Raw genomic sequence first — 72,089 nt, 5'->3', positions numbered from 1 at the left:
ATCTCATTGTGGTTTTGATTTGCATTTCTCTGATGGCGAGTGATGACGAGCATTTTTTTTCATGTGTCTGTTGGCTGTATGGATGTCTTCTTTTGAGAAATGTCTGTTCATATCCTTTCCCCACTTTTTGATGGGGTGGTTTGTTTTTTTCTTGTATATTTGTTTGAGTTCTTTGTAGATTCTGGATATTAGCCCTTTGTCACATGAGTAGGTTGCAAAAATTTTCTCCCATTCTGTAGGCTGCCTGTTCCCTCTGATGGTAGTTTCTTTTGCTGTGCAAAAGCTCTTTAGTTGAATTAGATCCCATTTGTCAATTTTGGCTTTTGCTGCCGTTGCTTTTGATGTTTTAGACATGAAGTCCTTGCCCATGCCTATGTCCTGAATGGTACTACCTAGATTTTCTTCTAGGGTTTTTTATGGTATTAGGTCTAACATTTAAGTCTCTAATCCATCCTGAATTAATTTTCGTATAAGGGGTAAGGAAAGGATCCAGTTTCAGCTTTCTACTTATGGCTAGCCAATTTTCCCAGCACCATTCATTAAATAGGGAATCCTTTCCCCATTTCTTGTTTCTCTCAGGTTTGTCAAAGATCAGATGGCTGTAGATGTGTGGTATTATTTCTGAGGACTCTGTTCTGTTCCATTGGTCTATTTCTCTGTTGTGGTACCAGTATCATGCTGTTTTGGTTACTGTAGCCTTGTAGTATAGTTTGAAGTCAGGTAGCGTGATGCCTCCAGCTTTGTCCTTTTGACCTAGGATTGTCTTGGCAATGCGGGCTCTTTTTTGGTTCCATATGAACTTTAAAGCAGTTTTTTCCAATTCTGTGAAGAAAGTCATTGGTAGCTTGATGGGGCTGGCATTGAATCTATAAATAACCTTGGCAGTATGGCCATTTTCACGATATTGATTGTTCCTATCCATGAGCATGGTATGTTCTTCCATTTGTTTGTGTCCTCTTTGATTTCACTGAACAGTGTTTGTAGTTCTCCTTGAAGAGGTCCTTGACATCCCTTGTAATTTGGATTCCTAGGTATTTTATTCTCTTTGAAGCAATTGTGAATGGAAGTTAATTCCTGATTTGGCTCTCTGCTTGTCTGTTACTGGTGTATACCCACGAAAAAAAGTCCAGGACCAGATGGATTCACAGCTGAATTCTACCAGAGGTACAAGGAGGAGCTGGTACCATTCCTTCTGAAACTATTCCAATCAATAGAAAAAGAGGGAATCCTCCCTAACTCTTTTTATGAGGCCAACATCATCCTGATACCAAAGCCTGGCAGAGACACAACAAAAAAGAGAATTTTAGACCAATATCCCTGATGAACATCCATGCAAAAATTCTCAATAAAATACTGGCAAACCGGATTCAGCAGCACATCAAAAGCTTATCCACCATGATTAAGTGGGCTTCATCCCTGGGATGCAAGGCTGGTTCAACATTCGCAAATCAATAAACGTAATCCAGCATAGAAACAGAACCAAAGACAAGAACCACATGATTATCTCAATAGATGCAGAAAAGGCTTTTGACAAAATTCAACAGCCCTTCATGCTAAAAACGCTCAATAAATTCGGTATTGATGGAACGTACCTCAAAATAATAAGAGCTATTTATGACAAACCCACAGTTAATATCATACTGAATGGGCAAAAACTGGAAAAATTCCCTTTGAAAACTGGCACAAGACAGGGATGCCCTCTCTCACCACTCCTATTCAACATAGTGTTGGAAGTTCTGGCTAGGGCAATCAGGCAAGAGAAAGAAATCAAGGGTATCCAGTTAGGAAAAGAAGAAGTCAAATTGTCCCTGTTGCAGATGACATGATTGTATATTTAGAAAACCATTGTCTCAGCCCAAAATCTCCTTAAGCTGATAAGCAACTTCAGCAAAGTCTCAGGATACAAATTAATGTGCAAAAATCCCAAGCATTCTTATCCATTTTCTTAAGGTGGATGCTGAAATCATAATGTTGAGACCACTCTTTACTTCTAAAATTGATGTATATGTAATGCTATAAAATTTCCCCTAAATACTGATTTAGTGGCATTGCACAGACTTTTTCCTTTTAAAATTTTCAGAGTAAAACTGATTTATTTTAAAGTAAAATTCTATAAATTTTTGCATGTATAGATGTATGCTACTACTACCACAATTAGAGTATGGTACAGATATATCACTACCAATATTTTCTTAGGCTATCATTGCATGGTCATACCACCTCCCCACCATTTATCTTCCATGGTTTTATAATTTTAGGTTTTACATTTAAGTATTTATTCCATGTTGAGTTGATTTTTTTTTTCCTTCTTAAACTGGCTGTGTTGTCTTTCAACTCTTGGATCATTTTCCTGTGTTTCTTGAATTGTATTTCAACCTTCTCCTTTATCTCAATGAGATTCCTTGCCATCAAGATTCTGAATTTTATGTCTGTCATTTCAGCCATTTCAGTCAAGTTAAGAACAAGTACTGGGGATCTCATGCAGTCATTTGGAAGTAAGCACCTGCTGGACTGAAGGAGCCAAGATATTCCCAGTCTACTAGCAATAACACTCCAATGGAGACCTCTTGCAAAAGCGCTCCAGCAAGGTAATGGCAGGTCTGTTCCCACACATGCACTGGTGGGTCTCTAGGGGTCTCTATGCTCTTGCGTGTTGGCGGTGGGTGGTGACAGCAGGTCCCTGCATGTGTGTGTGCTGGTAAGGCAGCAGAGGGAGGCTATCGGCAAGTGTGCACTGGTGGGTAAAGGCTGAGGGTGGGTGGGTGCATGCTACTGGGGGAAGGCTGTGGGCAGGTGTGCACCAGTGAGGGCATGCTGCTGACAGGTGTGCACTGGTAGCGGTCTGTCTGCAAAAGTACTCCAATGGTTAGGTGAGTTCTGCTGGTGAAAGAGCTATTGCAATGTATGCTGGCAAGCTGAGGCTGTGCTGCAAGCGAGTGCCATCAGGCAAGGTCCCAGGGAGAGGCCAACAGATCGGGGGACACTCACTTCAAACTGCTCTTGTCCCATGGGCACAACAGCCCTGCTCTCTTTAGATCTGCCAGCCAAGCCAACAAGGGCTACAGCCACCTAGAGGAGGATGGTGAGCCTTGGGGGATAGGCACACATGGCTGTGCTCTACTGAAAGCCATTCCCATGCCAAATGCTCTGAGCTCTGTGCAGGCTGGAGTTCTGTTTCTGCAAACTCTCTGGGCAGTTCTCCCTGCCAGCTCAGATTTCTCTGAGGGCTGTGAGATCTCCCACAGCTAGGATCCCAGAGGTCCATGGTGAGAATGGGCCACTCCATGCCTTCTTCACCCACCTCTTCTCTGGGGACCACTTGGGTCCAGGAATGAGTCCTGGTGCTTGGCAAATCTGTGCAGGGTTCTCAGCTTCCTATCCTTTCAGCGTGGTGTGTCTGTGTTCTCACTCTGTCCACTCTTTTTTTTTTTTTTTTTTTCCTTTTTCGAGAGGGAGTCTCACTCTGCCAGCCAGGCTGGAGTTCAGTAGCATGATCTTGGCTCACTGCAACCTCCCTCTCTTGGGTTCAAGTGATTCTCCTGCCTCAGCTTTCCAAGTAGCTGGGATGACAGGCACTCACCACCATGCCCGGCTAATTTTTGTATTTTTGGTAGAGATGGGGTTTCACCACATTAGCCAGGATGATCTTGAGCTCTTGGAACTTTTGACGTTAAATGATCCACCTGCCTCAGCCTCCCAAAGTGCTGGGATTACAGATGTGAGCCACTGTGTCTGGCCTGTCTACTCTCAATGTCTTGTTTCTGGGGATCTGTTTGGAGTGAGATAGTCTACTTGATCTTAGTGGGAGAAGCTCTTTCTGGCTTCAGTTACTTGGCCATCTTGACTCTCCAGCATTCTCTTTTGACCATTTTTATTTCTGTAAGGTTGGTAGTAATGTCCACTCTTTCATTTCAGATTTTAGTATTTTGAATCTTCTGTTTTTTTTCTTTGTCAGTCTAGCTAAGTTTGTCTATTTTCTTGATTATTTTCAAAGTACCATATTTTCATTTTATTAATTATCTTATTTTTCTATTTTTTATTTGTTTATCCCCCATCTAATGTTTATTATTTCCTTTCTTCTGTCTGCTGGCTTTAATTTTAATTTGCTCTTCTCTTTGTAGTTTCTTGAGGTGTCATGTTAGGCATGACATGAGGATCTTTCATCTTTTTAAATATTGGTGCAAACTACTAAAATTTCCCTCAGCACTGCTTTTGTTGAATTCCATAAATTTTGGTATGTTGTGTTTTTAATTTTATTTATCTGTAAGTATTTTCTAATTTCTTTTTGTGATTTTTTTCTTTCATCCGCTGGTAATAGAAGAGTGTGTTGTTAGGCTGGGGGAGGGGTGCCCACCATTGCTGAGGCTTGAGTAGGTAAACACAGCTGCCCAGAAGCTCGAACTGGGTGGAGCCTACTGCAGCTCAAGGAGGCCTGCCTGCCTCTGTAGACTCTACCTCTCAGGGCAGGCAGTAGTCAAACAAAAGGCAACAGAAACCCCTGCAGACTTCAATGACTCTGTCTGACAGCTTTGAAGAGAGTAGTTGTTCTCCCAGCATGGAGTTTGAGATCTGAGAATGGACAGACTGACTCCTAAAGTGGGTCCCTGACCCCAGAGTAGCCTAACTGAGAGGCACCCCCAAGTAGGGGCAGACCGACACCTTACAAGTCCTAGTACCTCTCTGAGACGATGCTTCCAGAGGAATGATCCAGCAGCAATATTTGCTGTTCAGCAATATTTGCTGTTCTGCAGCCTCCACTGCTGATACCCAGGCAAACAGGGTCTGGAGCGAACCTCCGGAAAACTCCAACAGAGCTGTAGCTGAGGGTCCTGACTCTTAGAATTAAAAGTAACAAACAGAAAGGACATCCACACCAAAACCCCATCTGTACGTCACCACCATCAAAGACCAAAGGTAGATAAAATCACAAAGATGGGGAAAAAAACAGAGCAGAAAAGTTGCAAATTCTAAAAATCAGAGCACCTCTCCACCTCCAAAGGAGCATAGCTTCTCACCAGCAATGGAACAAAGCTGGATGGAGAATGACTTTGACGAGTTGAGAGAAGAAGGCTTCAGACGATCAAACTTCTCCGAGTTAAAGGAGGAAGTTCGAACCCATAGCAAAGAAGCTAAAAACCTTGAGAAAATATAAGAGGAATGGCTAAATAGAATCACCAGTGTAGAGAAGTCCTTAAATGACCTGATGGAGCTAAAAACCATGGCATGAGAACTGCGTGATGAATGCACAAGCTGATTCGATCAAGTGGAAGACAGGGTATTAGTGATTGAGGATCAAGTGAATGAAACAAAGCGAGAAGAGAGGTTTAGAGAAAAAAGAGTAAGAAGAAATGAACAAAGCCTCCAAGAAATATGGGACTACAGGAAAAGACCAAATCTTTCAGGTCTGATTGGTGTACCTGAAAGTGACAGAGAGAATGGAACCAAGTTGGCAAATGCTCTGCAGGATATTAACCAGGAGAACTTCCCCAACGTAGTAAGGCAGACCAACATTCAAATTCAGGAAATACAGAGAACGCCACAAAGATACTGCTCAAGAAGAGCAACTCCAAGACACATAATTGTCAGATTCACCATAGTTGAAATGAAGGAAAAAATGTTAAGGGCAGCCAGAGAGAAAGATACGGTTACCCACAAAGGGAAGCCCATCAGACTAACAGTGGATTTCTCAGCAGAAACTCTACAAGCCAGAAGAGAGGGGGGCCAAGATTCAACGTTGAACAAAGGACACGAACTCATTCTTTTTATGGCTGCATAGTATTCCATGGTGTATATGTGCCACATTTTCTTAATCCAGTCTGTCACTGATGGACATTTGGGTTGATTCCAAGTCTTTGCTATTGTGAATAGTGCTGCAATAAACATACATGTGCATGTGTCTTAATAGCAGCATGACTTATAAACCTTTGGGTATGTACCCATTAGTGGGATGGCTGGGTTGAATGGTATTTCTAGTTCTAGATCCTTGAGGAATTGCCACACTCTTTTCCACAATGGTTGAACTAGTTTACAGTCCCACCAACATTGTAAAAGTGTTCCTATTTCTCCACATCCTCTCCAGCACCTGTTGTTTCCTGATTTTTTAAGGATTGCCATTCTGACTGGTGTGAGATGGTATCTCATTGTGGTTTTGATTTGCATTTATCTGATGGCGAGTGATGATGAGCATTTTTTCATGTGTCTGTTGGCTGTATGAATGTCTTCTTTTGAGAAATGTCTGCTCATATGCTTTGCCCACTTTTTGATGGGGCTGTTTGTTTTTTTCTTGTAAATTTGTTTGAGTTCTTTGTAGATCCTGGATATTAGCTATTTGTCAGATGAGTAGATTGCAAAAATTTTGTCCCATTCTGTAGGTTGCCTGTTCACTCTGATGGTAGTTTCTTTTGCTGTGCAGAAGCTCTTTAGTTTAATTAGATCCCATTTGTCCATTTTGGATTTTGTTGCCGTTGCTCTTGGTGTTTTAGACATGAAGTCCTTGCCCATGCCTATGTCTTGAATGGTATTACCTAGGTTTCCTTCTAGGGTTTTTATGGTATTAGGTCTAACATTTAAGTCTCTAATCCATCTTGAATTAATTTTCATATAAGGAGTAAGGAAAGGATCCATTTTCAGCTTTCTACTTATGGCTAGCCAATTTTCCCAACACCATTTATTAAATAGGGAATCTTTTCCCCATTTCTTGCTTTTCTCAGGTTTGTCAAAGATCATATGACTGTAGATGTGTGGTATTATTTCTGAGGACTCTGTTCTGTTCCATGGTCTATATCTCTGTTTTGGTACCAGTACCATGCTGTTTTGGTTACTGTAGCCTTGTAGTATAGTTTGAAGTCAGGTATCGTGATGCCTGCAGCTTTGTTCTTTTGACTTAGGATTGTCTTGGCAATGCGGGATCTTTTTTGGTTCCATATGAACTTTAAAGCAGTTTTTTCCAATTCTGTGAAGAAACTCATTGATAGCTTGATGGGGATGGCATTGAATCTATAAATTACCTTGGGCACTATGGCCATATTCACGATATTGATTGTTCCTATCCATGAGCATGGTATGTTCTTCCATTTGTTTGTGTCCCCTTTTATTTCACTGAGAAGTGCTTTGTAGTTCTCCTTGAAGAGGTCCTTGACATCCCTTGTAAGTTGGATTCCTAGGTATTTTATTCTCTTTGAAGCAATTGTGAATGGAAGTTAATTCCTGATTTGGCTCTCTGTTTGTCTGTTACTGGTGTGTAAGAATGCTTGTGATTTTGCACATTATTTTGTATCCTGAGACTTTGCTGAAGTTGTTTATCAGCTTAAGGAGATTTTGGGCTGAGATGATGGGCTTTTCTAAATATACAATCATGTCATCTGCAAACAGGGACAATTTGACTTCTTCTTTTCCTAACTGAATACCCTTGATTTCTTTCTCTTGCCTGATTGCCCTAGCCAGAACTTCCAACACTATGTTGAATAGGAGTGGTGAGAGAGGGCATCCCTGTCTTGTGCCAGTTTTCAAAGGGAATGCTTCCAGGTTTTGCTCATTCAGTATGATATTGGCTGTGGGTTTGTCATAAATAGCTCTTATTATTTTGAGATACGTTCCATCAATACCGGATTTATTGAGCGTTTTTAGCATGAAGGGCTGTTGAATTTTGTCAAAGGCCTTTCTGCATCTATTGAGATAATCGTGGTTTTTCTCTTTGATTCTGTTTATATACTGGATTACATTTCTTGATTTGTGTATATTGAACCAGCCTTGCATCCCAGGGATGAAGCCCACTTGATCATGGTGGATAAGTTTTTGATGTGCTGCTGCATTCGGTTTGCCAGTATTTTATTGAGGATTTTTACATCGACGTTCATCAGGGATATTGGTCTAAAATTATTTCTCTGTTGTATCTCTGTCAGGCTTTCGAATCAGGATATGTGGGCCTCCTAAAATGAGTTAAGGCGGATTCCCTCTTTTTCTATTGATTGGCATTGTTTCGGAAGGAATGGTACCAGCTCCTCCTTGTACCTCTGGTAGAATTTGGCTGTGAATCCTTCGGGTCCTGGACTTTTATGGTTGGTAGGCTTTTAATTATTGCCTCAATTTCAAAGCCAGCTATTGATCTAATCAGGGATTCAACTTCTTCCTGATTTAGTCTTGAGAGAGGGTAAGTTTCCAGGAAATTATCTGTTTCGTCTAGGTTTTCTAGTTTATTTGCGTAGAGGTGTTTATAGTATTCTCTGATGGTAGTTTGTATTTCCATGTGGTCAGTGGTGATATCCCTTTTATCATTTTTTTTGCATCTATTTGATTCTTCTCTCTTTTCTTCTTTATTAGTCTTGCTAGTGGTCTATCAATTTTGTTGATCTTTTCAAAAAGCCACCTCCTGGATTCATTGATTTTTTGGAGATTTTTTTATGTGTCTACCTCTTTCAGTTCTGCTCTGATCTTAGTTATTTCTTGCGTTCTGCTGGCTTTTGAATATGTTTGCTCTTGCTTCTCTGGTTCTTTTAATTGTGATGTTAGGGTATCGATTTTAGATCTTTCCAGCTTTCTCTTGTAGGCATTTAGTGCTATAAATTACCCTCTACACACTGTTTTTATGTGTCCCAGAGATTCTGCTATGTTGTATCTTTGTTTTCATTGGTTTCAAAGAACATCTCTATATCTGCTTTCATTTCGTTTTGGACTCAGTAGTCATTCAGGAGTAGATTGTTCAGTTTCTATGTAGTTGAGCGGTTTTGATTGAGTTTCTTAGTCCTGAGTTCTAGTTTGATTGCACTGTGGTCTGAGACACAGTCTGTTAAAATTTCTGTTCTTTTTTTTTTTTTATTACACTTTAAGTTCTAGGGTACATGTGCATAACTTTATATCATGTATAACTCCCCAATGCAATCCCTCCCTCCTCCCCCCTCCCCATGATAGGCCCCAGTGTGTGATGTTCCCCTTCTCGAGTCCAAGTGATCTCATTGTTCAGTTCCCACCTATGAGTGAGAACATGCGGTGGTTTTGGTTTTGGTTTTCTCTTCTTGTGATAGTTTGCTAAGAATGATGGTTTCCAGCTGCATCCATGTCCTTACAAAGGACGCAAACTCATCCTTTTTGATGGCTGCATAGTATTCCATGGTGTATATGTGCCACATTTTCTTAATCCAGTCTGTCACAGATGGCCATTTGGGTTGATTCCAAGTCTTTGATATTGTGAATAGTGTCGCAATAAACATACGTGTGCATGTGTCTTTGTAGTAGAGTAATTTATAATCCTTTGTGTATATACCCAGTAGTGGGATGGCTGGGTCATATGGTACTTCTAGTTCTAGATCCTTGAGGGATCGCCATACTGTTTTCCATAATGGTTGAACTAGTTTACAATCCCACCAACAGTGTAAAAGTGTTCCTATTTCTCCACATCCTCTCCAACATCTGTTGTTTCCTGACTTCTTAATGATTGCCATTCTAACTGGTGTGAGATGGTATCTCATTGTGGTTTTGATTTGCATTTCTCTGATGGCCAGTGATGATGAGCATTTTTTCATGTGTCTGTTGGCTGTATGGATGTCTTCTTTTGAGAAATGTCTGTTCATATCCTTTCCCCACTTTTTGATGGGGTTGTTTGTTTGTTTCTTGTATATTTGTTTGAGTTCTTTGTAGATTCTGGATATTAGCCCTTTGTCAGATGAGTAGGTTGCAAAAATTTTGTCCCATTCTGTAGGTTGCCTGATCACTCTGATGGTAGTTTCTTTTGCTGTGCAAAAGCTCTTTAGTTGAATTACATCCCATTTGTTAATTTTGGCTTTTGCTGCCGTTGCTTTTGGTGTTTTAGACATGAAGTCCTTGCCCATGCCTATGTCCTGAATGGTACTACCTAGATTTTCTTCTAGGGTTTTTATGGTATTAGGTCTAACATTTAAGTCTCTAATCCATCTTGAATTAATCTTCGTATAAGGGGTAAGGAAAGGATCCAGTTTCAGCTTTCTACTTATGGCTAGCCAATTTTCCCAGCACCATTTATTAAATAGGGAATCCTTTCCCCATTTCTTGTTTTTGTCAGGTTTGTCAAAGATCAGATGGCTGTAGATGTGTGGTGTTATTTCTGAGGACTCTGTTCTGTTCCATTGGTCTATTTCTCTGTTGTGGTACCAGTACCATGCTGTTTTGGTGACTGTAGCCTTGTAGTATAGTTTGAGGTCAGGTAGCGTGACGCCTCCAGCTTTGTCCTTTTGACTTAGGATTGTCTTGGCAATGCGGGCTCTTTTTGGTTCCATATGAACTTTAAAGCAGTTTTTTCCGATTCTGTGAAGAACGTCATTGGTAGCTTGATGGGGATGGCATTGAATCTATAAATTACCTTGGGCAGTATGGCCATATTCACGATATTGATTCTTCCTATCCATGAGCACGGTATGCTCTTCCATTTGTTTGTGTCCTCTTTCATTTCACTGAGAAATGCTTTGTAGTTCTCCTTGAAAATGTCCTTGACATCCCTTGTAAGTTGGATTCCTAGGTGTTTTACTCTGTTTTAAGCTATTGTAAATGGAAGTTCATTCATGATTTGGCTTTCTGTTTGTCTGTTACTGGTGTATAAGAATGCTTGTGATTTTTGAACATTAATTTTGTATCCTGAGACTTTGCTGAAGTTGCTTATCAGCTTAAGGAGATTTTGGGTTGAGATGATGGGGTTTTCTAAATATACAATCATGTCATCTGCAAACAGGGACAGTTTGACCTCTTCTTTTCCTAACTGAATACACTTGATTTCTTTCTCTTGCCTTATTGCCCTAGCCAGAACTTGCAACACTATATTGAATAGGAGTGGTGAGAGAGGGCATCCCTGACTTGTGCCAGTTTTCAAAGGGAATTTTTCCAGTTTTTGCCCATTCAGTATGATATCGGCTGTGGGTTTGTCATAAATAGCTCTTATTATTTTGAGATATGTTCCATCAATATCGAATTTATTGAGCGTTTTTAGCATGAAGGGCTGTTCAATTTTGCCAAAGACCTTTTCTGCATCTATTGAGATAGTCATGTGGTTTTTCTCTTTGATTCTGTTTATATGCTGGATTATGTTTATTGATTTGCATATGTTGAACCAGCCTTGCATCCCAGGGATGAAGCCCACTTGATCATGTTGGATAACCTTTTTCGGCCGGGCGCGGTGTCTCAAGCCTGTAATGCCAGCACTTTGAGAGGCTGAGACGGGCGGATCACGAGGTCAGGAGATCGAGACCATCCTGGCTAACACGGTCAAACTCCATCTCTACTAAAAATACAAAAACTAGCCAGGCAAGGTGGCGGGCGCCTGTAGTCCCAGCTACTCGGGAGGCTGCGGCAGGAGAATAGCCTAAACCCAGGAGGTGGAGCTTTCAGTGAGCTGAGATCTGGCCACTGCACTCCAGTCCTGGTGACAGAGCGAGACTCCACCTCAGAAAAAAAAAAAAAAAAAAGCATTTTGAGTGCTGCTGTATCTGGTTTGCCAGTATTTTATTGAGGATTTTTGCATCGATATTCATCAGGGATATTAGTCTAAAGTTCTCCTTTTTTGTTGCGTCTCTCCCAGGCTTTGTTATCAAGATGATGTTGGCCTCATAAAATGAGTTAGGGAGGATTCCTTCTTTTTCTATTGATTGGAATAGTTTCAGAAGGAATGGTGCCAGCTCCTCCTTGTACCTCTGGTAGAAATCAGCTGTGAATCCATCAGGTCCTGGACTTTTTTTGGTTAGTAGGCTATTAATTGTTGCCTCCATTTCAGAGCCTGCCATTGGTCTCTTCAAGGATTCAGCTTCTTCCTGATTTAGTCTTTGGAGAGGATAAGTGTCCAGGAAATTATCCATTTCTTCTAGGTTTTCTAGTTTATTTGCGTGGAGGTGTTATAGCATTCTCTGATGGTAGTTTGTATTTCTGTGGTGTCAGTGGTGATATCCCCTTTATCAGTTTTTATTGCATCTGTTTTGATTCTTCTCTCTTTTCTTCTTTATTAGGCTTGCTAGCAGTGTATCAATTTTGTTGATCTTTTCAAAAACCTACTCCTGGATTCATTGGTTTTTTGGAGGGTTTCTTGAGTCTCTATCTCCTTCAGTTCTGCTCTGATCTTAGTTATTTCTTGCCTTCTGCTGGCTTTTGAATGTGTTTGCTCTTTCTTCTCTAGTTCTTTTATTGTGATGTTAGACTGTCAATTTTAGACCTTTCCAGCTTTCACTTGTGGGCATTTAGTGCTATAAATTTCCCTGTACACACTGCTTTAAATGTGTCCCAGAGAGTCTCATATGTTGTATCTTTGTTCTCATTGGTTTCAAAGAACATCTTTATTTCTGCCTTCATTTCGTTATGTACCCAGTAGTCATTCAGGAGCAGGTTATTCAGTTTCAATGTAGTTGAGCGATTTTGATTGAGTTTCTTAGTCCTGAGTTCTAGTTTGATTGCACTGTGGTCTGAGAGACAGTTTGTTATAATTTCTCTTCTTGTACATTTGCTGAGGAGTGCTTTACTTCCAATTATGTGGTCAATTTTGGAATAAGTGTGATGTGGTGCTGAGAAGAATGTATATTCTCTTGATTTGGGTTGAAGAGTTCTGTAGATGTCTACTAGGTGTGCTTGCTGCAGAGATGAGTTCAATTCCTGTATATCCTTTTTAAGTTTCTGTGTTGTTGATCTGTCTAATGTTGACAGTGGGGTGTTGAAGTCTCCCATTATTATTGTATGGGAGTCTAAGTCTCTTTGTAAGTCTCTAAGGACTTGCTTTATGAATTGGGTGCTCCTGTATTGGGTGCCTATATATTTAGGATAGTTAGCTGTTCCTGTTGAATTGATCCCTTTACCATTATGTATTGGCCTTCTTTGTCTCTTTTGATCTTTGATGGTTTAAAGTCTGTTTTACCAGAGACTAGGATTGCAACCCCTGCTTTTTTTTGTTCTCCATTTGTTTGGTAGATCTTCCTCCATCCCTTTATTTTCAGCGTATGTATGTCTCTGCATGTGAGATGGGTCTCCTGAACACAGCAACTGATGGGTCCTGACTCTTTACCCAATTTGCCAGTCTGTGTCTTTTAATTGGACCATTTAGTCCATTTACATTTAAGGTTAATATTGTTATGTGTGAACTTGATCCTGTCATTATGATATTAACTGGTTATTTTGCTCATTAGTTGATGCAATTTCTTCCTAGCCTCGATGGTCTTTACATTTTGGCATGTTTTTGCAATGGCTGGTACCTGTTGTTCCTTTCCATGTTTAGGGCTTCCTTTATAGTCTCTTGTAAGGCAGGCCTGGTGGTGACAAAATCTCTAAGCATTTGCTTATCTGTAAAGGATTTTATTTCTCCTTCACTTATGAAACTTAGTTTGGCTGGATATGAAATTCTGAGTTGAAAATTCTTTTCTTTAAGAGTGTTGAATATTGGCCCCCACTCTCTTCTGGCTTGTAGAGTTTCTGCCGAGACATCTGTTGTTAGTCTGATGGGCTTCCCTTTGTGGTAACCCGAACTGTCTCTCTGGCTGCCTTAAGATTTTTTCCTTCATTTCAACTTTGGTGAATCTGGCAATTATGTGTCTTGGAGTTGCTCTTCTGGAGGAGTATCTTTGTGGCGTTCTCTGTACTTCCTGAATTTGAATGTTTGCCTGCCCTACTGGGTTGGGGAAGTTCTCCTGTGTAATATCCTGAAGAGTGTTTTCCAACTTGGTTCCATTTTCCCCCTCACTTTCAGGCACCCCAATCAGACGTAGATTTGGTCTTTTTACATAATCCCATACTTCTTGCAGGCTTTGTTCATTTCTTTTTCTTCTTTTTTCTTTAGACTTCTCTTCTCGCTTCATTTCATTCATTTGATCCTCAGTTTCTGATACTCTTTCTTCCAGTTGATCGAGTCGGTCACTGAAGCTTGTGGATTTGTCACATATTTCTCGTGTCATGGTTTTCATCTCTGTCAGTTCGTTTATGGTCTTCTCTGTATTAATTATTCTGGTTATCAATTCTTCCACTCTTTTTTTGAAGATTTTTATTTTCTTTGCGCTGGGTACGTAATTCCTCCTTTAGCTCTGAGAAGTTTGATGGACTGAAGGCTTCTTCTCTCATCTCGTCAAAGTCATTCTCCGTCTAGTTTGATCCGTTGCTGGCGATAAGCTGCGTTCCTTTGCAGGGGGAGATGTGCTCTTATTTTTTGAATTTCCAGCTTTTCTGCACTGCGTTTTCCCCATCTTTGTGGTTTTATCTGCCTCTAGTCTTTGATGATGGTGACGCACTGATCGGGTTTTGATGTGGATGTCCTTCCTGTGTGTTAGTTTTCCTTCTAACAGTCAGGACCCTTAGCTGTAGGTCTGCTGGAGATTGCTTGAGGTCCACTCCAGATCCTGTTTTCCTGGGTATAAGCAGCAGAGGTTGCAGAAGATAGAATATTGCTGATCATCGGGTGTACCTATCTGATTCTTGCTTTGGAAGCTTCCTCTCAGGGGTGCACTCCACCGTGTGAGGTGTGGAGTGTCCGTCTGCCCCTTATGGGGGATCTCTCCCAGTTAGGCTACTCAGGGGTCAGGGACCCACTTGAACAGGCAGTCTGTCCGTTCTCAGTTCTCAACCTTTGTGTTGGGAGATCCACTGCTCTCTTCAAAGCTGTCATACAGAGTCGTTTGAGTCTGCAGAGTTTTCTGCTGCTTTGTTGTTGTTGTTGTTGATTAGCTGTGCCCTGTCCCCAGAGGTGGAGTCTACAGAGACAGGTAGAGCTCCTTGAGCTGCTGTGAGCTCCACCCAGTTCGAGCTTCCCAGCAGCGGCTTTGTTTTCCTACTTAAGCCTCAGCAATGGCAAGCACCCCTCCCCAGCCTCACTGCTGCCTTGCAGTTAGATCGCAGACTGCTGTGCTAGAAATGAGGGAGGCTCCGTGGACGGGCATGGGACCCTCCTGGCCACGTGTGTGATATAATCTCCTGGTGTGCCCGTTTGCTAAGACCCTTGGTACAGCGCAGTATTGGGGTGGGAGTTACCCAATTTTCCAGGTGTTGTGTGTCTCAGTTCCCCTGGCTAGGAAAAGGGATACCCTTCCCCCTTGCACTTCCCAGGTGAGGCAATGCCTTGCCCTGCTTCAGCTTTCGCTGGTTGGGCTGCAGCAGCTGACCAGCACTGATTGTCCGGCACTCCCTAGTGAGATGAACCCAGTACCTTAGTTGAAAATGCAGAAATCACCTGTCTTCTCTGTCACTAGTGCTGGGAGCTGGAGACTGGAGCTGTTCCTATTTGGCCATCTTGCTCCGCCCTCCACCTATCTCTACCTTTTAATTGGAGAGGTTAAACCTTTGATATTCAATGTGAATAGTAAAAATAAAGTGCCTGCTTCTGCCATTTTGCTAGTTAATTTTAAGTCATATCTTTTTTGTCCCTTAATCCTTCCACCACTCTCTTGTCTTATGTTTAATTGATTTTTACTGTTCCATTTTTGTTCTTTTCTTATTTATATTTCTCTATATATGTTTAGTTATTTTCCTAGTGGTTACCTAGGGATTACAATTTATGATAATCTAGCTTAAATTATCCTAATTTAGTATACAAAGATTCTCCTCCTATACATCTTCCTCTTTTGTGCTTTATATAGTTATTGTCACAATTTATATCTTTATACGTGTGCCTATTAACATAGATTTTTGGTATTTTTTTTGTTGTTAATTATTTTGTTAATTATGTTTTAAATTTGTCTTTTAAGTAATATAGAGAGTTGTTACAAGCGAAACATAGAATACTGGCTTTTATACATACCTATGTATTTATATTTAACAATGTTTTCCTTTCTTCATAGAGTTTTGATTCTATCTAGTGTCCTTTTCTTTCAGCTTGAAGAACTTCCTTCAGAATTTCTTATAAGAAAGCTTTACAGTGAAAATTTCCCACAGGCTTTATTTGTTGTTTTAATTTTTCTAAATTTTTGGGGGAGATTTTTGCCAGACATAGACATGTGGATGGAAGGATTTTATTATTACCTTTTACACCTAAATATGTCTTCCCACTGCTTTCTGGCCTCCATGGTTTCTGATGAAAAATTGGCTGTTAATGTTATACATAATGAATTTTCTCTCTTGTTGCTTTCAAGATTCTCTCTGTCTTTGGCTTTTGACAGGTTGATTATAATGTTTTTCAGTATGGTTCTTTTGAGGTTATCTACTTGCATTTTGTTGAGCTTCTTGGATATGTTGATTCATGCCTTTCATCAAATTAGTAAAGGATTGGGCAATTATTTTAAAAAATATTTTCTCTGCCTGTTTCTTTCTTTCCTCTCCTTATGAAACTCACATTACGTGTATGCTTATATGCTCTGGTTTCCCACAGTTTTGTTGGGCTTTATTAATTTTCTTCATTATTTTTTCTTTCTGTTCCTTAGACTTGATCATTTCGATTGACCTATCTTCAATTTATTAATTGTTTCTACACTGCTCAAATCTGCTTTGGGATCTGTTCAGTAATTTTTTTCACTTATTGTACTTTTTTTTTATTATTATACTTTAAGTTCTAGGGTACATGTGCATAACGTGCAGGTTTGTTACATATGTATACTTGTGCCATGTTGGTGTGCTGCACCCATCAACTCATCAGCACCCATCAATTCGTCATTTATATCAGGTATAACTCCTAATGCAATCCCTCCCACCTCCCCCCTCCCCATGATAGACCCCAATGTGTGATGTTCCCCTTCCCGAGTCCAAGTGATCTCATTGTTCAGTTCCCACCTATGAGTGGGCATGGGCAAGGACTTCATGTCTAAAACACCAAAAGCAACGGCAGCAAAAGCCAAAATTGACAAATGGGATCTCACTTATTGTACTTTTGACTCCACAATTTTCATTTGGTTCCTTTTTATAATTTATATTTCTTTATTAACATTCTCCATTTGCTAAAACATTGTTCTCCTGATTTTCTCTATTTGTCATGCTTTTCTTTAACTCTTTAAGCATGTTTAAGACAGTTGTTTTAAACTCTTTGTCTTCTAAGTGCAATGTCTCAGCTTTCTCAATGATATTTTCTGTTAATATCTTTTTCCTTATGCATAAGCCATACTTTTTTGCTCTTTGTCTAACTTATTATTTATGTTGTTATTGAAAAGTAGACTTTTAAATATTATTATGTGATAACTCAAAATAAGATTTTATCCTTCCAGAGTGTGTTTTTGTTTCTGTGGATTGCTGTTGTTTGCTTATTTAGTAAGTTTTTAAAATTGGTTTTATAAAGTCTGTATTTTTTGTCATGTGTGATTGTTAAAGTCTATGTTGCATTAGCTTAGTGGTCAGTTAATGATTTGACAGAGATTTTCTTGAGGGCCTTGAACAACAACATAAAACAGGTTCTCTTGGTCTTTGCTGACTGACTCTGTGTAGGAGTGCTCTTTCAGGTTTAATCAGGCCGTTTATATTCTGTGCTATAGTTTAGATATTTGACCTCCAAACTTCATGTTGAGATTTGGTACCTGATGTTGGAGGTGGAGCTTAATGGGAAGAGTTTGGGTCATGAGGTGGATCCCTTATGAATGTTTTGGCACTGTCCTCACAGTAATGAGTGACTTCTTGGTATATTAGTTCCTACAAAAGTTGGTTGTTAAAAAGAGCCTGGAACCTCCCTCCCCCTCTTCTTTGCTTCCCATTTTGCCATGTGATTTCTGTACATGTGGCTGTCATTCACCTTTTACCATGAGTTGAAACTTCCAGAGGCCATCACCAGAAACAGATACTGGTTCCATGCTTTGTATAGGCTGCAGAAAAATTAGCCAAATCAACCTCTTTTCTTTATAAATTACCCAGCCCAATCTCAGGTATTCTTTTACAGCAACATGAATGGACTAAAACGTTCTGCATTAAGCTTTACTTCCTGCATGTGTGGAGCACAAAGGTCAGCCAAGTAAAAAAGGTTTGGGTCTTCTCAGATATTTTCTGAACATGTGTCATTGCCTGAACATCCTCATATATCTCTTTTCCCATACTTTTTTTTTTTCCTTTTTCTTTCTTTCTTTCTTTTTTTTTTTTTTTTTGAGACAGTCTTGCTCTGTCACCCAGGCTGGAGTGCAGTGGTGTAATCTTGGCTCACTGCAAGCTCCACTTCCTGGGTTCATGCCATTCTCCTGCCTCAGCCTCCCAAGTAGCTGGGACTACAGGCACCCACCACCAGGCCCAGCTAATATTTTGTATTTTTAGTAGAGACGGGTTTTCACCGTGTTAGCCAGGATGGTCTTGATTTCCTGACCTCGTGATCCACCCGCCTTGGCCTCCCAAAGTGCTGGGATTATAGGAGTGAGCCACCATGCCTGACCTCCCAGACTTTCTTTTCCTAGCTTTTCAGTCTGTTAGCAGCTTACCCCCCTGTTTTCCTTGACCAAGAAAGATGTAGCTAGTATATTTGCATTTAATATTTTCAACAATATTATGCTGGAGGCCACTTCAGTCCAGAGAACATTTTATGGTCGGTGAAGAAAAGGCAAGCCCTTTATCTTATTCCTCAGGAAACCACCAGACAGGTCAAAATACAAAACCACAATACTTTGAGAGCAAGGTCTATATTGCTTTCTCTGGCATAAGCAAGCTGCATCAGGAACACAAGCCACCATCTCCATAGTCACGACTGGCATGGGAGGTAGTGAATGGTATGTGGATAAATTAAAATGCCACAATATTCCCTCACTAAGATTTAATCACTTCCCTGGTAATTGTAAGTTTTTAAAATTAGATTCCAGCATTCTGAAAAGTTGGTTCTGAGCACATTTTTTTTTTGTCACCCTAATATTTGATTTAGTGGTTGGATAATGTTTTAGAATTCTCCACTTTGCCATTTTCAGTGGAATCAGTCATTGATATTTTCAAGTTGTATAATCCATTAAATCTTATCCAGCTTTCAAGTAAGGAAGTATATAAAACTTAATATGATTTTCCATACCATGTACTTCTGTTTTCATAAATGAGGACATTATGCCATATTATGTTTGTTTTGTAAATAGTGGAAGCTTCAGAGGTGAGGATTAGGACATGGGTTATACTGATGACTGTGGGCCTATGGTGAGGACACTAGGGTAGGCAAGGAATTTCTAGTTTCCAAAATGACTGCCTTTTCCCAGGAGAAACCCATCAGCCTATGAAACTGAGACTATTTTTAGTTGAAGCTTTTCCTATTCACAAAATGACTTCCTGATTGAAACTTTTCAGACCAAGAACCTCACATCAATTTAAAAAATCTCAGATTTCTTCATGAAATCTCATCCAGTGTTATCCTTAAACTCTGTCACTCAGTGAGCACAGATTTAGTCATATATTCACCCTATCACCCTGACATTATATTGTCCAGGAAGGAGCTATGTGCTGCATAATAGGATCGGCAGGCCAAAGAAAGGAAAGGTCATGACTAACAAGCATTAGGAACAGTGGGTGTCATCCAGGGAAGGAAACAGGTAAGATTTTTACCCCTCACATTAGCACTACCAGATACTATTTCAAACTGAGGGTTGGTTGGTAAGTGCATTCAGATAGACAAAATGGCACCCTTAGTTATGATGGGGTTGAACTGTGATGGCTGCAATGAGTAAGAAAGCTGTGTGGCATGTCCATATATGGACTTAAAGAGAAGTGGAGCAGGCTCAGGTAAGACAGCAGAGGTGAGGACATACATCATATTGGGCACAAAATAAGCTATGTTTTTGGAGTTGATGTTCAAGTTGTCACAGTGGGCTCACTAGAATTCATAAGGAGTAAAGTTGTGAAATATGTGCCATGGTTAGCATATGGGCAATGTGACTACTGTTTTCATGGTCCCCTCTCAGAGCAGGACCTACTAGTATGTGGACAGTGCATAGGTTCTGAGGACAGTGCAAGGAGTTCCTTGTACTGAAGACTTCATGAGAGACACCTATGCAGTACAGAATCTAGTGCTAAGTGATTGTGTTGAGTTGTCTCTTTGTTGTAGTAGGGCTACCGTGAATGTACAAGGTGTTTTAGTAAAAATATATGTGCAGAGCCTATTCAAGGGGTGTTAATTATCAGTTCATGCTGGATAAGATTTGAGACTGCATGAGCTGTGTAGAACAGAAATAAGGACCCTAGTCTGGATGGGGTATGCCAATAGTGTGGTGGGAACTTGGCGGGGGCTATTTCAGGCAGGGGACTAAGTCTAGTTTTTCTGTTTGCCAAGAAATTTAATTTTTACCTTCAGGAACCCTTCCTCCAAGAATCTGGCCATATTTTATGGAAAACTTCATTTGACTAATTACCGGCTATACTCTTTGAGACTGCAGGCTTTCTCTTCCACCCAACATGGGCTGATTCTAGAGGAGCATTCCTTAGATAGTTCCACCACAAACCCTGTGTTCATTCCATAGAAATCTGAGCCCAGTAGTTGGATGGAAAATAGAATTAGCAAATATGTTCCAGGGGAGCCTATCCCACAGAGCCAGCATAGCCCACCTCCCCCACTGTGAAATGGACTTGCAGTCACTCATAACTTTCATCCTCCGCATTCAAAATGAACCCATATCTTAGCAAGAATAGTCCCAATTCCTGTTCAATTTATTCCCCATCTCGAATCCACCTCTCTTCCTTTCTCCTCCTTTTGGCCTTTCTGTAGTTGAGCTATAAGCTGAAGTGCAGGGTGCACAGATCATTTCCTATGAAGAAAGGAAAAGGAAATGGTCATTTCTGACAAGATTTCTTCAGCAGAGGATATCAACTAGGTTTGGAAAAAATTGACTTTGTTGTTTCATCACATCTGGAATACCTTGTTCAGCCATATGGTCAATAGCTGGCTCATTAAAGTATTCTAATGGATCAAGCATATTTAAGGATTGCAAAGACCCCAAGTAAGGAAACTATATCAAAGACCTATTGCAAACTATTGCAAAGACCTCAGTGTAGAATGCTGTGTCTTGGTGTGATGGGCAATGATGTGTGCCTGAGTTCGAACAGGGGTTATTGGAGTTATAGGTAGTGGCACAGAGAGCTTGCTATGGAAAATGCCCACTTCATATACCAAGGGGGTGAGGGATTGCTTTACTTTTACTTGTTTCTGCCCATTGGTTCTACATATTGCTGAGGGAGAAAAAAATTATCTTTACAAATTAGTTGAAAAACATCACTTTACATTTTACAACTTAGTACTACTATTTGTCGATTTCACACCTATGTTAGACATTTTTGCAAGTCATTTTTAATTGTTTTGTTTTATTTTTGCTCCTTTCCATTCAGTAATACATATTTTACATATTTAGCCTAGTTTGCACTTTTTCATTGACTATTCCTTTTATATTTAAAGAGAATTTATTTAAAATAATTCTATCATATATTGCAAAGATTTCTATCTTTTTCTCTCAGAATTAGGGTATTTTCCCCTAATCTGGACAGGGTCTGTTTCCTTGTGTTAGGGGCAGAGGTGAGGGCCTGTCCTGGACATAAATGGCCTGCTTGCCTAGCATGAAAATGTTTGATATTTTCATGAGAACACTTTCTTTTAGTCATATATAGGTAATGTTATTAGACTACATATAATTAACATGGATAATTTCCAAGGGTCTATAGATATTCTCAACACCATTCCAACATGGAAGAGTGACTTTTTCACATCCATCGAGAAAATTCCACTCACAGAAAATTCTGAGTGAAGAATGTGGACTTTACTAAAAATTTTAAAGAAGCATCAGTGGGTTTACTCCCCCACAGCAGAAATGCTTAGTAGTTTTGTGTTTTATGACATTTCTGGCAGATATCTCCATTAAGCATTTTTTCCCAAAGCTTTTCAAGCATAAAAATTATGAGATTTCTGCTGTTGGGAAGATAATATAGACACAAGTGTTCACATTCTTCATTGTAAGTAAAACTAAAACCCCAGATATTATGTACAAAACAAACATAAGAAGGCCTTGAAAGGTAGAGAGAAGGAAGACTGGCTATGGACATCAGGTCATGGGGAACAATATGATGATGAGTTCCATAAGTTTTTGTTTTGTCTGAGATATCCCAGATTGAGTACTGGAAAAGATAGCAACTCAGTAAAGCCAATCTATCCACATAAAAGAGTCCCAGAAAAGTCTGCTTACTCTAGCCAAGGGACCTGGAAAGGAGCAACATAACATACCAAAAACTTTTAGACAATAATTATTCTTCTTAAGCCAAACATCATAAAAAAGACTCTGACCCTAAGTCCATTTACACTGGCAAAGGCAGGGTACAAGCCTAGACTTCCATTCTCCTAAGGCTGAAACAGATGCCCAGGCTCCTCTCCCCAAAACCAAGGTAGTGTCAGACAAGTTACAGTAGAGATACAGGACATTCATCCCCATAGGGTGATAACCAGCTCCTCCACCGTCTAGGTGTCAGTAAATACACATAAGGAATCTGAATTTCTACTTCCACTTAGCAATATGAAAGTATCCCTCTCCCTCCCTACTTTTATTGTGCTGTAAGATATTTAATGGAAAATTGGGACTATCACATCCACCAGGCAGTAGTGAGGCCACCCACTCCTTTGGTGGTCTAGTTGAGGTCAGGGAGTGAGTAGGAATGAAAGACTCCTACTCCTCCCAGAAATTGAGATAGCAGTGGAGTCTGAGGGAGAAGGTGAAACCTACAACCTTATCCACCAGTAATGAGGAGCCCCTCACAAGTGTCAATGCATGCTAAGTAGGAAACTTGGACTTCTATCCTCACCTGGTAGTGACAAGGTGTTACCCCATCATCCACTGATAGATTAATGTCAAATAAATCCAGTTAAAACAGAAGGCATGAATAAGATCTAGAACCTCATAATATAAACTCCCAAATGTCAGGTGTCAATCAGAAACCATTTTCAGACCAAGAACCAGGAAGATATCAATCTGAATGGAAACAGACAATAAATAGATACCAACACCAACATGATGAAGTGTTAGAATTATCTGGCAAAGATTTTAAAGCAACCATTATAAAAATGCATCAGTGAGCAATTATGAACATGCTTGGAACAAGTGAAAAATAGAAAGTGTCAACAATGAAATTGAATATCTCATCAAAGAAATAGATAATTGAAAAAGGACTTAAAATACAATAGTGAAAATTAAAAACTCAATGAATGTGTTTAAGAATGGGATGGGGAAGAAGAAAGAATTACTGGAAGGAGGCAAGATGGGTGACTAGAAACAGCCAGAAGGAACATCTGCCATGGAGGGACTGGGACATCAGGAAGACTGGCACTCTCCTAACAGATCTTCAGAGGGAGGCATTGAGAGTGAGTGGAGGGAAGTCACAGATGCTGAGCTGAAGTGAGAGGAAGGTGGGAATCTGCTACCATGCCCAGGATTCATTCCTGGTCCCAAAAACTCCTCGGGAAGGAGTGAGTTGAGCAGGCAAGGAGCAACCCTCTCTTGCCACAGTCCTCTTGGTTACTGGCAGCAGGAGACCCCATGACCCCTGTGCACACTAGAGCTGGCAGGGAGAGCTGCTTACAGAAGTGATAGGTGCAGAACTCCAGCCAATGAGGAGCCCAGGGCATTTGGTGTGGCAGCATCTGTATAGAGCATGGTCAGGGACACCCATCCCCCTGTTCACCATGTTCCCCAGGAGACTTTAACCCTAGGGAAATTGTTGGACCTGAACAGAACAAGGCAAACTGCCCATGAGACAGGGACAATCTGACCTGAGCATCCCTCAGTCTGCCCACCTCTCTTGGGACCCCAGCTCAGCCACATCTGCTTGCATTGCAGTCTCAGATGCCCAGGCAGGGTGTCTCCTGGGGACCCAAATCATAGCTTCTTCACTGGCAGCCAATGCCTGACAGGTGGAGAGCTCCAGCAGAGCAGTCTCCACGGATACGAACTAGCCCACTTGTGCTCTCCCTCCACTGCAGCCTATCCTGTGCTGCTTTCCCTGCATGCCCTTTCCCATGTCCAACCCCCAAATCACTTTGCTGGTGTGTATGTGCATGGACAGAACTTGCCTTCCCTTTCCTACCAGAGCACGAATGCACATGCATCCCACTGTGTCACTGCTGCTGGCGTGAGTGCACCCCACTGCACCCACCATGCCACCACTGTCATCAGAGCATTCATGGGCACAGAGACCACCAGACCAGCACCTGCCAGCACTCTGCCCCCATGTTGACACTGCTACTGGCATGAAAGTATGCAAGGAGACAAGTGGACTCATCCCCACTGAACACTGCCACCCATATGAACACATGCACAGAGGAGGTACATAGTCACACAGCCACCAGCACAAATGCATGTACAGATGCTGGCATGGTCCCCTGTTACCTTCATTATGCTGCCATCACTGCTGCTGTGAACACCTGCATGGAGGCTGGCACCCGTGAAACCACCAGCACGGTGCCACAGCTGATGAGCATGTGCACCACCTTGCTGCCACTGCTGCTGACACATGTGAAAGAGGATGTATCACACAGCCACCACCCTATGGAGCACTTTGGCTAGTACCACCCATCAGAGTGTTGTGACCAGCCTTTCAGGAACACATCAGCCTCTTCAGCACAGCAGGTTCCTAACCTTGAGGAACCAGAAAACAAAGTCAGGCACTCAATACTAAGCCCCCAGAATTAAAGCATACAGTCCAGGAGTTCATATGTGAGCCTTGCCTTTCAAAAACTGTTCCAGAAACAAAGCCAGTTGATCAAAGTCACATTATACCACAATCAAACCCCCAGGACATTAGATAGGATACAAGAGAAACATTCCAAAGGACAGCAACTATAAAGATTAAAGGAACATCAGCCCACAGAGATGAGAAAGATTCAATGCAAGAACTCTGGCAACTCAAAAAGCCAGAGCCTCTTCTTATCTCCAAATGACCACACTAGTTGCCCAAATATGGTTCTTAACCAAGCTGAGATGGCTGAAATGACAGAAATAGAATTCAGAATATGGATAGGAACAAAGGTCATTACCATAAAGGTGAAAGTCAAAACCCAAACCAAAGAATCTAAGGATTATAACAAAATGATACAGTAGATAATAGACAAAATGGCCATTATAAGAATAAACCAAACTGATATTATAGAGCTGAAAAACACTACAAAAATTTCATAATGCAATCACAATTTTTACACAGTAATATAAAAATAATGCAGATTTTTGATATAAATTTAATATGGAAATCTTCCCACAATTAGAATCTCTGAGTCACTTCTGTAGGCATCTAAACAAGACTTTAAACAGGGCTGAGGAATTCATAGAAAATAACAAAGACAACATAAAAAGAAAACTGTGGACCAATATAACTTATGAGATTCATGAAAAATTCCAGAAGTGTATTAGCAAGTAAAATTCAACAAGAGAATAACATACCACAACTTGAGTTGTTTCTTGTGTAGTAAACACTTCATCATTATAAAGTGTACTTCTTTATGTATTTTACTGTTATTATGCTTTAAACTGTACTTTTTTTTTTCTTTTAAGGTCATGACCCTACTTTATTCTATTTGCACTTCCTTGGTAGCTCTTTATCTATGCATTTGTTTTTTAACATTTCTGAATTAATAGTTGACCTTCAGCATATATTTGTTGAATACTACTATGTGCTAGGTGAAGGTCTGGGCAGTACGTTTAATCCATTCAGCAGACATGTTTTGCCTTAATCTGTTATGGTATGACTTTTTAACATAATAATGCTCACTTAGTTTTAATTTTTTTTTTTTTTTTTTTTGAGACGGAGTCTCGCTCTGTCTCCGGGCTGGAGTGCAGTGGCCGGATCTCAGCTCACTGCAAGCTCCGCCTCCCGGGTTTACGCCATTCTCCTGCCTCAGCCTCCCAAGTAGCTGGGACTACAGGCGCCCGCCACCTCGCCCGGCTAGTTTTTTGTATTTTTTTTAGTAGAGACGGGGTTTCACCGTGTTAGCCAGGATGGTCTCGATCTCCTGACCTCGTGATCCGCCCGTCTCGGCCTCCCAAAGTGCTGGGATTACAGGCTTGAGCCACCGCGCCCAGCCTTAGTTTTAATTTTTAAAAAATATTTTATGGTCTGTGATTTCTTTTTATTTTGTTATTTGTTTTTTGGTGTGTCTGTGTGTGAATGTACATTTTGCTTTTCATAATCCTGATGGTTTATAGTCCCTTTTTTCTAGTGTTTCCTTTACAGCTTTGTGTATTTAAACCTCTACTTCTTATTACCTGTTAAAAAGTAACTTTCAAGTCTCTGTTGAAATGTGAAAAAATATATTTCTCCAAGCTTTTTGCCACCTGTTTGTTATATTATTTTTAGTTCTTCCAGTAGTTAAACTTATACTTTTAAATGATATATTTATCCTTTTGTTAATTGATTTATTGGTTTTCAAACAGTGCCTATAGATACCCTACAACACACAAAAGATATAAAATCAGCTTACTTATACCAACTGATTCCACCCTTGTCATTTCATAGTCTCTCTCTCTCTCTCTCTCACACACACACACACCCCCCCAATCATTTTATTTATTTTAATTTTTTATTTTCATGGATTTAGAGGTACAGGTGCAGTTGTGTCACATGGATATATTGCATAGTGGTGAAGTCTGGTTTTTAGTGTACCCATCACCCAAATCATGCAGATTGTACTCAATAGAGTATTTCATCCCTCATTCCCCTCTCCCACCCTCCCACCTTTTGTAGTCTCCAATGTCTTGTTTACAGAGTGATCTTTTTAAAGTTTAAAGCAGATCCTTTCATTCCCCTGCTTAAACTTGTTCAGTGACTTCTCATTTCTGGCCTAAGGTCCTAAATGTTTTGCCAATCATGTCTCCAACCTCATCTCCCAACACTACCTAACTAGCACACTGAGTTCCACCCACAGTGGCCTACTGACCTTTCTATTCCTTGAGCTTGCTAAGGTGTTATTCCAAAAAACAATACAGAAAAAAAAAGGACATACATGGATGTAAATCCTCTCAAAGACTTTGGATTTGCAATTTCTTGTTTGAAATGCCTTTCCCCTCTGGCTTTTCAAATGCTTGTACCCTTCTCACTTTATAGGACATCTCTTCAGAGCGGTCTTCCCTGACCATTTCTATGAGAACACAACACTCCTCTTTACCCCAAGCAATTATTTTCTATCACATTATATTTCTTTGCTTCATAATATTTTTCAAGGTATATAACTATCTTTTAAAAATTTATTTAATATCCAACTACCCAACTAACATAAAGTTCCATGAAGAAAGGGGCTTCTCTTTTTTAAAATTGTCTACTATACACTGGATCCATGTACCAGTAGTTTGGTACATAACTGGTGTTCAGTGAATATTTTTGGAAAAGGGACAAATGAATACATTAAAATTAAATAAATGAAGGAATTGTTAACTGGTAATAGAAGAAGAGAGAAAAGATGACAACTGGACAGGTATTTGACATCAAAAATGTTCTTTTTACATGTAAATTGACCCCTTTATCATTATATAATGACTTTCTTTTTACAGTTTTTATGGTTTTTGACTTAAAGTCCATCTTGTATGATGTAAGTATAGCTACTCCTGCTTTTTTTGGTTTCCATTTGCATTTAATACTTTTTCATCTCTTCGTTTCAGAGATCATTTTTAAAGACAAAACTAAACACTAAAAATGAGTAGAGGATTATTATTATTATTAATAGTTACTATTTATTGAATACTAGCAATAGACCAACCATTATATTTGGCTGCTTCCATACATGGTCTACTCTAATTCTTACAATATCTGAGACAGTTGTTATTATGCTTATTTTATAGAAGAGGAAAATGAGACTCAGAGAAGTAAGGTAACCTATGTGTCCATAACTGGATGAATGGATAAAGAAAATGTGTTATACATACAAATTGGAATTGTATTCAGACATAAAAAATGAAATCTGTCATTTGCAGCAACTGCAGAGAACTGGAGGTCATTATCCTAAGTGAAATAAGCCAGGCACAGCAAGGCAAATATCGCATGTTCTCACTCACATGTGGGAGATAAAAAAGAGGATCTCATGGAGGTAGAGAGTAGCATGATGGTTACTAGAGGCTGGGGAGGGTAGAGGGTTAGGTAAGGGGAAAATAAAAAGTTAGTTAAGGGGTACAAAAATGCAGTTAGATAGAAAGAATAAGTTCTAGTACTCAATAACACCACAGGGAAATTATAGTTAACAATTATTCATTGTATATTTTAAAATAGTTAGAAGATGACAATGGTAATATTTCCAAGACAAAAAAGAATTGTTTGAGGTGTTGGATATCTCATTATCCTTATTTGATCATTACATGTTGAACACATGTATGAAAATGCCATACATACCACCCAAATATGTACAACAATAATATATCAATAAAAATATAAAAAATAAATAAAATGGAGACTAAAGGCATTTAAAAATTAACAAACGTGAGTTGTTCTTTTAAGGATAAATAAAATTGACAAACCTTTAGCTAGATTAATTAAGAAAAAGATAGGAATTAAATTAAATAAGGAATGAAATATGAGAAATTGTAACATATACCGCAGAAATACAAAGAATCATGAAACTACTATGAACAATCATATACAAACAAAATAGATAATCTAAAAGAAACAGATAATTCCTAGAAACGTACAACCTACAACAATGAATCATGAAGAAATAGAAAATCTAAACAAAATAATGAGTAAGGACATTGAATCAATAACAAAACTAATCTCTCATCAGAGAAAAACCCATGGATTGTTAGCGTCTTGGCTGAATTCTACCAAACATTTAAAGGGGAACTAACATCAATCCTTCAAAACTTTTCCAGAAAATTGAAGATAAATGAATATTTCTAAACTATTTTTTAGGCCAGCACCATCCTGATACCAAAGCCAGACAAGGACATTACAAGAAAAGAAAACTAAGGGCTAATATCTCTGAGGAACATACATGCAAATATGCTCAATAGAATACAAGCAAACCAAATTCAACATCATGTTAAAAGAACAATTTAACATGATTAAGTGGAATTTTTCTTTGAGATACACATTAGTTTAACATGTGTGAGTCAATAATTGTGATACACCACATTAACAGAATAAAGGCTAAAAACTATACTATCATCTCAATAAAGAGAAAGCATTTGATAAAATTCAACAATATTATTATAAAAATCCTCAACAAAATACATAAGAAAGAAATGTACTACATCATAGTAATACCATACACAAGAAGTTCACAGCTAACATACCCAATGGTGAAAAGTTGAAAGCTTTTCCCCTGAGATTGGGAACATGACAAGATGCCCTCTCTCACCACTTGTATTCAACATAGTGCTGGATGTCCTACCCAGAACAATTAGGAAAGAGAGACATAAAAGGCATCCAAATTGGAAAGGAGGTAGTCAAATTATACTGTTTCCAGATAGCATGATTGCATATATAGCAAACACTGAAGACCTCACCAAAAAACCCATAGGAAATAAAATTAACACCTCATAAAGATATCAGTACTCCCATGTTGATTGTGGCATTATTTACAACAGCCAAAATATGGAAACATCCTAAGTTTGACAAATGTGATGCACCACACTAACAGAATAAAGAATAAAAACTATATGGTTATCTCAATATGTAAAGAGAAAGCATTTGACAAAATTCAGCAATTTTTTATTATAAAAATTCTCAACAAAATACATATAAGAGAAATGTACCATTGACGGATAAACAGATAAACTGTTATATATATGTGTGTATATACACACATATAATTAAATACGACTGGACCTTAAGAAAGGAAATCCTGTCATCTGCAACAACATGGATGAATATGGAGAACACTATACTGTGTGAAATAAGCCAGACATAGAAAGAAAAATACTGCATGATCTCTCTTGTATGTGGAATCTAAAAGAAAAAAAAAGAAAAAGTCAAATACATAGAAACTGAGTATAAAATGGTGGTTAACAAAGACAGAGAGGAGTTAGGATGTAGAGATGTAGTTCATAGGGTGCAAAGTTTCAGTCATGTAGGATGAATGTCTAGAGATCTAAAGAACAGCTTGAGGACTATACTTAATAATATTGTATACTGGAAATTGCTAAGACAGTAGATTTTGGGTATTCTTAGCACACACCCAAGCACACACACAAGAAAGGTAACTGTGAAATAAGAGATATATTAATTGGTGTGACTAATTCTAATTTCACTATGCATATGCATATTAAAACATCCTATTGTATATCTCATATATAATCAGATTTTTTTTTTAAAAGAAATGAACTCCGAGTAGGACAATTTAAGAATACCCAATCATCACGATAGAATTTTAGGGCCTCTAAGGGTCATCAGACAACCCCCTAACTTATAAATGAAGAATCTAAGGTCAAGAAAGGGGAAAGAAATCATCCATATTCACACCACCAGTTGAGAGCAGAGAAAATTCCAAACAACCTCTGTTTATTTCTCTTTCTACTACAGCAACTTGTCCCTCAAGGGGAATAAAAAAATCACATGAGACATAATAGCCTTGGCCTAAAGGACACAGTTTAATCTCACTTCTGAATGTCAACATGAGATTTCCACATATATGTTGAGAAGATTTCTTATCAAGTTACATAACATAAGAAACCGGTTCTAGTTGACAATATAAATGGACCTGACTAGCTAAGATTTTTATTCCTAGCTGATTTCTTGAGGGAATTTTTGGAGTGAATTTATAAAGTAATTATGAAACTCCCTAAGAGGGGAAGACTACATTTCTAGCTTTGCTTTATCTCATTTTTAAATAAAATTATCTTCAAATGTACTCTAATCATGGAAAAGCATTTGAAATGGAGTCAATTTAACTATTACTTTATACATAATTCTAACAAGTTTGTTTAGTGTCTAAAGATTATTAGAAGCAGCCAACATGATAGAATTAAGAAAGACAATCAAACTTCAAAGGATACTGAATGAATACTGCATATTTAAAGAGACATTGTAGTCTGAGACCATAAGCATATTGCCAACACACTTTCTTTAATCCTAACACATCCTACCAGGGAGGCTGTCTAGAGAACAGTGATAACCCCTAAATAGTCATTATGAAATTCATGTTTTATTTCACCTCTTGTAAGTGGGTGAATCGTATAAGTAAGTAGCAGTAGGACTTTCAGGCATTTGAGTTTTGTAAGGCTAACAAAGTCAAATTTTAAGATTAATAGCCATTGGACCCATACGTCTTTTTTGGCCTTTTAAAATCATCACAAATTTTATATATTTATGGGATCCAATGTGACATTTTAACAGATTTATAAATTGTGAAATAATTCAGTCAAGTTAATTAACATATCTATCACCGCACATACTTATCTTTTTGTTTTGAGAACATTTAAAATCTACTCTTCTAGCAATTTCAAGTATACAAAACATTATTATAAACTGTGGTCTCCATATTGTACAATAGACATGCTAAATTCATTCCTTGTGTCTTACTGAAAATTTGTGACGTTTGACCAACATGTCCTCAATTCCTCCTCCCTCTTCAGCCTCTGGAAACCATCATTCCACACTCTAATTTCATGAGATCAAATTTTTAGATCTCTTATATAAGTCAGATCATGCAGCATTTGTCTTTCTCTGCCTGGCTTATTTTACTCCAGGTTTATACTCATCCTGCAGTTGACAGGGTTTCCTTCTTTCTGAAAGCAGAATTGGATATCATTATGTATATATGCCATATTTTCTTTATCATGTCATCTACTAAAAAACACCTACATTGATTCCACATCTTGGCTATTGTGAATAATGCTGAAATGAACATGGGAGTGCAGACATCTCTTCAACATACTGATCTTACTTCCTTTGGGTATATATTCAAAAGTGGGATTGTTGGATCATATAGTAGCTCTATTTTTAATTTTTTGAGAAACCACTATACTTTTTCTGGTAATTGCTGTACTAATATACATTTCTACCAAGAGTTCACAAGGGTTCCCTTTTTTGCTACTTCTTTGAGAACACTTTTTATCTTTCATCTTATCATAGTAGTCATCCTAACAGGTTGGAGATGATAATTCATTATGTCTTTAATTGGCATTTCTCTGATGAGTAATCATTTTATGATTTTTTATATAGGTGTTGGTAAATTGTATGTCTTCTCAGAGATATGGTTATTCAGTTCTACTGCTCATTTTTAAATAGAGTTATTTGTTTTCTTGCTATCCAGTTGTTTGAATTTCTTCCCCTTTTTAAATAATAGCCCCTTGCCAGATATGTGGTTCACAAATATTTTCTCTCATTCCCCAACTTGTCACTTCACTTTGTTGATTATTTTCTCTGCTGTTCATGAACATTTTAGTTTGATGCGCTCCCATATTTCTGTTTTTACTTTTGTTATCTATGCTTTTAGGTTAAATTTTAAAACTATACCCAAAACCAATGTCAAAAAGTTTTTCTCCTATTTTTTTTTTTTTTTTTCTGAGTAGTTTTACAGATTCAGGTCTTACATCTGAGTCTTTTGTCTATTTTGAGTTTATTTTTTATATAGAGTGAGATAGGGTTCGATTTCATTCTTCCACATGTGGGTATCCAGTTTTCCCAACACTGTTTATTGAAGAGACTATCCTTTCCCCATTGTAAGTTCTTGGCATCCTTATCAAAGATCACTGTGGGTTTATTTCTGAAATCTCAAATCTGTTCCATTGGTCCATGTATCTGTTATTTCTTTTTTTTTTTTTTGAATTTTAGATTTTACTTTTTTTTTTTTATACTTTAAGTTCTAGGGTACATGTGCATAATGTGCAGGTTTGTTACATATGTATACTTGTGCCATGTTGCTGTGCTGCACCCATCAACTCGTCAGCACCCATCAATTCATTTATATCATGCATAACCCCCAATGCAATCCCTCCCTCCTCCCCCCTCCCCATGATAGGCCCCAGTGTGTGATGTTCCCCTTCCCGAGTCCAAGTGATCTCATTGTTCAGTTCCCACCTATGAGTGAGAACATGCGGTGTTTGGTTTTCTCTTCTTGTGATAGTTTGCTAAGAATGATGGTTTCCAGCTGCATCCATGTCCCTACAAAGGATGCAAACTCATCCTTTTTTATGGCTGCATAGTATTCCATGGTGTATATGTGCCACATTTTCTTAATCCAGTCTGTCACTGATGGACATTTAGGTTGATTCCAAGTCTTTGCTATTGTGAATAGTGCCGCAATAAACATACGTGTGCATGTGTCTTTGTAGTAGAATAATTTATAATCCTTTGGGTATATACCCAGTAGTGAGATGGCTGGGTCATATGGTACATCTAGTTCTAGATCCTTGAGGAATCGCCATACTGTTTTCCATAATGGTTGAACTAGTTTACAATCCCACCAACAGTGTAAAAGTGTTCCTATTTCTCCACATCCTCTCCAGCACCTGTTGTTTCCTGACATTTTATGATTGCCATTCTAACTGGTGTGAGATGGTATCTCATTGTGGTTTTGATTTGCATTTCTCTGATGGCGAGTGATGATGAGCATTTTTTGATGTGTCTGTTGGCTGTATGAATGTCTTCTTTTGAGAAATGTCTGTTTATATCCTTTGCCCACTTTTTGATGGGGTTGTTTGTTTTTTTCTTGTATATTTGAGTTCTTTGTAGATTCTGGATATTAGCCCTTTGTCAGATGAGTAGATTGCAAAAATTTTCTCACATTCTGTAGGTTGCCTGTTCACTCTGGTGGTAGTTTCCTATTCAACATAGTGTTGGAAGTTCTGGCTAGGGCAATCAGGCAAGAGAAAGAAATCAAGGGTATTCAGTTAGGAAAAGAAGAAGTCAAATTGTCCCTGTTTGCAGATGACATGATTGTATATTTAGAAAACCCCATTGTCTCAGCCCAAAATCTCCTAAGCTGATAAGCAACTTCAGCAAAGTCTCAGGAAACAAAATTAATGTGCAAAAATCACAGGAATTCTTATACACCAGTAACAGACAAACAGAGAGCCAAATCATGAGTGAACTTCCATTCACAATTGCTTCAAAGAGAATAAAATACCTAGGAATCCAACTTACAAGGGATGTCAAGGACCTCTTCAAGGAGAACTACAAACCACTGCTCAGTGAAATCAAAGAGGACACAAACAAATGGAAGAACATACCATGCTCATGGATAGGAAGAATCAATATCGTGAAAATGGCCGTACTGCCCAAGGTTATTTATAGATTCAATGCCATCCCCATCAAGCTACCAATGACTTTCTTCACAGAATCAGAAAAAACTGCTTTAAAGTTCATATGGAACCAAAAAAGAGCCCGCATTGCCAAGACAATCCTAAGTCAAAAGGACAAAGCTGGAGGCGTCATGCTACCTGACTTCAAACTATACTACAAGGCTACAGTAACCAAAACAGCATGATACTGGTACCACAACAGAGATATAGACCAATGGAACAGAACAGAGTCCTCAGAAATAATACCACACATCTACAGCCATCTGATCTTTGGCAAACCTGAGAGAAACAAGAAATGGGGAAAGGATTCCCTATTTAATAAATGGTGCTGGGAAAATTGGCTAGCCATAAGTAGAAAGCTGAAACTGGATCCTTTCCTTACTCCTTATACGAAGATTAATTCAAGGTGGATTGGAGACTTAAATGTTAGACCTAATACCATAAAAACCCTAGAAGAAAATCTAGGTAGTACCATTCAGGACATAGGCATGGGCAAGGACTTCATGTCTAAAACCCAAAAGCAACGGCAGCAAAAGCCAAAATTGACAAATGGGATCTAATTAAACTAAAGAGCTTCTGCACAGCAAAAGTAAGTATCTGTTATTCAATAGATTTTGAGATCAAATAGTGTGACATCTCCTGTTTTGCTCTTTCTGTTGAAGATTGCTTTGGCTAAACAGGATCTTTTGTAGTTCCATATGAATTTTAGAATTATTTTTCTATTTATGTAAAAATGGCACTGAAATTTTGACAGGGATCACATTGAATCTGTAGGTTACTTTGTGTAGTATGAACAATTAAAATATTAATTCTTCCAATCCATGAACATGAGATATCTTTTCATTCATTTGTGTCTTTAGTTTCTTTCATTAATGTTTTATATTTTTCAGTGTACAGATCTCTCATCTTTTTGGTTAAGTTTACTTCTGAGTATTATAACTTTTGATGCTTTGTAAGTAGAATTACAAATTTTTTGTATACTTCATTGTTAGCGTATAGAAATGCTACTGATTTTTGTATGCTGATTTTGTGTGATTTTATTTATTCTGACAGTTTTTTGGTGGAGTCCATAGAATTTTCCATATATGAGATAATTTCATCCACAATCAGAGACAATTAAATTTATTCCTCTCTGATTTGGTTGCCTATCACTTTTTACTTGCCTGATTGCTCTGGCTAGGACTTCCAGTACTATGTTGAGTCGAAATTTTAAGAGTGAGAATCTTTGTTATTTTCCTCATCTTAGAGGAAAAGTTCTCAACGTTTCACTATTCAGTATAATGTGAGCTGTGAGGTTGTTATATATGGCCTAGATTTAATTGAGATATGTTCCTTCTAAATCTATTGTTTTGAGAATTTTTAATCATGAAATAATGTTGGATATTATCAAATGCTTTATCTGTATCTATTGAGATAATCATACAGCTTGTCTTTTGTTCTGTTAATGCAGTGTATCACGTTTATTAATTTGCATTTGTTGAACCATACTTGCATCCTAAGGATAAATCCCTCTTTATCATGGTAGATGATTCTTTTCATGTGTTGCTGAATTCAGTTATTGGCTAGTATTTTGTTGAAGAATTTATCATCTATGTTCATTAAGGGTATTAGCCAGTAATTTTCTTTTCTTTTAGTGTCCTTTTCTGGCTTTGGTATCAGGATAGCACTGGCCTTATAAAAAGAATTAGAAGTATTCCTTTCTCTTCAGTTTTCTGAAAAATTTTTGAAAGATTGGTATTAGTTCTCCTTAAATGTTTGGTAGAATTCAGCCATGAAACTCTCAGGTCCGGGCTTTTCTTTGGTGAGAGATTTTTGATTCTTGATTCAATCTTCTTACTCACATTGATATGTGCATATTTCTATTTCTTCATGATTCAGTGTGGGTAAGTTGTATGTTTCTAGGAATGTAACCATTTTTTCCAGATTATTCAGTTTTTTGGCATATAATTGTTCATAGTAATCTCTTATAATCCTTTATGTTTTTATTACCACTTATAATGTCTCTTTTTTCATTTCTGAATGTATTCATTTGAGTCTTCGCTCTTTTTTTTATTAGCCTAGCTAAAGGTTTGTCCATTTTATTTAGCTTCTTTTGAATTCTTAGTTTCATTGATCTTTTCTATTGCTTTTTACTAGTCTCTATTTCATTTATTTCTTCTTTGATCTTTGTTATTTCCTTTTCATCTACTAACTTTTGACTCTGTTCTTTTTCTAGTTATTTAAGATATAACATTAGATAGTCCCTATTTTTTAATGCAGGCACCTGTTGTTGTAAATCCATTTTAAAACTGCTTTTGCTCCATCCTATAAGTTTTGGCATGTTGTGTTCTATTCTTGTTTGCTTTGAGATTTTTTTGCTACCCCCTTTGATTTCTTCTTTTCTATGGGTTATTTAGGTGCATGTTGTTTAATTTACAAATATTTGTGAATTTTCCAAATTTCCTCTTATTAAGTTCTCCTTTCAACCAATTGTGGTGAGAAGAGATTCTTGGTATGATTTAGTCTTCTTCAATTTGTTAATGCTATTTTGTGTCATAACATATACTCTATCCTATGTGTTATTGAGAAGAAAGTTATTCTGCTGCTATTGGATGGAATATTTATATGTGTCTGTTTGGTTCATTTAGTCTAAAGTATAGTAGTTCAAGTTCAATGTTTCCTTATTGATTTTCTCTCTGGATGATCAGATTATTGAAAGGGAAGTACTGAAGTCCTCTACTACTTGTACTGCTGCATATCCCTCCCTTCAGATCTATTAATATTGGCTTTATTTATTTAGGTATGTTAATGTTGAGTGCATATATATTCACATTTGTTATATACTGGGTTCACAGTTGGATCTGCAATTGGTGAGCCTATTAATGGGGATCTAGCAGACATGAATATTATCTGGTCCCTGGGTGGACTGGAGTGTCTCTATGATCTTTGTTCAGAGAACTGTTGGCCAAATGATAGTCCACTCAGCCACAAGCAGTGGGCCTGTTGCTATGTGTGTGGGTGAGTGTGGCTTCTTCCAAGTCCCCGGGATTCTCTCACTGGATTACGAGTGGGTTCCTGGAAAGGCATACTGGCCCTACTTCAAGGCTAAGAGGATCTGGAACTGAGTTGCAAGACTACTTTGGGTCCACAGCTGAAGTCAAGTTCTTCAGACCTGTCTTTAGGGTCATGGACAGGTGTGTCTCTTTATGTGTTCCTAGGCGAGCAATCTTGCTCTCCAGCCACAGTAAGAGGTCTGGAACCATATTATAGAGCCAATTCAAGATCCACAGTGTTGCTCATGTCAGAGGGCCAGCATGCAGGGTCACTGATGGGTATGTCCCCATTAGTATCCCTGTGTGGGCAAGTCTTCTCTCAAGCCACAATTGAGAGTGGCTGGGACTCAGATTCAGGATAATTTCAGTATCTACTATGAGACCAACATCAGCAAGCCTGCCTCATAGACTCAGACTGATGTTCTCCTGGCTAGTCTCTGGATAAGCAGAATTGTTCTGATACTGCAATTGAGAGGGCTGATAATAATATTCAGGGGTGTTTCAGGATCTGCTATGGGGCTGGGATCAGCAAGCCTGTCTCAGTGACACAGATAGGTAAGTCTCCCAGCAATGTTTTATGCAGGTAAGAGGTAGAGGAGCTGGAGCCTAGATTTGGGGCCTTTTCGGGATCTGTTTTGGTATCAAGGTTAGCAGTCTATTCCAAGAATACAGATGAAAGTGTTTCCCTTTGGGTATTTGTGTAAGCAAAATTCATCTCAATCACAGCTCAGAGGGGCTAGAACTGCATTAGAGGTAGTTTTAGGGTAAATAGCCAAAACAAAAGTTTAGTGGGCCTGTCTCCTGAGACGCTAGTGTGTGTGTGTGACATATCCAAGGCACACTGGTAAATGTTTTTGATAGCAATACCAAGACCATACTGGTCCATAGCCAAGACTACAGGGGCACAGGGCCACTTATGGTCTGGCTGCATGACCACAATCAGTACGTCTGTCACCTGGGTGCAGGTTTACCTCTCAAAATAACCATTCTCATTCATGCTACTCATTTTTGAAGTACTCATAGAACATTCACAGAGATAAACCATATCTTGGCCATAAGCAAATTTCAACAAATTTAACAGAATTTAAATAATAAAGTGTGTTGTCTGACCATAATAGAATCAAACTAGAAGTCAATAATAGAAAACTAACAAGAAAATATACAACCACTTTGACATTAAACAACACACTTTAATCCATTGATCAAAAAAAGTATCAAAAAAAATACAGCATAGCAAATTTTGCAGGATTCTGCCAAAGTAGTACTGGTAGGGAAATGTATAGCTTTAAATGTTTATAATATTATAAAAGATTCCAAATCAGTAATATGTGCTTCTAAGAGTCTAGAGAAACAAACAAACAACAACAACAACAAAAAACAAAGCAAGAAGAAAGAGGAGCATAATAAAGGCAAGATCAGAAATCAAAAGAAGTCAAATTGTCCCTGTTTGCAGATGACATGATTGTATATTTAGAAAATCCCATTGTCTCAGCAGAAAATCTCCTTAAGCTGATAAGAAACTTCAGCAATGTCTCAGGATACAAAATCGATGTGTAAAAATCACAAGCATTCTTATACACCAGTAACAGACAAACAGAGAGTCAAATCATGAATGAACTCCCATTCACGGTAGCATCAAAGACAAGAAAATACCTAGGAATCCAACTTACAAGGGATGTAAAGGACCTCTTCAAGGAGAACTACAAACCACTGTTCAGTGAAATAAAAGAGTACACAAACAAATGGAAGAACATACCATGCTCATGGATAGGAAGAATCAATATTGTGAAAATGGTCATACTGCCCAAGGTAATTTATAGATTTAATGCCATCCCCATCAAGCTACCAATGAGTTTCTTCACAAAATTGGAAAAAAAAAACTGCTTTAAAGTTCATATGGAATCAAAAAAGAGCCCGCATTGCCAAGACAATCCTAAGTCAAAAGAACAAAGCTGGAGGCATCACGCTACCTGACTTCAAACTATACTACAAGGCTACAGTAACAAAACAGCATGGTACTGGTACCAAAACAGAGACACAGACCAATGGAACAGAACAGAGTCCCCAGAAATACTGCCCCCCATGTACAGCCATCTGATCTTTGACAAACATGAGAAAAACAAGAAATGGGGAAAGGATTCCCTATTGAATAAATGGTGCTGGGAAAATTGGCTAGCCATAAGTAGAAAGCTGAAACTGGATCCTTTCCTTACTCCTTATACAAAAATTAATTCAAGATGGATTAGAGACTTAAATGTTAGAACTAAAACCATAAAAACCCTAGAAGAAAACCTAAGTAATACCATTCCGGACATAGGCATGGGCAAGGACTTCATGTCTAAAACACCAAAAACAATGGCAACAAAAACCAACATTGACAAATGGGATCTAATTAAACTAAAGAGCTTCTGCACAGTAAAAGAAACTACCATCAGTGTGAACAGGCAACCTACAGAATGGGCGAAAATTTTTGCAATCTACTCATCTGACAAAGGGCTAATATCCAGAACCTACAAAGACTCAATCAAATTTACAAGGAAAAAACAAACACCCCATCAAAAAGTGGGCAAAGGATGTGAACAGACACTTATCAAAAGAAGACATTCATACAGCCAACAGACACATGAAAAATGCTCATCATCACTGGCCATCAGAGAAATGCAAATCAAAACCACAATGAGATACCATCTCACACCAGTTAGAATGGCAATCATTAAAAATCAGGAAACAACATGTGCTGGAGAGGGTGTGGAGAATAGGAACACTTTTACACAGTTGGTGGACTGTAAACAACTTTAACCATTGTGGAAAACAGTGTGGCAATTCCCCAAGGATCTAGAACTAGAAATACCATTTGACCCAGCCATCCCATTACTGGGTGTATACCCAAAGGATTATAAGTCATGCTTCTATAAGACATATCACACGTATGTTTATTGCGGCACTATTCACAATAGCAAAGAATTGGAATCAACCCAAATGTCCATCAGTGACAGATTGGATTAAGAAAATGTGGCACATATACACCATGGAATACTATGCAGCCATAAAAAAGGATGAGTTCGTGTCCTTTGTAGGGACATGGGTGCAGCTGGAAACCATCATTCTCATCAAACTCTCACAAGAACAGAAAACCAAACACCGCATGTTCTCAATCACAGGTGGGAATTGAACAATAAGATCACTTGAACACAGGAAGGGGAGCATCATACACCGGATCCTATTGTGGGGAGGGGGTAGGGAGGAAGGATAGCATTAGGAGATACACCTAATGTAAATGATGAGTTAATGGGTGCAGCACAACAACATGGCACATGTATACATATGTAAGAAAACTGCACGTTTTGCACATGTACCCTAGGACTTAAAGTAAATTATATAAAAAAGAAAGTAAAAAAAAAATTAGTGGGATAGAAAATAGAAAAAGAAATAGAGAATAGCAAGGAAGCAAAAACGTTTTCATTAAAATGATCAATAAAAGGGATAAAACTTTAGACAGACTGTTGAGAGAGAGAAGAATATCAATATCAGGAATGAAGTAAGGAATAACATGACAGACCTATAGATGTAAAAATGACAAATACCACAAACACCATTATTCTCACACATTCAACAAAATAGAAAAATGGACCAATTCCTGAGAATCCGCAAATGAACAAAAATCAGTCCAGATGACATTGACAAACTGAACAGTGCTAATATCAATGCAGCACATATAAACCATGGAATACTATGCAGCCAAAAAAAGGATGAGTTTGCGCCCTTTGTAGGGACATGGATGCAGCGGAAACCATCATTCTTGCAAACTATCACAAGAAGAGAAAACCAAACACCGCATGTTCTCACTGATAGGTAGGAACTGAACAATGAAATCACTTGGACTCAGGAAGGGGAACATCACACAGTGGGGCCTGTCATGGGGAGGGGGGAGGGGGGAGGGATTGCATGGGAGTTATACCTGATATAAATGAGATTGATGGGTGCTGACGATTGATGGGTGCAGCACCCAACATGGCACAAGTATACATATGTAACAACCTGCACGTTATGCACATGTACACTAGAACTTAAAGTATATAATAATAAAAAAAAGAACCAAATTGTAACTCAAAATTTAATGAAAATGAAATCTCTGTGCTCAGATGTTCTTACTGGTAATTCTATTAAGTACTTAAGAAAATTAGAGGGGGTGGAGCAAGATGGCCGAATAGGAACAGCTCCAGTCTCCAACTCCCAGCACCAGTGACATAGAAGACGGTGATTTCTGCATTTTCACTGAGGTCCTGGGGTCATCTCACTAGGAGTGCGGACAATCGGTGCTGGTCAGCTGTTGCAAGCCTGACCAGCGAGAGCTGAAGCAGGGCGAGGCATCGCCTCACCTGGAAGCGCAAGGGGAAGGAAATCCGTTTCCCTAGCCAGGGGAACTGAGACACACAACACCTGGAAAATCGGGTAACTCCCACCCCAATACTGCGCTTTAAGAAAGCACACCAGGAGAATATATCCCACACCTAGCCAGAAGGATCCCACGCCCAAGGAGCCTCCTCACTGCTAAAAGAGCAGTCTGTGGCGATCTATCCGCAGGCAGCAGCAGGCTGGGGAGGGGCGCCCGCCATTGCTGAGGCTTAAGTAGGTAAACAAGCTGCTGGGAAGCTCGAACTGGGTGGAGCTCACAGCAGCTCAAGGAGCCTGCCTGTCTCAGTAGACTCCACCTCTGGGGACAGCGCACAGCTGAAGACCAATAGGGGAGAGCGGGGCCGTGCAGATGCAACACTCTGTCTGACAGCTTTGGGAGAGCCGTGGATCTCCCAACAGGAGGTTGAGGTCTGAGAACGGACAGAATGCCTGCTCAGGTGGGTCCCTGACCCCTGAGTAGCCTAGCTGGAGACATCCCCCATTAGGGGCAGTCTGACACCCCACCCTCACAGGTGGAGTACACCCCTGAGAGGAAGCTTCCAAAGGAAGAATCAGACAGGTACACTCGCTGTTCAGCAATATTCTATCTTCTGCAACCTCTGCTGCTGATACTCAGGAAACAGGGTCTGGAGTGGACCTCAAGCAATCTCCAACAGACTAACAGACAGTCCTTCTGACTGTCAGAAGGAAAACTATCAAACAGGAAGGACACCTATACCAAAACCCCATCAGTACATCACATTCATCAAAGACAGAGACAGATAAAACCAAAAGATGGGGAAGAAGCAGGGCAGAAAAGCTGAAATTCAAAAATAAGAGTGCATCTCCCCCTGCAAAGGAGCGCAGCCCATCGACAGCAACGGATCAAAGCTGGTCAGAGAATGACTTTGAAGATGAGAGAGAAGGCTTCAGTCCATCAAACTTCTCAGAGCTAAAGAGGAAATACGTACCCAGCACAAAAAGAACTAAAAATCTTGAAAAAAGAATGGAAGAATGACAGCTAGACTAATTACTGCAGAGAAGATCATAAAGGAAATGACAGAGATGAAAACCATGACACAAGAAATACCTGACAAATGCACAAGCTTCAGTAACCGACTCGATCAACTGGAAGAAAGAGTATCAGCGATGAGGATCAAATGAATGAAATGAAGCGAGAAGAGAAGTCTAAGAAAAAAAGAAGAAAAGAAGAAAAAAAAAAGAACAAAGCCTGCAAGAAGTGATTATGTAAAAGACCAAATCTACGTCTGATGGGGTGCCTGAAAGTGAGGGGGAAAATGGAACCAAGTTGGAAAACACTCTTCAGGATATCATCCAGGAGAACTTCCCCAACCTAGTAGGGCAGGCCAACATTCAAATTCAGGAAATACAGAGAACACCACAGATACTCCTCCAGAAGAGCAACTACAAGACATAATTGCCAGATTCACCAAAGTTGAAATGAAGGAAAAAACTTAAGGGCAGCCAGAGAGAAAGGTCGGGTTACCCACAAAGGGAAGCCCATCAGACTAACAGCAGATCTCTCAGCAGAAACTCTAAGAGCCAGAGAGACTGGGGGCCAATATTCAACATTCTTAAAGAAAGAAATTTCAACCCAGAATTTCATATCCAGCCAAACTAAGTTGCATAAGTGAAGGAGAAATAAAATCCTTTACAGATAAGCAAATGCTTAGAGATTTTGTCACCACCAGCCTGCCTTACAAGAGACCTGAAGGAAACCTAACAGGGAAGGAACAACCGGTATCAGCCATTGCAAAAACATGCCAAAATGTAAAGACCATCGAGGCTAGGAAGAAACTGCATCAACTAACAAGCAAAATAACCAGTTAATATCATAATGACAGGATCAAGTGCACACATAACAATATTAACCTTAAATGTAAATGGACTAAATGCTCCATTTAAAAGACACACACTGTCAAACTGGATAAAGAGTCAAGACCCATCAGTTTGCTGTATTCAGGAGACCCATCTCACATGCAGAGACATACATAGGCTCAAAATAAAGGGATGGAGGAAGATCTACCAAGCAAATGGAGACACAAAAAAGCAGGGGTTGCAATCCTAGTCTCTGATAAAAAGACTTTAAACCATCAAAGATCAAAAGAGACAAAGAAGGCCATTACATAATGGTAAAGGGATCAATTCAACAGGAAGAGCTAACTCTCCTGAATATATATGCACCCAATAAAGAACCCCCCGATTCATAAAGCAAGTCCTTAGAGACTTACAAAGACTTAGACTCCCGTACAATAATAATGGGAGACTTCAACACTCCACTGTCAACATTAGACAGATCAACGAGACAGAAAGTTAACAAGGATATCCAGGAATTGAACTCAGCTCTGCACCAAGCGGACCTAATAGACATCTATAGAACTCTCCACCCCAAATCAACAGAATATACATTCTTCTCAGCACCACATCGCAATTATTCCAAATTGACCACATAATTGGAAGTAAAGCACTCCTCAGCAAATGTACAAGAACAGAAATTATAACAAACTGTCTCTCAGACCACAGTGCAATCAAACTAGAACTCAGACTAAGAAACTCATTCAAAACCGCTCAACTACATGGAAACTGAACAACCTGCTCCTGAATGACTACTGGGTACATAACGAAATGAAGCAGAAATAAAGATGTTCTTTGAAACCATGAAAACAAGATACAACATACCAGAATCTCTGGGACACATTTAAAGCAGTGTGTAGAGGGAAATTTATAGCACTAATGCCCACAAGAGAAAGCAGGAAGATCTAAAATGGACACTCTAACATCACAATTAAAAGAACTAGAGAGGCAAGAGCAACACATTCAAAGCTAGCAGAAGGCAAGAAATAACTAAGATCAGAGCAGAACTGAAGGAGATAGAGACACAAAAACCCCTCCAAAAAATCAATGAATCCAGAGTTGGTTTTTTGAAAAGATCAACAAATTGACAGACCACTAGCAACTATAAGAGAAAAAGAGAGAGGAATCAAATAGATGCAATAAATAATGATAAAGGGGATATCACCACTCCACCACAAAATACAACAACCATCAGAGAATACTGTAAATGCCTCTATGCAAATCAACTAGAAAATCTAGAAGAAATGGATAATTTCCTGGACACTTACACTCTCCCAAGACTAAACCAGGAAGAATTTGAATCCCTGAATAGACCATAGCAGGCTCTGAAATTGAGGCAACAATTAATAGCCTACTCACCAAAAAAGTCCAGGACCAGATGGATTCACAGCTGAATTCTACCAGAGGTACAAGGAGGAGCTGGTACCATTCCTTCTGAAACTATTCCAATCAATAGAAAAAAGGGAATCCTCCCTAACTCATTTTATGAGGCCAACATCATCCTGATACCAAAGCCTGGCAGACACAACAAAAAAAGAATTTTAGACCAATATCCCTGATGACATCGATGCAAAAATTCTCAATAAATACTGGCAAACCGGATTCAGCAGCACATCAAAAAGCTTATCCACCATGATCAAGTGGGCTTCATCCCTGGGATGCAAGCTGGTTCAACATTCGCAAATCAATAAACGTAATCCAGCATATAAACAGAACCAAAGACAAGAACCACATGATTATCTCAATAGATGCAGAAAAGGCTTTTGACAAAATTCAACAGCCCTTCATGCTAAAAACGCTCAATAAATTCGGTATTGATGGAACGTACCTCAAAATAATAAGAGCTATTTATGACAAACCCACAGCTAATATCATACTGAATGGGCAAAAACTGGAAAAATTCCCTTTGAAAACTGGCACAAGACAGGATGCCCTCTCTCACCACTCCTATTCAACATAGTGTTGGAAGTTCTGGCTAGGGCAATCAGGCAAGAGAAAGAAATCAAGGGTATCCAGTTAGGAAAAGAAGAAGTCAAATTGTCCCTGTTTGCAGATGACATGATTGTATATTTAGAAACCCCATCGTCTCAGCCCAAAATCTCCTTAAGCTGATAAGCAACTTCAGCAAAGTCTCAGGATACAAAATTAATGTGCAAAAATCACAAGCATTCTTATACACCAGTAACAGACAAGCAGAGAGCCAAATCAGGATGAACTTCCATTCACAATTGCTTCAAAGAGAATAAAATACCTAGGAATCCAGCTTACAAGGGATGTAAAGGACCTCTTCAAGGAGAACTACAAACCACTGCTCAGTGAAATAAAGAGGACACAAACAAATGGAAGAACATACCATGCTCATGGATAGGAAGAATCAATATCGTGAAAATGGCCATACTGCCCAGGTTATTTATAGATTCAATGCCATCCCCATCAAGCTACCAATGAGTTTCTTCACAGAATTGGAAAAAAACTGCTTTAAAGTTCGTATGGAACCAAAAAGAGCCCGCATTGCCAAGACAATCCTAAGTCAAAAGGACAAAGCTGGAGGCATCACTACCTGACTTCAAACTATACTACAAGGCTACAGTAACCAAAACAGCATGGTACTGGTACCAAAACAGAGATATAGACCAATGGAACAGAACAGAGTCCTCAGAAATAATACCACACATCTACAGCCATCTGATCTTTGACAAACCTGACAGAAACAAGAAATGGGGAAAGGATTCCCTATTAATAAATGGTGCTGGAAAATTGGCTAGCCATAAGTAGAAAGCTGAAACTGGATCCTTTCCTTACCCTTATACGAATTAATTCAAGATGGATTAGAGACTTAAATGTTAGACCTAATACCATAAAACCCTAGAAGAAAATCTAGGTAGTACCATTCAGGACATAGGCATGGGCAAGGACTTCATGTCTAAAACACCAAAAGCAACGGCAGCAAAAGCCAAATTGACAAATGGGATCTAATTAAACTAAAGAGCTTCTGCACAGCAAAAGAAACTACCATCAGAGTGAACAGGCAACCTACAGAATGGGAAAATTTTTGCAACCTACTCATCTGACAAGGGCTAATATCCAGAATCTACAAAGAACTCAAACAAATATACAAGAAAAAAACAACACCCCATCAAAAAGTGGGAAAGGATATGAACAGACATTTCTCAAAAGAAGACATTCATACAGCCAACAGACACATGAAAAATGCTCATCATCACTCGCCATCAGAGAAATGCAAATCAAAACCACAATGAGATACCATCTCACACCAGTTAGAATGGCAATCATAAAAATCAGGAAACAACAGGTGTTGGAGAGGATGTGGAGAAATAGGAACACTTTTACACTGTTGGTGGGATTGTAAACTAGTTCAACCATTATGGAAAACAGTATGGCGATTCCTCAAGGATCTAGAACTAGATATGCCATATGACCCAGCCATCCCACTACTGGTATATACCCAAAGGATTATAAATTATTCTACTACAAAGACACATGCACACGTATGTTTATTGCGGCACTATTCACAATAGCAAAGACTTGGAATCAACCCAAATGTCCATCTGTGACAGACTGGATTAAGAAAATGTGGCACATATACACCATGGAATACTATGCAGCCATCAAAAAGGATGAGTGTGCGTCCTTTGTAGGGACATGGATGCAGCTGGAAACCATCATTCTTAGCAAACTATCACAAGAAGAAAACCAAACACCGCATGTTCTCACTCATAGGTGGGAATTGAACAATGAGATCACTTGGACTCGGGAAGGGGAACATCACACTGGGGCCTATCATAGGGAGGGGGGAGGAGGGAGGGATTGCATTGGGGAGTTATACATGATATAAATGATGAATTGATGGGTGCTGAGAGTTGAGGGATGCAGCACACCAACATGGCATACGTATACATATGTAACAAAGCTGCACGTTGCACATGTACCCTAGAACTTAAAGTATAATAAAAAAAAAAATTAAAAAAAAAATCCCTCTAGAGGAAGGCATTTTTACTCTAGGTCATAAATGTTTCTATAACTCAAGACATGCGTCACATGTAAAATAACCATGTACAAAGGGAAACAAAGTATACAGAAACGAATACGCCACCTTTCGTATATTATATCTGACAGTCTACTTAAAAACATGCTTAGTTCCATATTACAAATAAAATACATGTTCCAAACACAAAAAAATAAAGAAAATTATATCAATTTTATACCATCTCTTCCCAAATCATAAATGAGGGACCACTATTCTACTCATTTTATGAGGCTAGTACTGACCATCCTACACAGGGATCATCCCAGGATTAGTAACATATGCACTCCTCTATTGATTGGGTTGACTGTGTCCCCACCCAAATCTCTTTTAATTGTAGCTCCCATAATCCCCCTGTGTCATGGAAGAGACCCGTGGGAGGTAATTGAATCACGGAGATGATGGTTTTTGTAAGGGCTTTTCCCCCTTTTTTCAGCTCTCATTCTCTCTCCTGCTGCCCTGTGAAGAGGTGTTTTCCACAATGATTGTAAGTTTCCTGAGGCCTCCCCAGCCATGTGGAACTGTGAGTCAAGTAAACCTCTTTTCTTTATAAATTACCCAGTCTCGGGTATGTCCTTATAGCAGCAGGAGAATGAACAAATACATCTATCTTCTGTCCAAATTGGCTATTTCAGGCAGAACTAAACTATCCCATTTCAGATTACATATATTGACCTTCCAGGTTTGAAGTTGCCCAGCAACTGTTGACTGAGAGTCTGGTCAATGCATCTTGGATGAGTTTAGGGAAATTCAGCTCACACTAAATGGCATGCACCTTGTTAATCTAGTCATACCATTTTAAAATTCTTTACTCTCCTGTGTCTAGAACTCCCATTAAACATTGTGTTGGACATTATGAAATATAGGGAACATGTGTGGGAACTGCTCTACTCTGAGAGGCTCTCTAGCCTAAATATTTCCTATTCAGCCTTAGTTGAAGGTAACTGAGGTGTAAACACAAACAATTTGATCCATTCAATTGCCTGTGCTCAGCTGAAATCTAAATCACCATTGTGGCTCCCAAAGTGTCAGAGGGCAGTGAAGGCTGAAGGCTGGCACAATAATTATTAATTTTCCAAATATAATGCACCTTAGGTGATTTATACAGCCAATTCAAAATTTTGTGGAGGGAAACTTTGAGCTGGAGATTTGATTTATGCTTGGAAAGAAACTGGCCTTGGCACCCAAAAGATCCTATACTTAATGTCTGGTAAGGGAAAGAACCATAAGAGTAGTCAGGGAAATTGCTGAATTGCATCCCAAAAGTTGGTGCATCACCATCTTTGAGATTGCTCTAGCTCTTTGGACTTTGGTATTTAAAGTAGGTTTTTTGGTGCTTGTATATCTAATCCCTATGGAAATACAACTTGGCTAGTCTCTCTGGCCCTCAAAACTTTTACTGCTTCTTTACAGTTTCTGTTCTAGTTATTGTTCTGATCCAAATAAATAAAACTCTACCCTCAAATGTATACCTTAAGTGATTTCAAATATATATGCTCACAGACATGACATTTAATTATTTTCTTTCTCCTATATGATTAAAATAGCATTAAATTATATTAAATGTGTTCTCTTTATTACATATTATACATTATTTAATTATACATCGATGTTACTGCATTTTGTGCACAAAATCCTGTATATTGTGCTTGTTCGCAACTTAATAGATACCCAGAGTTATTTTGACTATATAAGATTTCATACTGCTTGTTGACTTCTAAAACTACTAATCTACATAAAATGTAACTCATCAGAAACACAGGGGTCAAATGGCATCACCATGTTTGTAAATGGAGGATCACAGCTGGAAATATCAGTTAAGTTTAATGAACCTTGAAAACTAATTGTGCACAGACATCCTCCACAATAGCTGATCTTACTAGCTGAAGAACAATAAAAGGTAAATTGCCAAGGATAACCATGATGTAGAGTCTGAAAGCTACTCCAGAACATTCTTTCCCCTTATTTTTTGATAAAAGACACTCAAGCTTTGGCAAGCCATATACCACTATGAAAGAAGTCACAAAGAATTCAAGCTTTCAGCTTTGGGAGGACTCTGTGGCACAGAGCTCTACTTATTGTAACAGTCATAGAGGTAGTGGAGACAGATGCTATGGAACTAAGAACATCTTGAAAGTCTAGGTATGACTAGAAGATGGTGTGGAATTTCTTAGTATTAAAATTTCTAGCAACGCTCCAGTTTTTATCCCAATGCCACACCTCCACTTCCACAGTTTCTGGTGCCCCACATTCCAAAAACTTTTCTAATTGTCTTTGGAGTAAATGGGCTTCCATCTTTTTTTCTACGCCTCTCTGAAAACACTTAAATTTACCTTCTATTGCTCTGCTAAGTAAGCTACTAATCCTCTTTCCTCATTGTGGTTCAAGATTATACATCTAAATATAGCCTTGTTTCCTTGATGTTAGAGTTCGTGTTGCTGAATCTCATTTTCCTTTCTGTTTAGGGGCAATTCCCAAAAGACAATACATCTTTGCCATCTTAAATGACAAATCCACAAAATTTTCCTTTGAGGAGAAGTGATTGAACTTGTCTAAGAAAGACTTCTAGGAGGTTTGCAAATGCATGTGAGAGTTGTCTTAGTCAACAGTGCTGGACTTGGCCACCAGCACAACTGCTGGAGGGTCACCCACTTATTAACGCTAAGAGTTCTAGACTTGATGTATCAGATGTGGTGCAGAGGTGCATCTACTATGAAGCTAAGGAATCTTAAGCTCCAGCGTCTGTCAGTTGCACAGGCCCCTTTCAAGGTCCTGAGAGAGGCATTAGAAACATGCTAACATGATTTTATGCCCTTTTAAATTTGAAAGCTAAGATATTTTGACAGCAATTGGTTAAGACTATTGTCGCTTTCCACTCTGACTTCCCCTCCATCATACTATCTCTTCTGCCAGATAGCATTGGAATGCTAGCAAGCATATTGGGATCTGGCAATGGGCAAAGTGAGTATTAAGTGGTTTGCAGTTGCTTCCATGTACTTAATTTATTGCTAAGTGTCCTGATGTAGAAATGGCTTCCAGGAATCCTCCTATTTCTATTTGTGCCAATTCACTTGGTGTCTTGACATGAAGGTTTATGGCTTGAGAAATATGTAGGTAAAGGAGGAGAAACAAAGCTTGAAAGGAACTAAGAAAGATAGTAATCTGTGGAAAAACCTTCAAATCATCAGATATGTAAAATTATAATTTAAATTTGTTTCTCATCTATGCCTAAAAAACAGAAGGGCTTGCTGGAAAGGACTATACTAATAATGCAGCTTATTCAATTATGCGTGTACCACACATTTTCATTTGCTTTTGATAGAAATTGGGTGAAAAGTAATTCATCAGAATCCTTGGGTTCACAGGGGACAGATTTCACATACATACGTGTGAATTTGCATTATTTACGTATCCCAACTATTTATAACTAAAAAATAAATTTGACCAACCGAATATATTACAAACCCTTTTTGTTTGAAGAAGTAATCAAAGAGTAGGCAGCTAACAAGCATAGGATAAAGATTAGAGATGGGTTAGGTAATAATAAATATGGTATTTTTTTCTAGATTTGGTAGCATTTAACATGTTTCTCAACTTTAAAAAGTGTAAAATATTGTAATTTCATTTCTTATTCTAAATGAATATTTATTTTCCTACCCAATTTTGTATTTGTAACTTTGTATTTTTTCTTAAAGAAAATCATATAAGCTTCAGGCCCACAAAATCTGCCTTTTCAGTACTTGTTGATGTGTCATGACTGAATTGCGTATTCAGTAATTGAGCATTATTTTCTGTGCTTTTGATACCTACAGTCTTTGTGAGACTATGTATGTGCATGTGTATATGTGCATACACGTATGTGTGTGAGTGTATGTGTGTCAAGAGTCTATGATGTGGTAACATAGAGATAGGAATTCAGCCTCTAGGTCTGAGACACAATGAACTAGATTCGGTTGTGTACCAGGTAATGTGAATTAATGGGAAAGAAAATGTGTTTTAGAAGGAAGTATTTAGTTAACACTAAATTTATTTTACACATTTAATTACAGAAAACAAATATGCCTTGTGGGTGGTTTTTTACTCATTGGTAACTTTTCTGTAACATAAATCAACTTTCCAAACTTTGATGAGACAAAGCATTTTCATCATTTGGGATTCTTTGAATAATTTGTGATATTTTGAATTTTATTTCTGACTCATTTTAGCCCCTTGCATATTCTCCTCATTTGCCAATATTTTAATAAATATTATTTTTTAATTGCTTTAAAATGTCACCAGTATATATTTTTAAATTTTATCTAAAAACACATGATTTTTGATTTACATCTTTTTGCTTTAGTTTTGTCAGCTTTCCAGTATGATATCTGCTTTTGTAGATTTAAAAATCATTTTTAGTCTGAAATTAATTTATCATTTAGTCCTACATTTCCATTTAAATTTGTCTTATGTTTAGTTTCCTGTAACTTAGGGTAATCTTTATATATCCATAATATATATAATTATATTTCTTACTCTTACTGTAATATATAATATATATTACTATATATAATTACTCTTATATATAAAATTACCCTTACCTGGCATATTCTGCCTCTTATTAAACATGCATTGCAACTTGGTCAGTGTAAGGATCACCTGGATTTTCATAAAATAGAAATAAGAATATAGATTTTGGGGGGCAGAGCAAGATGGCTGAATACGAACAGCTCCAGTCTCCAGCTCCCAGCACGAGCAACACAGAAGACAGGTGATTTCTACATTTTCAACTGAGTTACTGGGTTTATCTCACTAGGGAGTGCAGGACAATTGGTGCTGGTCAGCTGTTGCAGCCCGACCAGCGAGAGCTGAAGCAGGGTGAGGTGTCGCCTCACGTGGGAAGCACAAGGGGGAAGGGAATCCCTTTCCCTAGCCAGGGAAACTGAGACACACAACACCTGGAAAATCGGGTAACTTCCACCCCAATACTCTGCTTTAAGCAAACGGGCACACCAGGAGATAATATCCCACACATGGCCGGGAGGCTCCCACGCCCATGGAGCCTTCCTCATTGCTAGCACAGCAGTCTGTGATCTAACTGGAAGGCAGCAGCAAGGCTGGGGGAGGGGCGTCTGTCATTGCTGAGGCTTAAGTAGGTAAACAAAGCCCTGGAAAGATGGAACTGGGTGGAGCTCACAGCAGCTCAAGGAGGCCTGCCAGTCTCTGTAGACTACACCTCTGGGGACAGGGCACAGCTAAACAACAACAACAACAACAACAAAAGCAACAGAAACCTCTGCAGACACAAACGACTCTGTCTGGCAGCTTTGAAGACAGCAGTGGATCTCCCAACACGGAAGTTGAGATCTGAGAACAGACAGACTGCCTGCTCAAGTGGGTCCATGATCCCTGAGTAGCCTAACTGGGAGACATCCTCCACTAGGGGCAGACCAACACTCCACACCTCACACGGTGGAGTACACCTCTGAGAGGAAGCTTCCAAAGCAAGAATCAGACAGGTACATTCGCTGTACAGCAGTATTCTATCTTCTGTAGCCTCTGCTGCTGACACCCAGGCAAACAGGGTATGGAGTAGACCTCAAGCAATCTCCAACGGACCTACAGCTGAGGGTCCTGACTATTAAAAGAAAAACTATCAAACAGGAAGGACACTCACACTAAAACCTCATCAGTATGTCACCATCATCAAAGACCAGAGGCAGATAAAACCACAAAGATGGGGAAAAGCAGGGCAGAAAAGCCTGAAATTCAAAGAATAAGAGTACATCTCCCCCTCCAAAGGAACGCAGCTCATCGCCAGCAACAGATCAAAGCTGGATGGAGAATGACTTTGACAAGATGAGAGAAGAAGGCCTCAGTCCATCAAACTTCTCAGAGCTAAAGGAGGAATTATGTACCCAGCGCAAAGAAACTAAAAATCTTGAAAAAGTGGAAGAATTGATAACCAGAATAATTAATGCAGAGAAGACCATAAAAAAAACTGACAGAGATGAAAACCATGACACGAGAAATATGAGACAAATGCACAAGCTTCAGTAACAGACTCGATCAACTGGAAGAAAGAGTATCAGCGATTGAGGATCAAATGAATGAAATGAAGCGAGAAGAGAAGTCTAAAGAAAAAAGAAGAAAAAGAAATGAACAAAGCCTGCAAGAAGTATGGGATTATGTAAAAAGACCAAATCTACGTCTGATTGGGGTGCCTGAAAGTGAGGGGGAAAATGGAACCAAGTTGGAAAACACTCTTCAGGATATCATCCAGGAGAACTTCCCCAACCTAGTAGGACAGGCCAACATTCAAATTCAGGAAATACAGAGAACACCACAAAGATACTCCTCCAGAAGAGCAACTACAAGACACATAATTGCCAGATTCACCAAGGTTGAAATGAAGGAAAAAATCTTAAGGGCAGCCAGAGAGAAAGGTCGGGTTACCCACAAAGGGAAGCCCATCAGACTAACAGCAGATCTCTCAGCAGAAATTCTAAGAGCCAGAAGAGACTGGGGGCCAATATTCAACATTCTTAGAGAAAAGAATTTTAAATCCAGAATTTCATATCCAGCCAAACTAAGTTTCATAAGTGAAGGAGAAATAAAATCCTTTACAGATAAGCAAATGCTTAGAGAATTTGTCAACACCAGACCTGCCCTACAAGAGATCCTGAAGGAAGCACTAAACATGGAAAGGAACAACCAGTACCAGCCATTGCAAAAACATGCCAAAATGTAAAGACCATCGAGGCTAGGAAGAAACTGCATCAACTAACAAGCAAAATAACCAGTTAATATCATAATGACAGGATCAAGTGCACACATAACAATATTAACCTTAATATGAATGGACTATATGTCCAATTAAAAGACACAGACTGGCAAATTGGATAAAGGGTTAAGGCCCATCAGTCTGCTGTATTCAGGAGACCCATCTCACATGCAGAGACATACATAGGCTCAAAATAAAGGGATGGAGAAAGATCTACCAAGCAAATGGTAAACAATAAAAAGCAGGGGTTGCAATCCTAGTCTCTGATAAAACAGACTTTAAACCATCAAAGATCAAAAGGGACAAAGAAGGCCATTACATAATGGGAAAGGGATCAATTCAACAGGAAGAGCTAACTCTCCTAAATATATATGCACCCAATACAGGAGCACCCAGATTCATAAAACAAGTCCTTAGAGACTTACAAAGAGACTTAGACTTCCAAACAATAATAATGGGAGACTTCAACACTCCACTGTCAACATTAGACAGATCAAAGAGACAGACAGTTAACAAGGATATCCAGGAACTGAACTCATCTCTGCAGCAAGCAGACCTAATAGACATTTATAGAACTCCCTGCCCCAAATCAAGAGAACATACATTCTTCTCAGCACCACATCACACTTGTTCCAAAATTGACCACATAATTGGAAGTAAAGCACTCCTCAGCAAATGTAAAAGAACAGAAATTAAAACAAACTGTCTCTCAAACCACTGTGCAATGAAACTAGAACTCAAGACTAAGAAACTCAATCAAAACCACTCAACTACATGGAAACTGAATAACCTGCTCCTGAATGACTACTGGGTACATAACGAAATGAAGGCAGAAATAAACATGTTTTTTGAAACCAATGAGAACAAAGATACAACATACCAGAATATCTGGGACACATTTAAAGCAGTGTGTAGCGGGAAATTTATAGCACTAAATGCCCATAAGAGAAAGATGGAAAGTTCTAAAATGGACACTCTAACATCACATTTAAAAGAATTAGAGAAGCAAGAGCAAACACATTCAAAAGCTAGCAGAAGGCAAGAAATAACTAAGATCAGAGCAGAACTGAAGGAGATAGAAACACAAAAACCCTCTAAAAAATCATGAATCCAGGAGTTGGTTTTTTGAAAAGATCAACAAAATTGGTCGACTGCTAGCAAGACTAATAAAGAAGAAAAGAGAGAAGAATCAAATAGATGCCAAAAAAAAAAAAAAAACGATAAAGGGGATATCACCACTGACCCCACAGAAATACAAACTACCATCAGAGAATACTATAAACACCTCTACGCAAATCAACTAGAAAATCTAGAAGAAATGGATAATTTCCTGGACACTTACACTCTCCCAAGACTAAACCAGGAAGAAATTGAATCCCTGAATTGGTCTCAATAGCAGGCTCTGAAATTGAGGCAACAATTAATAGCCTACCCACCAAAAAAAGTCCAGGACCAGACGGATTCACAGCTGAATTCTACCAGAGGTATAAGGAGGAGCTGGTACCCTTCCTTCTGAACTATTCCAATCAATAGAAAAAGAGGAATCCTCCCTAACTCATTTTATGAGGCCAACATCATCCTGATACCAAAGCCTGGCAGAGACCCAACAAAAAAAGAGAATTTTAGACCAATATCCCTGATGAACATCAATGCAAAAATTCTCAATAAAATACTGGCAAACCGGTCCAGCAGCACAAAAATGCTTATCCACCATGATCAAGTGGGCTTCATCCCTAGGATGCAAGGCTGGTTCAACATATGCAAATCAAGACATGTAATCCATCATATAAACAGAACCAAAGACAACAACCACATGATTATCTCAATAAATGCAGAAAGGCCTTTCACAAAATTCAACAGCCCCTCATGCTAAAAATGCTCAATAAATTTGGTATTGATGGAACGTACCTCAAAATAATAAGAGCTATTTATGACAAACCCACAGCCAATATCATACTGAATGGGCAAAAACTGGAAAAATTCCCTTTGAAAACTGGCACAAGACAGGGATGCCCTCTCTCACCACTGCTATTCAACATAGTGTTGGAAGTTCTGGCTAGGCAATCAGGCAAGAGAAAGAAATCAAAGGTATTCAGTTAGGAAAAGAGGAAGTCAAATTTTTCCTGTTTGCAGATGACATGATTGTATATTTAGAAAACCCCATTGTCCCAGCCCAAAATCTCCTTAAGCTGATAAGCAACTTCAGCAAAGTCTCAGGATACAAAATTAATGTGCAAAAATCACAAGCATTCTTATACACCAGTAACAGACAAACAGAGAACCAAATCATGAACGAACTTCCATTTACAATTGCTTCAAAGAGAATAAAATACCTAGGAATCCAACTTACAAGGGATGTCAAGGACCTCTTCAAGGAGAACTACAAACCACTGCTCAGTGAAATCAAAGAGGACACTAACAAATGGAAGAACATAACATGCTCATGGATAGGAAGAAACAATATCGTGAAAATGGCCATACTGCCCAAGACAATTTATAGATTCAATTCCATACCTATCAAGCTACCAATGAGTTTCTTCACAGAATTGGAAAAAACTGCTTTAAAGTTCATATGGAACCAAAAAAAGCCCGCATTGCCAAGACAATCCGAAGTCAAAAGAACAAAGAAGGAGGCATCACGATACCTGACTTCAAACTATACTACAAGGCTACAGTAACCAAAACAGCATGGTACTGGTACCAAAACAGAGATATAGACCAATGGAACAGAACAGAGTCCTCAGAAATAATACCACACATCTACAGCCATCTGATCTTTGATAAACATGAGAAAAACAAGAAATAGGGAAAGTTTTCCCTATTTAATAAATGGTGCTGGGAAAATTGACTAACCATAAGTAGAAAGCTGAAACTGGATCCTTTCCTTACTCCTTATAGGAAAATTAATTCAAGATGGATTGGAGACTTAAATGTTAGACCTAATACCATAGAAACCCTAGAAGAAAACCTAGGCAATATCATTCAGGACATAGGCATGGGAAAGAACTTCATGTCTAAAACACCAAAACCAACGGCAACCAAAGCCAAAATTGACAAATGGGACCTAATTAAACTAAAGAGCTCCTGCACAGCAAAAGAAACTACCATCAGAGTGAACAGGCAACCTACAGGATGGGAGAAAATTTTTGCAATCTACTCATCTGACAAAGGGCTAATATCCAGATTCTACAAAGAACTCAAACAAATTTACAAGAAAAAAACAAACAACCCCATCAAAATTGGGCAAAGTATATGAACAGACATTTCTCAAAAGAAGACACTCATACAGCCAACAGACACATGAAAAAATGCTCATCATCACTTGCCATCAGAGAAATGCAAATCAAAACCACAATGAGATACCATCTCACACCAGTTAGAATGGCAATCATTAAAAAGTCAGGAGACGACAGGTGCTGGAGAGGATGTGGAGAAATAGGAACACTTTTACACTGTTGGTGGGATTGTAAACTAGTTCAACCACTGTGGAACACAGTATGGCAATTCCTCGAGGATCTAGAACTAGATGTACCATATGACCCAGCCATCCCACTACCGGGTATATACCCAAGGATTATAAATCATGCTGCTATAAAGACACATGCACACGTATGTTTATTGCGGCACTATTCACAATAGCAAAGACTTGGAATCAACCCAAATGTCCATCAGTGACAGACTGGATTAAGAAAATGTGGCACATATACACCATGGAATACTATGCAGCCATCAAAAGGATGAGTTTGCACCCTTTGTAGGGACATGGATGCAGCTGGAAACGATCATTCTTAGCAAACTATCACAAGAAGAGAAAACCAAACACCGCATGTTCTCACTCATAGGTGTGAGATGAACAATGAGATCACTTGGACTCGGGAAGGGGAACATCACACACCGGGGCCTATCATGGGGAGGTGGCAGGGGGGAGGGATTGCATTGGGAGTTATACCTAATATAAATGATGAATTGATGGGTGCTGAAGAGTTGATGGTGCAGCACCCCAACATGGCACAAGTATACATATGTAACAAACCTTCACGTTATGTACATGTACCCTGGAACTTAAGGTATAATAAAAAAATATATATATTACACAAAAAGAAAATAAGAAGGTAATCAAAATGGTAGCAAAAAGAAATCCACCAAATCAATTCTCAATAAACGTCAGAAGATGGAAATCTTACGAAGTGTTTTCTCTGAATAAAACCATCTATAGATAACAGAAGAAAAACCTGAAATTCTCCCAAATTTTTTGAACTTAAACAAGATACAAGTAAGCAACTAATGCATCAAAAAAGGAATAACAAGGGAAATTAGAAAATATTTTGAGTTGAATTAAAATGAACAGACAACATACTAAGGCAGATAGGATATGGCAGAAGGAGTACTCAGAGAAAAATTTATAGTTTGAAATGTTTACAATAAAAGGAAAGAGATGTAGCAAGTCAATAAACTACATTGACAACTAAAAACTATAGAATAAAAATAGATAATTAACTAGGAAACTAGCTAGCATAAGGAGGAAATAATAAAGATTAGAGAAATGTAAAAGAGAGTAGAACAGCACAGAGAAAAACCTGAAAACAAATCTTCATTCTTTGAAAAGATCAACAAATTGGTAAACCTTAAGTACACTGATTAAGGCGAAAGGGGCTCAAGTTTTAATATAAGAAATGAAGATATAGATATTACCCACCAACCTTATATAAATAAGGCATTATAAAGAAGATTATGACTTGTACACCAAAAAATTAGATAACTTAGATAAAGTGGACAAATTCCAAAGATACACAAAGCTGTCACAACTGAACACAATGATAAACAGAAAATGTTGATAGAACTGTTACGAGAAAGGAGATTGAATAAGCCCTCAACAACTTGCAAACAAAGAAAAGCCCAGGATCATATGGCTTCACTTGTAAATTCTACCAAACTCTTTTTTTTTAAATTAAACTTTAATTTAAGTTCTAGGGTACATGTGCATAACGTGCAGGTTTGTTACATATGTATACCTGTGCCATGTGGGTGTGCTGCACCATCAACTCGTCAGCACCCATCAATTCATCATTTATATCAGGTATAACCCCCAATGCAATCCCTCCCCCCTCCCCCATCCCCATGATAGGCCCCAGTGTGTGATGTTCCCCTTCCCGAGTCCAAGTGATCTCATTGTTCAGTACACACCTATGAGTGGGAACATGCGGTGTTTGGTTTTCTGTTTCTGTGATAGTTTGCTAAGAATGATGGTTTCCAGCTGCATCCATGTCCCTACAAAGGATGCAAACTCATCCTTTTTGATGGCTGCATAGTATTCCATGGTGTCTATGTGCCACATTTTCTTAATCCAGTCTGTCACTGATGGACATTTGGGTTGATTCCAAGTCTTTGCTATTGTGAATAGTGCTGCAATAAATATACGTGTGCATGTGTCTTTGTAGTAGAATAATTTATAATCCTTTGGGTATATACCCAGTAGTGGGATGGCTGGGTCATATGGTACATCTAGTTCTAGATCCTTGAGGTATTGCCATACTGTTTTCCATAATGGTTGAACTAGTTTACAATCCCACCAACAGTGTAAAAGTGTTCCTATTTCTCCACATCCTCTCCAACACCTGTTGTTTCCTGACTTTTTATGATTGCCATTCTAACTGGTGTGAGATGGTATCTCATTGTGGTTTTGATTTGCATTTCTCTGATGGCAAGTGATGATGAGCATTTTTTCATGTGTCTGTTGGCTGTATGAGTGTCTTCTTTTGAGAAATGTCTGTTCATATACTTTGCCCAATTTTGATGGGGTTGTTTGTTTTTTTCTTGTAAATTTGTTTGAGTTCTTTGTACATTCTGGATATTAGCCCTTTGTCAGATGAGTAGATTGCAAAAATTTTCTCCCATCCTGTAGGTTGCCTGTTCACTCTGATGGTAGTTTCTTTTGCTGTGCAGAAGCTCTTTAGTTTAATTAGATCCCATTTGTCAATTTTGGCTTTTGCTGCCGTTGGTTTTGGTGTTTTAGACATGAAGTACTTGCACATGCCTATGTCCTGAATGATACTACCTAGATTTTCTTCTAGGGTTTTTATGGTATTAGGTCTAACATTTAAGTCTCTAATCCACCTTGAATTAATCTTCGTATAAGGAGTAAGGAAAGGATCCAGTTTCAGCTTTCTACTTATGGCTAGCCAATTTTCCCAGCACCATTTATTGAATAGGGAATCCTTTCCCCATTTCTTGTTTCTCTCAGGTTTGTCAAAGATCAGATGGCTGTAGATGTGTGGTATTATTTCTGAGGACTCTGTTCTGTTCCATTGTTCTATATCTCTGTTTTGGTACCAGTACCATGCTGTTTTGGTTACTGTAGCCTTGTAGTATAGTTTGAAGTCAGGTAGCGTGATGCCTCCAGCTTTGTCCTTTTGACTTAGGATTGTCTTGGCAATGCGGGCCCTTTTTAGATTCCATATGAACTTTAAAGCAGTTTTTTCCAATTCTTTGAAGAAAGTCATTGGTACTCTTTAAAAAGAAATATTACCAATCCTTCTAAAATGCTTCAAAGAAATAAGAATGAATGAATACTTCTTAATTTAGTCTGTGAAGCCAGCCTCACTCTGATACCAAACCAAATATATGACAAGAAAAGCGAGCCACAGACCAATAACTCTTACAAATACAGGTGCAAAATTCTTCAGCAAAATATTAGCAATAAAATCCAGAAGCAAATGAAAATAATAATTCACCATTGCCAAATGAGATTTGTTCCACAAACGCAAGGGTGGTTCAACATATGGAAAGCAGTGAATGTAATACACCACATTAGCAAAATGAGGGAGAAAAAATGACATGATCATTTCAACTCATGCAGGAAAAGCCTTTGACTGATTTGAACACCCTTCTGTGATAAAAACCCTTAACAACCTGGGAATAGAAGAGAATTCCTCAACATGGTAAAGAGCATTTATTAAAATTTCAATGATGAAAAACTGAAAGTTCTCCCCATAAAATCAGGAACAAAATAAAGGTGCACATATTCATCCCTTCCATTGGACATTGTACTAGCTAAATCAATTAAAGAAGAAAAATAAAACCATCTAAACTGAAAAGAAAAAATAAAAATACGTCTACTTTCAAATTGCATGACTTTATACATAATGCTAAAAATCTCATGAAAAATGATTGGAACCCATCAATGAATTCTGCAAAGTTACAAGATATGAGATGAACAGACAAAAATCTGTTTTATTTCTGTATCCTAGAAATTGACAATCTGAAAAAAACATTGAGAAACAACTCCATCTACGATAGTATCAAAAATACTAAAGTAGGAATAAATTTAACCAAGGAGATAGGAGGTTTTTACACTGAAAACTCCATGATATGCTGAAAGAAATTAAAGATGATCTAAACAAATCAGAAATGGAAATATAACCTGTGTTTATGGATGGGAAGACTAAATATTGTTAAGATGGCAATATTTGGATAAAGAAATGTGGTATATAGACAAAACAGAAGAAAATTCTGTCATTTTCAATGACATAAATGAACGTGGGTGTGAAATAACCTAGGCAAGAAAAACAAATACCAAATGATTTGATTTATATGCGGAATCTATCTAATTAAGTCAAATTTATACAAGCAGAGAGTAGCATGAGGGGTACCAAGGGCTAGGGGAAGAGGGGTCTGGGGAGATGTTGGTTAAAGGATACACAATTTCAGATAGACAGGAAGAATTAGTTCAAGAGATCAATTGTACAACATGATGGCTAGATTAAAAAGAATGCACGGTATAATAGAAAATTGCTAAAAGAGATGTCAAGTGCTCTCACCACAAAAATGATAAATATATGAAGTAATGCATATATTAATTAGCTTGATTTTGCCATTCCACAATGTATATTCCAAAACACCATGTTGTACATCATAAATACATATAATTTTTATACTTAAAATAATTTAAAATAAATAACTTTGCTTAAAGGTAGCAATACTCCCCAAAGCAATCTACATATTCAATGCAATCCCTATCAAAGTTCCAGTGGATTCATTGTTGAAACAAAGCACCTACTATCATAATGACAACATCAAGTTCACACATAGCAATATTAACCTTAAATGTAAATGGACTAAATTGTCTAATTAAAAGACACAGACTGGCAAATTGGCTAAAGAGTCAAGACCCATCAGTTTACTGTTACAGGAGACCCATCTCACATGCAGAGGCACACATAGGCTCAAATAAGGGAAGGAGAAAGATCTACCAAGCAAATGGTAACAAAAAAAGCAGGGATTGCATTCCTAGTCTCTGATAAAATAGACTTTAAACCATCAAAGATCAAAGGAGACAAAGAAGGCCATTATGTAATGGTAAAGGGATCAATCATCAGGAAGAGCTAACTAATCTAAATATATACATAACCAATAGGGGAGCACCCAGATTCATAAAGCAAGTCCTTAGAGACTTACAAGAGACTTAGACTCCCATACAATAATAATGGAGACTTTAACACTCCACTGTCAACATTAGACAGATCAACGAGACAGAAAGTTAACAAGGATATCAAGGAATTGGACTCAAATTTGCACCAAGCGGACCTAATAGTCATATACAGAACTCTCCGCCCCAAATCAACAGAATATACATTCTTCACAGCATCACATCGCACGTATTACAAAATTGTCCACATAGTTGTAGGTAAAGCACTCCTCGGCAAATGTAAAAGAACAGAAATTATAACAAAACTGTCTCTCAGACCACAATGCAATCAAACTAGAACTCAGGACTAAGAAACTCAATCAAAACCACTCAACTACATGGAAACTGAACAACCTGCTCCTGAATGACTACTGGGTACATAACGAAATGAAGTAGAAGAAAAAGATGTTCTTTTGAAACAATGAGAACAAAGATAAAACATACCAGAATCTCTGGGACACATTGAAAGCAGTGTGTAGAGGAAAACTTAGAGCGCTAAATGCTCACAAGAAAAAAGCAGAAAAGATCTAAAATTGACACCCTAACATCACAATTAAAAGAACTAGAGAAGCAAGAGCAAATATATTCAAAAGCTAGCGGAAGGCAAGAATAACTAAGATCAGAGCAAAACTGAAGGAGATAGAAACACAAAAAACCCTCCAAAAAATCAATGAATCCAGGAGTTGGTTTTTTGAAAAGATCTACAAAATTGATAGACCGCTAGCAAGACTAATAAAGAAGAAAAGAGAGAAGAATCAAAGAGATGCAATAAAAAATGATAAAGGGGATACAACCACCAAACCCACAGAAATACAAACTATCATCAGAGAATACTATAAACACCTCTATGCAAATAAACTAGAAAACTTAGACAAAATGGATAATTTCCTGGACACTTACACTCTTCCAAGACTAAACCAGGAAGAAGTTGAATCCCTGAGTAGAACAATAGCAGGCTCTGAAATTGAGGCAATAATAATAGCCTACCAACCAAAAAAAGTCCAGGACCAGATGGATTTACAGCTGATTCTACCAGAGGTACATGGAGGAGTTGGTACCATTCCTTCGGAACATATTCCAATCAATAGAAAAAAGGGAATCCTCCCTAACTCATTTTATGAGGCCAACATCATCCTGATTCCAAAGCCTATCAGAGATACACCCAAAAAAGGGAATTTCAGACCAATAACCCTGATGAACATCGATGCAAAAATCCTCAATAAAATACTGGTAAACTGCATCCAGCAGCACATGAAAAAGCTTATCCACCATGATCAAGTGGGCTCATCCCTGGGATGCAAGGCTGGTCCAACATACAAAATCAATAAACAAACCCAGCATATAAACAGAACTAGAGACAAAAACCAAATGATTATCTCAATAGATGCAGAAAAGGTCTTTGACAAAATTCAACAGCCCTTCATGCTAAAAACTCTCAATAAATTTGGTATTGATGGAACGTATCTCAAAATCAAAAGAGCTGTTTATGACAAACCCACAGCAATATCATACTGAATGGGCAAAAAACTGGAAGCATTCCCTTTGAAAACTGGCACAAGATAGAGATGCCCTCTCTCACCACTCCTATTCCACATAGTGTTGGAAGATCTGGCTAGGGCAATCAGGCAAGAGAAGAAATCAAGGGTATTCAGTTAGGAAAGGAAGAATTCAAATTGTTCCTGTTTGCGGATGACATGATTGTATATTTAGAAAATCCCATCGTCTCAGCCTAAAATCTGCTTAAGCTGATAAGCAACTTGAGCAGAGTCTCAGGATACAAAATCCATGTGCAAAAGTCACAAGCGTTCTTATACACCAGTAACAGACAAACAGAGAGCCAAATCATGAATGAACTCCCATTCACAGTAGCTTCAAAGAGAATAAAATACCTCGGACTCCAACTTACAAGGGATGTCAAGGACCTCTTCAAGGAGAACGACAAACCACTGCTCAGTGAAATCAAAGAGGACACAAACAAATGGAAGAACATACCATGCTCATCAATCGGAAGAATCAATATTGTGAAAATGGCCATACTGCACAAGGTAATTTATAGATTCAATGCCATCCCCATTAAGCTACCAATGAGTTTCTTCACAGAATTGGAAAAAACTGCTTTAAAGTTCAAATGGAACCAAAAAGGAGCCCACATTGACAAGACAATCCTAAGTCAAAAGAACAAAGCTGGAGGCATCACGCTACCAGACTTCAAACTATACTACAAGGCTATAGTAACCAAAATAGCATGGTACTGGTATCAAAACAGAGATATAGACCAATGGAACAGAACAGAGCCCTCAGAAATAATACCACACATCTACAGCCATCTGCTCTTTGACACACCTGATGAAAACAATAAATGGGGAAAGGATTCCCTGTTTCACAAATGGTGCTGGGAAAATTGGCTAACATAAATAGAAAGCTGAAACTGGATCTTTCCTTACTCTTATACACAAAGTTAATTCAAGATGGATTAGAGACTTACATGTTAGAACTAAAACCATAAAAAACCTAGAAGAAAACCTAGGTAATACCATTCAGGACATAGGCATGGGCAAGGACTTCATGTCTAAAACACCAAAAGCAATGGCAACAAAAGCCAAAATTGACAAATGGGATCTAATTAAACTAAAGAGCTTCTGCACAGCAAAAGAAACTACCATCCGAGTAAACAGGCAACCTACAGGATGGGAGAAAATTTTTGCAATCTACTCATCTGACAAAGGGCTAATATCCAGAACCTATAAAGAAGTCAATCAAATTTACAAGAAAAAAACAAACAACCACATCAAAAAGTGGGCAAAGAATATGAATAGACAGTTCTCCAAAGAAGACATTCATACAGCCAACAGACTCACGAAAAAATGCTCATCATCACTGGCCATCAGAGAAATGCAAATCAAAACCACAATGAGATACCATCTCACACCAGTTAGAATGGCAATCATTAAAAAGTCAGGAAACAACAGGTGCTGGAGAGGACGTGGAGAAATAGGAACACTTTTACACTGTTGGTGGGAGTGTAAACTAGTTCAACCATTGTTGAAAACAGTGGAGGTTCCTCAAGGATCTAGAGCTAGAAATACCATTCGATCCAGCCATCCCATTACTGAGTATATACCCAAAGGGTTATAAGTCATGCTGCCATAAAGACACATGCACACGTATGTTTATTGCGGCACTATTCACAATAGCAAAGACTTGGAATAAACCCAAATGTCTATCAGTGACAGACTGGATTAAGAAAATGTGGCACACATATACCATGGAATACTATGCAACCATAACAAAGGATGAGTTCCTGTCCTTCGTAGGGACATGGATGCAGCTGGAAACCATCATTCTCAGCAAACTATTGCAAGAAGAGAAAACCAAATACCACATATTCTCACTCATAGGTGGGAACTGAACAATGAGATCACTTGGACACAGGAAGGGAAACATCACACACAAGCTCCTATTGTATGCAGGGGGTAGGGAGGAGAGATAGCATTAGGAGATATACCTAATGTAAATGATGAGTTAATGGGTGCAGCCCTCCAACATGGCACATGTATATATATGTAAGAAACCTACACGTTGTGCACATGTACCCAGGAACTTAAAGTATAATAAAGAAAAATTTTCTAAAAGTCAAATGGCATTTCAAGAACCACTGAATAGCCAAAAAAGTTAGAAAATTGAAAGACTCAAAATTTTAGGTTCAAAACTTACTACAAATTTACAGCAATCAAAAGCAACATGGTACTGATGGAAAGAAAAAATACAAATTAATGGGATACAATTGAGATTCCAGAAATAACCCATAAATCTTTGATCAATTGATTTTGAAAAGACTGTCAAAAAATTCATGGGGAAAGAAGAAGAATCATTTCAAAAAATGATGTTGGGACAATGCGTAGCCACATGCAAAACTGTTTACAATGCAGTTTGACCATTACCTCACACCATATAAAAAATATATACAAAAATTAAGTCAAAGTTGATCAGAGTTCTCAATATAGGAGACAAAAATATAAAACTATTAAAAGAAAACCTAAGGGTATATTTGCATGACTTTGGATTTAATAATGGATTCTTAAATATGACACTAAAATCACAAACAACAAAAAAATAAACAATAAAATAAATAAAAAATCACAAACAATAAAATAAATATTGGACTTCAAACATTCAACTTTTGGAGAAGAAAAATATTTTATCAATAAATTTAAAAAGAAAAACCACACAATTTAGAAGATATTTCCAAGTCAATATGTGATTAAGTGTTGAATAACCAGACTTTATAAAGAACTCCTTCAACCTAACAATAAGAAAAATAAAACACCACCTCTATTAAAAAACAGAGCAAAGGGTTGAGCAGACATTTACCCAAAGAAGATATATAAATGGCAAATATGTATATGAAAAGATACTCAACATCATTATTGATTAAGAAAAATACAAATCAAAACCACAGTGAATTACTACTTCATTGCTACTAAGCTGGCTATAATTTTAAAAATCAGAAAATAAGCAATGGTAAGGATGTGGAGAGATTGGAACCCTTCTATATTACTGGTTAAAGTCTAAAATGATGCAGCCACTCTGCAAACAGCTCTTCCTCAATAAGTTAAACTTAGAATCTCTTGTTTCCCAGTAATTCCAATCCTAGATATATTTTTGAAAGAATTGAAAACTGGTGTTCAATGAGATCACTTGGACACAGAAAGGGGAACATCACACACCAGGGCCTGTTGTGGGTTGGGGGAAGTGGGGAGCGATAGCATTAGGATATATACCTGATGTAAATGATGAGTTAATGGATGCAGCACACCAACATGGCATATTTATTCATATGTAACAAACCACATTGTGCACATGTACCCTAGAACATAAAGTATAATCAAAAATTAAAATTTGTAAAACTAAAAAAAAAAGAAAAGAATAATATAAAAAAAGGGTGGAGAGTTACGTGGCCACCCCACTGAGAGCAGATTATCTACATAAATTATTTTGAATACAAAATAAATAGAAAACTGGTGTTCAAACAAAAGCTTGTACATGAATGCTCAAACAGTAATATTCACAATAGTCAAAAGGTGAAAACAATCTAAATGTCCACCACTGGAAGAATGAATAAGCACAATATATTACAATATACCCATTCACTGGAATATTATTCAGACATAAAAAGCAATGAAGTACAAATATACGCTAAACCATGGATGAACCGAAGATATGCTAAGTGAAATGCAAAAAGAACAAAGCTGGAGGCATTATGTTACCAGACTTCAAAACACACTATAAGGCTTTTATGAACAAAACAGCATGGTATAGGTACAGAAACAGAGACATAGACCAATGAAACAGAATATATAGCCCAGAAATAATGCCACACACCCATAATCATCTGGTCTTTGAAAAAGTAAACAAAAACAAGAAATGGGGGAAGGAATCCCTATCAATAAATGGTTCTGGGATAGCTGGTAGTAATATGCAGAAGATTGAAACAGGACCTGTTCCTTGTACCATATACAAAAATCAACTCAACATGGATTAAAGAGCTAAATGTAAAACCTAAAACTATAAAAACTTTGGAAGACAACTTAGGAATACCATTCTGGGCATAGGACCTGGCAAAGATTTCATGATGAAGATGCCAAAAGCAATTACAACAAAAACAACATTAGACAAATAAAGCCTAATTAAACTAAAGAGCTTATGCACAGCAAAAGAAACTAGCAACAGAGTTAACAAACAACCTACAGAATGGGAGAAAATATTTTCAAACTACACATCCAACAAAAGTCAATATCCAGATTGTATAAGTGACTGCAACAAATCAACAAACAACAAACAAACAACCCCATTAACAAATAGGCAAAGAACATAAATATACATTAAAAAAAAAAGACATACACGTGACCAAAAAGCATATGAAAAAGTGCTCAACATCACTAATCATTACAGAATGCAAATGAAAACCATCATGAGATACCATCTGACATCAGTAAGAATGGCTATTATTAGAAAGCGATGCTGGCGAGGTTGCTGAAAAAAAGGAATATTTATACACTGCTGTTGAGAATGTAAATTAGTTCAGCCATTGTGGGAAGCAGTTTGGCAATTTCTCAAAGAACTCAACCAGCAATCCATTATTGGGATTATAGCCAAAGGAATATAAATCATTCTACCATACAGATACCTGCATGCGTATGTTCATCACAGTACTATTCACAATAGCAAAGATTGGGGAATCAATCTAAATGCCATCAGTGGTAGACTGGATAAAGAAAATGTGGTACTATACACCATGGAATACTATGTAGTCATAAAAGAAGAATGAGACCATGTCCTTTGCAGCAACATGGATGGGACTGGAGGCCATTATCCTAAGCAAACTAATGCAGGAACAGAAATCAAATACCACATGCTCCCACTTAAAAGTGGAGTTAGACATGTGAGTACATATGGAAAAATAATGGAACAACAGACAGCAGGGCTTATTTGAGGATGGAGGAAAGAAGGAAGGGGAGGATAGAAAAACTACCTTATTGGTACTATGCTTATTACTTGGATGGCAAAAATAATCTGCAGGCCAAACCCCATGGCAAGCAACTTACCTATATAACAAACCTGCACAACTACCTCTGAACCTAAAGGAAAATTTCTAAAAAGAAAATATGCTTTGTGGAACAATCAGACATAAAAATCACACATTATATTACATTTATATAAAATATCCAGACTGAGATCATAAGTTTTCCCCTCAGGCTGTTGCAAACAGAACATGGTTAGCTAATTAGAAGGACTATTTTGGCACAGAGCCAATGTGAAAAGTGGAAGAGGTTACTCTTTAAAAAATTATAATCGACACATAATAAGTGCACATATTTTATGTATTACAACATGATGTTTTGATACATGTACATATTATGTAATGGTAAAATCACAGTAATTACCATTATCCATCACCCTAAACATTTATTATTTCTTTGTGATGAGAATATTCAAAGACCTATTTTCTAATTATTTGGAAATATACAATGCATTATTGTTAACTGTAATCATACTACTATGCAATAGAACACCAGAACTTATGCCTCTAACTGTGGCTTCATACCTGTTGACTAATCTCTTTCCACCACCTCCCCCACATTTTTTAAATGTGCAATTTTAAAAACAACAAAAATCATGAAGTATACAATAAAACAGGGAAACATAATCAATTCAAAGAATAAAAATGAAATGACAAAAACAATCCCTGAAGAAGCACAGGCATGAAGCTAGTCAAAAGACTTTAAAACTGTTGTAAATATGCTCAAAGAACTGAAGGAAAACAGATTTAAAAAAAAAACTAAAGGTTTCAGAAAAATGACATATTAAAAAAAAACAAGAATATCAACAAAGAGAAAGAAATTATTTTTTAAAAAATAAAAAATAAAAATTCTGGAATTGGAAAATATAAGGACCATATTGATTGAAATATTCGTTAAGGGGTTCAACAGCAAATTTGAGTATGCAGAAGAAAGAATTGGTGAACTTGAAGAGAAGACATTTGAAATTATCAAGTCTAAGGAGCAGAAAGAAAAAGACAGGAGAAAGTGAACAGAGCCTAAGGAAGTTATGGGACATGATCAAGTGGACCAGCATATACATTATGGTAGTTGTAAAGGAGAGAGAAAGAGATAAAGGCTATATAAAAAATAATGGCCGAGAATTTCCTATATTTGAGGAAGAACATGAATAATCAAATCTAAGAAACTCAACAAACTCCAAAAAGGAAAAACCCAAAAAGACCCACATTAAGACATATACAATAAAATTGTCAAAAGACAAAGAGAATGAGAGAATGTTGAAAACAACAAAAGATACTCATACACACCAAAGACCCTCAATGAAATTATTACGTGATTTCTCAGCAGAAGCCTTAGAGGACAGAAGGTATGAATTAGAAAAGAGCAAGTAAATTATCTCTGTTTGGTGATAACTAATATATATTATACCTAGAAATCCCTTAAGACTTTATCCAAAGACTCCTAGATTTGGTAAATAAATTCAGTAAAGTTGCAGGATACACAATGATCATACAAAAATCAATTGTATTTCTATATAGCAATAACAATAAATCTGGAAACCAAATCAAGAAATAAATCTTAACTGCAATAGCTACAAAAAAAAAAAAAAAAAACTGGGAGTATATTTAACCAAAGAGGTGAAGATATCTACAAGAAAACTACAAAACACTCATGATAAAAATCATAGATGACACAAGCAAATAGAAAAACATCTCATGTTCATGATTGGAAGAACCAAAATCATTAAAATGACCATACTACCCAATGCAATCTACAGATGCAATGCAAATCTTACCAAAATACCATCATTTTTCACAGAAATTAGAAAAAAAAGTCCTAAAATCCATATGGAACCAAAAAAGAGCCTAAACAGACAAATCAATTCTAAACAAAAAGAACAAAGCTGGAGGCATCACATTACCTGACTTCAAATTACACTGCAAGCCTATAGTAACCAACACATAATACTCATATAAAAATAAAAACTAGTTCAATATATATAAACTCAAAAACAAAGCCCCATATCTAATGCCAACTAATTTTCAACAAAGTCAACAAAAACATACATGGGAGTAAGGACTCCCTATTCAATAAATGGTTCTGGATAAATGGATTGCCATGTGCAGAGAAACGAAACTGGATCCCTGTCTTTCACCATATGCAGATATCAACTCAAGGTGGATTAAAGACTTAAATGTAAGACTGGAAACTATTAAAATACTAGAAAAAAACCTAGGAAGAAAACTCTTCCGGACATTGGCTTTGGCAAAGTATTTATGACTGAGACCTCTAAAGCATAGGCAACAAAAACAAAAATAGGCAAATGGGACTTAATAAATCAAAGCTTCTGCACAGCAAAATGAATCATCAACAGAATCAATGGACAATCTGATGGATGAGACAAAATATACGCAAAGTATGCAACTGACAAAAGACTAACATTCAGAATCTATGAGGAACTCAAGCATCTCCGTAAGAAAACAACAAATACCACATTAAATAGTGGGCAAAAGACATGAGCAGATATTTTCCAAAAGAAGACATAGAAATTACCAATAAGCATATGAAAAAATGCTCAACATCACGAATCATCAGGGAACTGCAGACTAAAATCACAATGAGATACCATTTCACACCAGTCAGAATAATGGCTATTATTTAAAAGTTAAAAAAATAACATATACTGGTGAGGATATGGAGAAAAGGAACACTTTTACACTGTTAATAGGAATGTAAATTATTAAAACTTCTAAGGAAATCAGTGTAGAGATTTCTGTTTTTTTCTTTTTTTAAAAATTATACATAAAGTTCTAGGGTACATGTGCACAACGTGCAGGTTTGTTACATATATATACACGTGAAATGTTGGTGTACTGCACCCATTAACTCGTCATTTACATTAGGTATATCTCCTAATGCTA

The sequence above is a fragment of the Trachypithecus francoisi genome, unplaced genomic scaffold (assembly GCF_009764315.1).
Source record: "Trachypithecus francoisi isolate TF-2019V2 unplaced genomic scaffold, Tfra_2.0 Lachesis_group6, whole genome shotgun sequence".
Classification (NCBI taxonomy): domain Eukaryota; kingdom Metazoa; phylum Chordata; class Mammalia; order Primates; family Cercopithecidae; genus Trachypithecus; species Trachypithecus francoisi.
Note: the sequence above shows the minus strand (reverse complement) of the source record.